Genomic DNA, 70,736 nt, shown 5'->3' with positions numbered 1-70,736 from the left:
TACTATTTCTTATTGTTATTCAATTTTAATAATTTTTCTTTATATTTCTTTTTAGCATTATAGCTTCTTAGACTTATAACAATAATAGCAAAAGTAAAAACAATAATTATATTTTTATTTAATACTTTATTCATAATATATATAAGAAATTTACATGAAATTAAAGTATCAAATGTGTAATCCAAATTTTGTATGAGAAAAAAAAAAATTCAAAGACAAGTTATTTTATTGGGCTCAATTAAATAACCCAGTAATTTTGTGTTAAAAACAAGTCTAATAACTTGTTAGACTCAAAGAAATTAAAGAATAAAATATTAGTAAAAACACTCATTTTAACTCACATATTTATATGGAGTACAATACATATGATTTTATAATTCAAACGATACCCACTAATATATTGTAATACCTTCAATAAATACCCATACAATTTTTTTTTCTTTTCTTTTGTACACAAAAAAATGTACGCCTATATAGTCTTTACAACGCACGTCAACGGGGAAAATGAACACAAGATCATGTCAATTTTCCAATGCACGGGCCATAATTCTTTTTTTTTTTTTTTTTTTGAGAAATAAATACAACATGCTACTTACTCCGTAGCTCGAACCCTTACCTCCCTAGACCCCCAGGCACTTTGCACATGGGAAGGTGCCAATTCAGTTACAAGCCCTTTGGCATGCACGGGCCATAATTCAGTTTCAAATGATTACGGGGGTAGGCACCCCACCTTCTCTAATAAGTCCAACCTCTTTTCACTAGTCTTGCATATCCATTATCCACTCTCCAAATAAGTCCAACCTCTTTTCACAAGTCTTGCATATCCATTATCCACTCTCCATGTCCACTTCTCTATCTCTATCTATATACAATATATTTTGCTAATGTGTGCCTTAAAGGCACAGGATAATTAACCATTTTTGAAAAAAAAAATTCGAAAATTGAAAAAGTATTGACAATTTTTTCAATTTTAGAGAAAATATTTCTAAAAATAGATGACTTAATGTGTGCTCTAAAGACATACATTAACCAGACCCATATATAATTAGTGCGAATGTGCTTATGCACAGTAACTATAGTGCCTTTTGGTTTATTCAATTGACACTGTGGCTATAGTGCCTACATTTTTTTTTTTTTTTTTCAAGTAATCGGTTTGCTTTTTTTTTCTTTTAAATATTTATGTAAGTTGGCATGTATATTATTACACAATAAATTTTACAATAGTTTCACAATTATTGAGGTTGTCTAATAAGTCCAACGTCTTTTCACAAGTCTACAGGCCCTAATTCAGTTTCTAATGATTACGGGGGCACCCCACCTTGTCTAATAAGTCCAACCTCTTTTCACAAGTCTACAGGCCCTAATTCAGTTTCTAATGATTACGGGGGCACCCCACCTTGTCTAATAAGTCCAACCTCTTTCCACAAGTCTTGCATATCCATTATCCACTCTCCATGTCCACTTCTCTATCTCTATCTATATACAATGTATTTTGCTTATGTGTGCCTTAAAGGCACAGAATAATTAACCATTTAAAAAAAAAAATTCAAAAATTGAAAAGGTATTGACAATTTTTTCAATTTTCAAGAAAATATTTTTAAAAATAGATGACTTAATGTATGTCCTAAGTACACATATTAACCGGACTCATATATAATTAGTGCGAATGCGCTTACGCACAGTAGCTATAGTGCCTTTTGGTTTATTCAATTGGCACTATAGCTATAGTGCCTACAGTTTTTTTTTTTTTTTTCAAGTAATCAGTTTGCTTTTTTTTTTTTTCTTTTAAATATTTATGTAAGTTGGCGTGTATATTATTACACAATAAATTTTACAATAGTTTCACAATTATTTTGGTATCAATTTTTTATAGGTCGAAATAAAATAATAAAATATGAGATTGTGACCAACCACAGCTGAAAATAAATATTTTGTGAAAATGTTGTAATACTTGTTGTGTGAATGTGTAAAAACTACAGTACTTTTTTGTTTCTTCAATATGTATTGTTTATCACTTCATTGTTTTTTTTTTTAGTCATATGTTTGTGCTCTTTTTTTATTATTATTATTTATATAAGCCGGCATATATATTGTTATACTGACACAACAAATTTCACAATATTTTCACAATTATTAAGGTGTCAATTTTTTATAATAGAAATAAAATAATAAAATATGAGATTTTGACCAACCACCCCTGAAAATAAATGTTTTGTGAAAATATTGTAATGCTTGTTGTGTGAATGTATAAAAGCTATGGTACTTTTTGGTTTCTTCAATATGTATTGTTCATCACTTCATTGGGTTTTTTTTTTTAGTCATTTTTTTGCACTCTTTTTTTATTATTATTATTTATATGAACTGGCATAGATATTGTTATACTGACACAACAAATTTCACAATATTTTCACAATTATTAAGGTGTTAATTTTTGATAAGTCAAAATAAAATAATAAAATATGAGACTATGACCAACCATAATTGAAAATAAATGTTTTATGAAAATGTTGTAACACTTATTGTTATCACAATTTTTTGACAATTATTGAGATCTCAGTTTCTTATAAATCAAATAAAAAAATGCTAAGTTTACAACATTTTCACACTAATTTCACAACAAATCATAGGTAAGCTACTATTGATGGATAAAAAAGTGATATTAGTCGTGGGTCCATTTTAAAATCAGTAATAACTTGTCATCTAGAATTTGTTACGAAACTATTATAGAGATAGCATTTCTATAAAAATAAATAATAATATATTAGACCAAAACTTATCACGGCTGAAAATAAAGGTATTGTAAAAATATTGTGACATTTTGTTATGTTCCTAGACTTTTTTTTTAGTTTAGTCAAATTTGGTAAGCAAAAATTCACTGTTTTACACACAATTTTCTTATGTTGGTTTTTTGTTTGTTGTTTTTTTTTTTTTTAAATGGATAGTTTAAAGTTGTTGTCCCAATTAAAACCCAATAACAATTTAGCACCAATGATTTGTTGTGAAAATGTTATGGATATAGCATTACTCTAAAATAAAATTATAAAATATCATACCAGGACCCGCCATAGCTAAAAGAAAGGTATTGAGAAAATATTGCGACATTTATTGTGTTCCTAATTATTTTTTTTTAACCGATTTGTTGAGCCAAAATTCATAGTTTTGTGGACTGTTTTCTTGGGTTAATTTTTTTTTAACACACTATTTAAAGTTTAAAAAAAAAACATAAAAACAAAAACACACACACACACACATAGTTTTACCAACAAAAAAGAATTATGGGAAAAAAATATTTTCCCCCTTTATGTTTGGGGTAGTTTCATCCCCCAACTTTAACGTTGAATAATTTCTACCATTATATTTTGTAGACAATTATATAGTCCTTGTTGTTACTCTCTTAGTTAAACCCTAATAAAATCTTATGGTTCCTAGAAAATATCATTGTGCAATATTTAAAATGCCTCACTAAATTTCAATGTCCCAAAACATTTGTTCGTGTATTTTGAGTTTTATGTGTTAGTCATACTTAGAAAGTAAAAACGATGATGTATGGTATTCTATTTGTTACCTAGAAAACACTAATTTATTAGTGGTTTAATTCTTCTAAATTTATGTGAGTTCTAGTTAGCTCAACTGGTAAAGTCTCTGATAATTGTTTAAGAGATCTGGAATTCAATCCCCGCCTACACCAAAAACTTGTTGGTGTCTTGGTCTAATGACAAAAGAGCTATCATCAGGAGCGGACACCATAGGTTGAAACTCTCTAAAAAAATATATATATCTTTTAAATTTATAATTTTATCTAATTGAAATTTCAATGACATATGTCTTTTGTTATTTTGTTCTTTTTTTATTTGTTTTCTTTCTTAAAAATGTGTTCATTAAAAATTAAGTAAGCTAAGCATTGTAATTAGACTCATAAAATAAAATGCTAATGAATGAAGTATGAATAACAAAATATTCATTGCAAATGTTTGTAGGTATTTAATTTGATGAAGAGTTTCAATTGTAGCATATATTATCATTTATTACGAAAATTTAAATATTGTGACAATGTTTTATCAAAATTTAGTTGTTTATAGTTGGAAGATGACGACAATTGTTATCATTCTTAATATAATTTTTTTGTGAGTAGATACTGCCTTTAGTAAATTGGTTCTAAGAAATGAAAAAGTATTTTGTATCAAATGATACCACGTCATCCGTATCAAATGATACCAAAATCCAATAAATGAGAAACATGTGTGCAAAAATAACTTCCCACTAATACATGTCTTTTGATTATTAGTGGGTTAGTTATTTTTTGCTGACATGTCTTACACTTATTGGATTTTGATAATGCTGACATGATATCATTTGATACCAAATAACTTTTCCTAAGAAATTATCATACTAAATAGATAATCATATGTTAAATAACTATTCTAAATTTAAATACATGGTTTAATACTACTTCAAAAAATAATTCTATCTCTAATTTTCTCACTCAAGGGGTAGCACATGCCTTGCACGTGCAACCCTTACTAGTTCTCTAAAAAGAATAAAAGGGTACAAAAGCAGTTTTTATGATAATGTTTTTTTTTTTTTTTTTTTTTGACCACACAAGTAGCTTGATGTTAAGAGTTCTTATCCTATCATTCAAAGAAGAGTGGTTCAAGTGATAGTTCTAATTGTTAGGAACATATGTCAATATAAAATTGGCTAATCATTTGACAAAACACACTTTACTTGTAATTGGGTAGGTCTAAGATGTGTTTAATACTTCAAAGAACAAGGTTTCAAGTTCAAGTGTTAAAGTGATGCAAGTCTATCCAAGAATCAAGTGAGGAAGCACTAGATTTTAAAACATGACAACTAGCTTGACAGATAGCATCTATCGAGATTTAAAAGATAGCTTTTGCCTGATGCTCGACAGCTGCTCGATAGATACCCTATCTATTGAGATTTAAGAAAATCAGTTTTTCAGATCTGATTTCATTCCAATCTGTGAATAATTGTTTGGGCTTTCTTTTTTCATAACCCTAAACATATTTAAGGATTGTTTTAAGGGCCGTTACAGCTGATGCACCTTAATGCAAAAGTTTTTCACAAGCATATTGTGAACCGGAGACATATGCCCTAGTTCATATTTCTCTTCAAGAAGCTATTGTGTTTTTACGTTGTAGGGTTTTGTAACCAAGTACTTCTTGATTTTCATTGTTGATGAAGTGAAGAACTTTGTAGCCAACAATCTTCTTCAAGTTGGTGTGTTAGTCACGTACTGGGAGCTGTGCATCATTGGTTAGTCACGTATTGGAATCCGTGCAAAAAGGTGGCGTTCATGTATTGAAGAGTTCAGAGGTTCTGAAGTAATAGAAGTTTTCTGCTGTAAGTTCATCTATGGGGATTTTAGAGTCTAGAGACACAGGTTTTTTACTAGATCTGAAACTTTTCTTTATTATAGTGAATTGCTTTTCGGGAAGGTTTCCCCCAAGTTTTTATTGTGAAACTAGTTTGTTTCATTGGTTTTCCTGGGTCATCATATCTTGTCCTATTTAATTTTTCGCCATGCATGATATTGACATGATATTGATGTTTATTTGTTTTAACAAGATTTATTCATAATAAATCTAATTAACAACTTGGGTTTAAAACTTGTTAATTCTATCAACCGGGGTCTAAATTTTCCTATCACTAATAAAGCCTGTGTAATATACGTGGTATTACTCATTGTTGTCATGTAGCGTGAGGTCAATGAACCCACACTAAAGACCCTTTTTTTTTACTTAAAAAAAAGATTATGTAATTTTTTTTTTTTTTTGGTAAACTGTTTATGTTTATATAATTTATCCCTTAAATATAATAAATTAATATATGAGCTAAAGAACCTCAAAATTTTAATCTTGTCGGTTAGGTTTTCTTCCAATTCATAATTTTTTGTAGGAACTAGATTAAGCAAGAGCATTGCAATTACAATCCTCAAAATTAAGATATATATATATATATATATATGTTAAAAAAGTCCTCAAAATTAAGATCATAGTAAAGAATTACAAAACATTTGTAGGGGCAAAGGCCCAAGATCATACAATGGGCCTTGGGTCCCGTATGGGAAATTCGACCACGTCCGAGGAGAAGACGTGGGTGCCAAAAGGGCTCCCGGCCCAGTTCTTGTGGGCCTGAAGATGTTTAGAAGGCAGTCCGAGGAGAAATGTCTCCTCGGATGTAACAAATAGGGCTCAAGCATGCACTCCGCCTGTTAGAAGGACCCACTCCAACGAGCATTAGTAACAAGGATGAGTCCCACAAGCCCGTAAGAAGGAAGAAAGCATAGGGTGTCAAGGGAGAGGCTGCAGCTACCACATTAAATGCATGGCAGCTACTTTTCTGGCCGCATTAATGTGGAGAGGACCTGTGAATAGTGTTGCCTTCGCTACCACAACTCACAGAAAGATGGAGGGGGGATGTCCGATGGGATAGGCACTCAAGTGCAAGTCCAGATGGTCGACAAGTGTAAGGCCCTGATAACTTCAAGAAAACTATATAAGAAAGGGGAGTCCCCATGAAGAGGGGGAGGGAGATAAAAGAAAGTTATAACAGAAGAACAGTGCTAGAACCATAGTCTTTGAGCAAGGACCCGTATACATTCACCACGTCTCCTCGAACTGAATATCCAACGGACATGAAGGGGATTTTCTTACTTTCAATTGTTGTATGGCCCAACTTTAGCTAGAATACACTTCGTTAAGGCCTAGTTCTGTAGCTTACTCTCTATAAATTCATTATTTCGGGGCTCCTTGGACCAGAATCCCATACCTGTTGGGCCTGGGCTCTAAATAGAGACCCCACAACATTAATCTTACCAAGTCCAACATAGTTCTATTACGCTATTTTGTTGTGGTGCATAATTTATAGTAAGTTGTTATGCCATCTCATTGTAATTTTTTTTTTTTTTTTTAAGAAGAATCTCATTGTCATTTTAAAAATAGTAAAATAATTCTAATACATACTATCTTACATGATATTATGTTAGTATCTTAATATTCTTTCCTAATTGGTTTTAAACTTCCCTTTTATACTCTTGAAATTTTTCATACTTTCTACGCTTTAAATATGTGTCCATATCGTGAACGTAACAAAATATTTCATTTCTCTATGAGATTTGATATGTAATGGACCTCACCACATACATTAGTACATGTCGTTGTCGAGAATTGGGAGTTCACACACCTTAATTAATTCAAACCTAGATCCTTGTCTACCTCATCACCAGTATCATTCGTACTCAGCTCAACATGTTCCTCAAGTGAGACATTGGAAAATTTTCCCCAGCCTCATTTTCTTCATTAGAAGCAATTTTCTCTGAACTTTTAGATTTATCTTTGTTCATCTGGGCAATTGAGAGGGGGGCGGGGAGAATTAAACAAAAAGAAAACATGTGTGGTACAAAGGCATAAGGGTTAAGGGAACAAGTTCAGAACACTCTTAATGGCATAATTTCTCTTTTTCTTTTTCTTTCCACAAGTCACAAAAGCAGCCAATGCATACCACACGGGGTGTGGCTTAGCTTGATTGTAGGAGTCCTTGTCCCAGCACCTAGAGAGGAATGGTTCGAGCAATAGCCCCAGCAAGTCCCATGTGGTACACATGATGTTACTTATTGCCGTTACATGGTGTGGAGTTGATGAGCCCACACTGGAGACCTATTTTTTTTTTTTTTTTGAAAAAAAAAAAAAAAAAAAAGGGTAGCCAGTACATTACTTTATTATTATTATTATTATTATTATTATTATTATTATTATTATTTATTTATTTTTTATGATTGGTGAGTTTCACAAGCACCTGGTGGGTTTTAAATGCATGACCTTACCCTTCATCCCTTTATTATGGGAAGAGGAAATGTCAATTGAGTTATAGGCTATATAGTTTGTTGGGTTATAAATTCACCCCGGTTAATTAATTTAATTACTCAAGTTGATTAATTAGGTCAAATTAAAAGCAAATCGTGAAGGCACCAACAAATCACCACATAAACTAAGTACGGCGGAAATTAAATTAACACGGTGATTTGTTGATAAATGAGGAGAACCTCTCGCAAGGCAAAAACCCCATTGTCATTTTAAAAATAGTTACCAGTGACTTATGAAGCAGGACTATCCCCTCCTCAAACTATTTGGAAGGAAGACATAAAACTAGACCCCAAGTGCATCTTCCATCGATCAAATGTGCAAAAAATACATGTCCTGCTACATATTACCTTTTTATGTCTTTCAACACTGCTGGGTTCTTTTCCTGCCTTCCTTATATTCTTTTATGGAAACAAAACTTATGTGCAAGTTTTATTGCCAATTGCCCTAATCTCCAGGATGATAGCTTATATAACACTATCAATCACCATGTTGCCAAATGGTCTCTCCTTGTTCATCAAAAAAAAAAAAAAAAAAAAAAAGGTCTCTCCTTGCTTATTGTATACTTGATAACTGTGGGCATTTTCGCTTATTGTGTCTTGGCGATTGAAGTAGTCAAAAAAATTGTTCAAATTCATCTAATTATTCTATGGTAAATACTCTAGGGGATGTCGCTTCATTTATCATTTAGTTTAGTTTTAATTTAAGTTTATGAAATTTCAATAAAATAAGGAGTCTTTATGTCGCGTTACAAAGGGCCTCGTCCTTGGGGTGATCTCGTAGTTCCTACGGGGTGGAGATGATGGGGTCGGCCCATGGATTTTCCTTCCTTTTGCCGCATTTTGCTCACAAAGGGTTGAAGGGAGATAGTGCATCAATCATTCAACCCTCAAAATGATTGTCTCAATGTATCATGCGAATTCCTTGAAATGAAAAAATCAAATAATTCTCTGTGGTGGAACAAAATAAGTATCTATGGTTTTGCAGCAGAAAGAGCTAGTCATATATTGACATGAGCTCGAAGAAAGTGGAGGCCATCTTCTGCAAATGTCTCCAAAGAAGAAGCTTGACCAGCTAGGTCTCATGATCATCTTGTAAATTTTAAGTCTCCTACGGATCCTAATGTACTCCACCTTGTTTTTGTTTTTGGTTAAATATCTGTATACATTTTAGGAAAGCCAATTTTAAAATTTTATTTTATATTTTTAAAAGATCATCTAGTATATTTATTTCTAAACATTTTACAATTTCTGTTGAGACTACCACGCCTAGTAGCATATTCTATTTCAAATTATATTGTTCTCAAGTGCTCTTTAAAGATTTCAAGTGCTCTGAAAATATTTCTAAGTGTTATTGTTTTTCAAAAGTGCTCTATAAATATTTCGAGTGAATTAAACATCACTCGCATGAATGACCAGAAATCATTGTGGAAGTAGGCGTGTTTAAGAAATCAAATGTAGAACACTTTGAATAAATAAATAAGTTTCTTTTTAATAATTCAGTTTTTTCTTTCTTTCTATCCCAAACAATGTATCTTTCTCAAAAGACTAAAAGCAGTAACTAAAAAAAATTAGGTTATCTCTTTTTCCCCTTAAGTTCTCGAAATTATTCGTAATAATTTATTGGCTGCAATTGAAAAGGTCTTATTGATATCCATTTATCTGATATCTAGGCATAAATAACAATCCTTTCTATAATTTCTTTTATTTAATTACCTCTTGTGAGAAAATGATCCCAAAAACAAAGGAATTAATTGTAAAGTATGCAATAAAATAAGTTAGATAACAACGGGGGAAGAGGGATTTGAATAATAGGCGTTTGTTAAAAATATAAAAAAATGTCAATTGAGCTATAAAGCACATCAATTGAGCTATAAAGCACTTGATAATACGAAAATAAGCATTTTAAATTCATAGTTATATTGTCACAAGGAAAGATGAATGCAGCAGCTCCTGAGTTATAATAGAAGGCTGAGAATCCAATTCAGATCAGATTAATTTACTTTTTATTTCAATAAAAACACGCCTTCGATGTTTTAATATACTTCTTATCTTGGAGCATGGCAAGATTCATCCAATCTTCAGTCACCTGAATATACAATATAAGTATAATTAGTGAGATAGATTGAGCAAAAACAGAACCATATACCACTTGATCCGAGATATTAACGTAATAAGTTTGTGCAGAAGTACTGACAGATCAATAAGTGCACCATTGTTGCTATATAGATTAATCTTAAAAGAACTATATCTTAATTTACAAAGCTAAATAAATGTTAAATGACAATAGTTGTGAGGGGTAATAGTTGTGAGGAAAGATTTTAAATGACAATAGTTGTGAGGAATAATATGGGAGGGGGTGCTAACTGCTAACTATGATATTGAAACAATGTGCATCTCTGCACCACACAACACACAATGATACAATCAAAACTGACAAGCGTGTTGCTCACCTTTTTTGGGAGTATGTTTCTTACCTAAGAAAAAAGAAAAAAGCATGCCAATACAGAGCAGTGACACCATTTTACTTGAAACTAAACAAGTAACTAAAGTAAACTCTAATGCCAGTTACCAGCAAAAGCATATTCTAACGCATTTGAAATGGTCAGAGACTCAGAGTAGGACCAATGGGGGCCGCTGTTTAATCCAATTATAAAGTCAATCATGTCCTAAATTTTATCAAAGTACGTAATTCATGTTTTTCAGTAAATACATATATAATATTAATCATCAATTCCAACGCTCCATACAGAGTTTGGGGTTCCACTAAAACACAATAAGAGGGTTGTTAGTATATGGGTTGATAAATGAATGTAATACTTACACAAAAAAAAAAAAAAAAAAAAAAAAAAGAAAGATAAATGAATGTAAGCTTCTATAAGATGCTATGGTCTCAGAGCTCCAAAAATATTTCTAGTGTATAATTTTCTAGAGGGGGCAATATGAAAATGGGTTGTTACTCAAAACATGTAATTCTTATGATTTCAGCTCAGCCAGAAGGAAGGAATGAAAGAAATCTTTGGTGCTATGAATTCTAGTATGGGTGTATTGATATTTTTCATTGTACATCTATACATGCTCTTTGTATTTACCAGTCAATGTGATTTCTGGTCACTTTTCTGTGTTTTCCTTTGACTCGTTCATCAAACTTTTGAAGGATTTAGTTTAAAGTATGTAAGGTTTAATTCATGACTGCTAAACTGTTATTTCACAATGACTCTAAAGATTAAAATTTTGATGGATGAAAGATTGATAGTACAGCTTGTATAGTGGCTAATAATGACTACCAAAAAATCTGACAAAGAATGAGATAATTTGATGTTTTCTTAGTATTTGGGTGCAAAAGCCTTAGTGCAAAGTTATTTCTGTCCACCAAAATCTCCCAAATGGTAACAAGAATGCAAAGACTTTTATGATGAATCCTTAAATATAGCATTTCATGTTCAGAAAAGACTATTGTTCTTTCCGGGGCTAAAATTATTCAGGCTAAATATTTGCAGAGATATGAGGGGTGCCTTTCAGACATTATCAGAAATTGATGAAATTGGTGTTCTTTATCAAAAGTGTCTAATTAACAAAAAGTCTAAAACTATAATTGATGGTGAAATTGGTGTTCTTACTACCAAGGTGGTTGAAAAAAAATAATAATCTCCTAATTCCATAGGTTCATAGTATCGTGTCCTCCCCACACTCCCAACCAAATCTAATATAATCCCAACTTATGGATAAGGATTCCCACGTCTCATTCAAGTTTTAAGTCTGAACATCCCCAAACTCAAAAGTTTAAAGATTTAAATGGTTACATATATAAGAACCGAAACTCAAACAAAACAACAATAGCATAAACCCACAAAGTTTAGAGAAATATTAGCAGCTGATTTGAGGTTGGATTGGAAGAGAAGAAGCTAAAGAGTCTGACTCCACTCACTCATCTACACACACTTTGCACGTGCTAGCTTAATGAATGGTACATACAAGACTAATACTACACGTAGCTTTCGATGTACACACGGCTTGTAGTTTAGACTTCCAGCATATTTTCTTCTTATTCTTCTGATCTGTCATCTTCTTTCTTGCACTTCTTTTCTTCAATGTTACTTTGAACTATTACTTAAGCTGCTGCTCTAATATCCGACACAAATTTCAACAACTTGTAAACAGGTTACTATTTTTTCCGCCAACTTCCTGTCATAAATATGAATTAGTGTGTCTTTGAGTTAGGATTAAAAATTAAAATTATTTCACTATTCAGCTTATTTTTTTTACTATTCATAAGTTTCACTGTACTTTTTTACACTATTCATGGGTCGTACTATTTCAACTAACTTTTACCTTTATCTACAATACTTTTAGCAATAATTTTTCAGTTTCAACAAAATAAGCGATATTCAAACACACCCTTAGGTCTCGTTTGGTACATTTACTCAAACACATGTTTTCAGTTTTTAAACAACATTACACGTATTTACACACACTTTTTTACCCATACGTATTTCCACACATATTTTCAAACACATGTTTTCAGTTTTTACACTATTCATGGGTCGTACTATTTCAACTAACTTTTACCTTTATCTACAATACTTTTAGCAATAATTTTTCAGTTTCAACAAAATAAGCGATATTCAAACACACCCTTAGGTCTCGTTTGGTACATTTACTCAAACACATGTTTTCAGTTTTTAAACAACATTACACGTATTTACACACACTTTTTTACCCATACGTATTTCCACACATATTTTCAAACACATGTTTTCAGTTTTTAAGTGCATGTACCAAACACCCCCTTAGTTTTCCTTAGTAAAATGTTTTCTAGAGAAATAGAAATTGATTTTCTTGTTTGTTGTAATACCGTTTCGTTGATCTTGACTCCGGCGTTGGGTATCCAGGCGAATTTGTTTTGCTGCTTTGGAGGCCCTACCTGCTGCTCAAAATTTTTTTTTTTTTTTAAATCGACTTTTTTCTTGGTAACCAAAGTACCAAACAAGAAAAAGTTATAATTATTTCACATCTTCTTTTGTACCAAATACACATTGTGGAAAACTCAAATATTTTCTATCCTCTCACTTTTAGTTTTATGTATTTTCTCAACAATTTTTACCTTTCACTTTTTTATATTCTCAACTAAATAAATTCTTTTTTTTTAATAATAATAAATCGATAGTTACAATGAGATAAATTTTAAATTCTTACAGGTTAAAAATACTATAAATAAAATACCAATTAATTTATAAGACTATGAGAAATAGTGTAGCAAATTATTGATATGTTGGCAACAACACCACTCCATAACTACAAAACTATTTCTTAGTCAAAACTCAAAAGCCAAAAAAGGGTAACTCCCTACAATTTTAATTTTTTTTATTTTTATTCTCAGTAAAATAAGATTACAAAATGTCATTTGGTGCAATAGTCAATAGCTATGTAATACCACTTTTAAGGGTTAAGATTAAAACTTGAAAGTTCACTTTGAATAAAAAACATTATTAAATTTTGAATTTTTATCTTCCTACTTTTTTTTTATCTTAAATCTTTTACTTTTCACACTAAAATGTTAATTTCAATTATTGCATAATGCTAACTATTGAACCATCTAAATCCCAAAATGCCTAGGGGCCAAACCATTTCTACTTTGATAAAAGACCCATTTAGATATAGCAGAGATGGCACATTATTGATTTTCTCATAGTGGCTCGCTGTTAGTTTGTTTTGCACACATCTCTCCAAACTCAAATTTGCTTTAGATTTTCCCTTCTAGAGTTTGAGCAAGGATGCTAGACATATTAGGGCTCAAGTTTGTTGTAAGCGGAACAAGTAATTTTCCTACTATAGTTAGAATAAGTTTAGCCTAGGGTTACTTTGCCTATAAATATCTTGTGTTAAAGTTTTATGCGTTCTAATAGCAGAATATATAATTATTTTGAGATGTAGTATAATGTATAATTTATTCTCAAATTTTTATTGTAGACAATTTGTTTTTCCTAAAATTTAAACAATTTCTAAAAGTAATTCCTATCTCTCTTTTTTTACAATAATATAATTTTATTATTCTATTATTTTTGATTGATATTATTATTTTTTGAAGTGATCTATATTCTTCTAACTATTGTTATTATACATTATATTTTCCTAATTTCTCTTGGTGCCACTAAAATTTTTAATTTTTAATTTTCTCATTCTCTTAAGGAGATTATCATGATCATCAAACTTATCACATAATTAGAATTGCACTGTGCATCAATGCAAAAACTTTTAGCATTTAGAACATTTGATGTGAGAGGTTTTTTGGTATTTGGTGTGCCATTAATTAGTATTTTATGCCAAATTTATGCTTTATACAATAAGTGTGACATATTAACTTTTAAAACATACCATTTTTAGTTTTTTTTTTTTTTTTTTAAACAAAAAAATGGGGCTTATGTGTGTAATCATCACCCTACGCCCTATGGTATATTGTCACTTGGGCATTTTTGGTAATTCTATAGGTACCACTAGCGCACAACAGAGCTCTACCACTATTCAACTTCATTTTTACTAATTTAATTGATAATATTATTATTTGTTATATTATAATGGAAACAATTACTTCTTATATAACAAATTGTTACTAAAAGAAAAAACTTCTTATATAACAAGTGTATTATAGTAAATTTGACCAACTACTTTTCATCATATTATTTTTTTATTAACCAAACAAATAAAATTTAGGACAAAATTTATGTACAGTACTTTAGATGTTGTTCTTTAAGTTCTCCTCTTAAGATTCTACCATGTAGCTACTTAACTTTAAAAATACACTTTTATCCATGAGAAAAAAGTCACATGGCATGATCTTAAAAGAGGAATCTAAGGAACAACACCTAAGTACTGTACCTAAATCTTGTTCTAATATATATATATATATATATATATATATTCCATCTTATGTACCAAACACCCATGTTGAAAATTTATTATTTTACTTTTATTTTTTCAACATTTTTCGTTCTTAAACTTTTTCATCATCTTAGCCAAATAGACTTTTTTTTTTTAAATTAAAAGAATAATAATTTAATAATTATAACGAGAGAAACCTATCATCTATATTGAAAATCCAAAAATTGTCAATTCGACTGCAAATAATCCCGAATTTGTGTGTAGCACTAGTGTATCGATATGACACCACTTCTGTTTTTTTATTCCACCACTGTTCTCTGCCCTCTGGAGTCAAAAGGCAAAAACACCGCACCGGTCCACACGGTAAAAAGGAGTGGCTCTCCACCTATAAATGATTAAATTCTCCTTTATGGGCCCGGGCATTATTACAGATGAAATTACTGAGTTAGAGGACCGCGGACCTAAAAATATGTGGGTCAACAAACAAGCGAATCTTGGACTAAATGGCAAAAGGTTGATTTAAAAAAGAAAAAAAAAAAGAAAGAGAGGATTTTTTTGTGGATTATTTTTTTAAAAATTTATTTAAAAAACTAACTATTATAATTTTTTATTTATTTATAAAAAATATTATAAAAATTTCTTAAAATAATATATTAACAAAATATCTTGAGCCATCCAACCTTTTGTTCAGAGAAAAAGAAATTACTTTGCCTTTTTAATTGTTAGTCAACACGTTTGGAAAAAAAAAAAAAAATGGGCCTATCTTGATTTATTATATTTTCTATTTTTCTGAGTAAATGAGATTACAAAATGCCTAGTGGCCCAAATTATCTCTACTTTGACAAAAGGCCAATTCAGAGAAAGCAGAGACAGCAGAGATACCAAGTAGCCACGTTATGAGCCAAAAAATTAGGCTCTATTTAGTAACGATGTTTAAACAACAAAAATTGTTGTTTAAACACCACAATACGTATTTTCACACACTTATTTATCTTTGTGTACTTCTAAAAAACTTAAATAACGTTATTAGAAATCTCTTACTAAACAAGCCTTAAGCTTGCCAAGGGACAAAACATGATACCCATACGAAACAGCAAAAATCTAACTTCCTTTACAATTTTCATCCAAGGCATTAATGATACTTTGGGAGTCATAGGTACATACATACCTGAATGCCTCTTTTGCCTGCCAACAAAATAGTTTATGCTTCATCCCAATTTGCCAATCCTCTAACATGAGAGCTAGTCTAAATGTCAATTAAGGCCCTAAGTGAGTCTCTACACACAACAGCTAGGAAAACTACATTGTCGCTTTCTGCAACATTTACATTAATCTTCAACCAAACTTGGGTACGTAGGGGGTTGCCAAGGAACTATAGAGGGATTATGTTTTTTCTCTCATGCTCTAAGTTTGGAGTTGTATACCTTAGTAATAGAATGGAAGTTTTTACAATAGACTTAATCCTAAATCTAATGCTACCGCTTGTAGTACTTATTCATGTGACCATACGCAACTCTGAATCTACGGACTCTTCTATTCTGAATTTGTTGCACACAAACGATCCTGTTTGTGACTTTGAGATCTCCACTCAAAGCTTTAGATCATCAGCAGTAGTTGATCTTGTTGCAGCAACTTAATTCCACCGGTTCATGCAATATTAATCTAATCTCTAGTAAATGCTTGTTGAGTTAGAAGGTTACAGAACCTCACAGATCTTACAAGAGTAACTCATAAGACCTCGAAAATGTGTATTATGGTTTTGTTTTTATACCTAGCAGTGTTGGACTCAAACCCTAAATGTTTCACGGGCTTTTGGACCTTCTTTAAAATTTGTAGAATTTGTGTCTCAATCAATTGAAGGACACACTTGATCAGTCAAGTCTTGCAGTTTTTGAATTCTTCTTTCTACAGCTTGAATGTTCTTAAATCTTAACTAGAATCAACTTGAGTAATGTCTAAACCTATTCTAAAACATAAATATCTTATACTAAACATGTTATTATACTCGGTTTCTCGCCATACATAAAATTAGAACCTAAACATTTAATCCTAAATATTTAGAACCTAATAGATCCACTAATGAATAAGTTGGAGTAGAAAGATAACCAAAGAGACCCCCCAAGCCTAATTTACCAAAATACTTGAGCCCTACAAGCTCCAGCTTCTGATGGACTTCTTGAAGTCTTGTCTTCACTAGCTTCCCAAATCCCGCAATACCACTCGATTGTACCACCAAGCCTTATTGGCTTAATTTGGCAAAGACCCCCCTCAATACTTAGATTGTGTGTGAGTTGTATTTGGGTAAAAATCTCCTCTCAAATTATGAAAATGGAAGAGAGAAGGAGAAGAGTCTACAAGAATTTCTCTCAAAATTTCTTTCTTGAAGATGAGTAGCTCTCTCTAAAAGGTGGGTGTTCTAAAAACCTTAATCTCTCCACTTTTTCTATCCAATAGCCTCTTTACAATTTTATGGGTAATGAGGATATTTATAGTGTGGGTGAAGGATATGAAGAGTCACACAAAAAATCCAACTGTCAAAGTATTTCGTTGGTCACTTCGCAATTTAGCCAAGTTGCGAGTTACTCGCGAAAGCTAGTCGCGAATTCACTATCTTGAATAATATTCACCAACTTAAGACTAAACCCATTATAATTAAATCTCACAAAATACAATGAAATAAATTCATAGAATTACAACAAATTTTGTCATGGAATACTGCCAACAATAATCTTATGAAAAATCATAACTTAACCGTTTTAACTGTTATAGCATTGGTATAAGGTTAACTCTTGGTAGGGACGGAACCAAGATCTTTTTTTTTTGGGGGGGGGGGGGGGGTGCAAAGCCTCAATAAAAAAAATTCTTTAAAATAAAAATTAGCATATATTTAATGTTAAGAAAATATCAACAAAAGAGAAGAAAGAAAATAACCGTTTATTAATACATTTTAACTTAATCATTTACAAATAGAATGCAATATTCTTTTAAATAACAATAATCATCTATAGTTGATTTTGTACTAGACTTTGCAACAATCTCCCTTTCAATCCTAATTTTCTTTTAATTAATGATACATGAATATATAAAATTTATGTAGTAAAATTTGTAATACTAATGGCTATACACTACACATTAGCACCAATTTATTAACACAACTATTCAATTCCATAATACCCACATAAAATTAAACTAATTTACTAATAAACAACCAACAACAACTAGTAAGTGGTAAGTTAAAAAAAAAATATATATATATATATATATATTTTTTTTTTTTAAGTTAAAAATTAATAGCCAAACACACCTACCATTCCACCCCACACACTGACTAATGGCCACCCATGCACCCCACTCTCACTCACTACAAGTACATTAACTTGGTTTGTAATTTGTATTCATCTATCTTTCTTCTATTTTGCTTTGCACTTTTTTTTTCTTTTTAGCGAAAATAGTCATATCTTATTCACAAAAATTCAAATAATCAATCTTAACACTAATAAAAAAAAATAGCTTGGATCTAAAAAGAAAGAGTAAGAAATAGCCAACACAGTTACACAAATATTGTAGTATAGTTGTTTGCTAGTTGGGTTTTATCATTTTCATGGGCCAATTTATAACTTATTGGGAGAAGAGGGACCAAAAATAATTATTTTGGGCTTAATTGTTAAACTATTCATTAAATGTGTATATACTATTACTATTTTTAAAAAAATCTGGTCGACCACCGCGCATCTTTGGTGCGGTGGTCACTCCACAAGTATAAATACTTGTAGGGTGTGAGGAGTAAAGGCCAAGGTTCAAGTTTCTAAAAAAAAACTTCACACATATATACACTTAGATTAGGCTAGAGTAGAAATTTTATCTTGTAAAAAAAAAAAATCTGGTCAGGTGGGAGCCATGGCCCCCTCAGCCCATTACTAGTTCCGTCTGTGTCTCTTGGCGTTAATATGTATGATTATATGCTGGCTGTGTCTATTCCCAAGGAGTGGCAAACTGTCTATAAATATCACACACACGTTAATGCTTATTTTCATTCAACGAATTCAGAAATAGAATTAAGAGTTCTAAAAGTGGAAAGCTGTTTGAAATTGAATTGACCCTAGTATATATAACTTACTGAAGCCAATCAAATAGTTATAGCAAATACCTTTTTAGAGTTGTCGATCAAGATTGGGTTTTCGGAAAGATAGAGGTAGAGCTCTTTGAAGAGTAATTAAACGAATCCGACGATAGAGGTAGAGCTCTTTCCTGTTACTAGTCTTTTACTCATGCTTATCAAGTGATTCTATTTATCATCTATAAGATATGAACGATTTGCCCATCTACAGGAAGTGAAGAATCAGAGCATCTAGAGTACCATCAAATGTAATAACATAATGATTAGGTAACCTCAATATACATAGCACAACAGAATTTATTTTTACATAGCCATCGTTAAATTGTTCCATCTCCCACTACCATACATCATAACTATCTAGGTACTCGGTGTCTTAAAATACAATAACATTTCCATCATGACTCCTGCATAAACTCCTCCACTGCTGAGACTTTGAGCTGCAAAAGGAAAATACCTGCTCACTGAAAATGTTAAGGGTGAGCATACCACTTGCTCAGTAAGGGAGGCGTGACATGAACATAATCTAACCTGCATAATAGAAAAAAGTATTGTTAACATGTGGTTACGACTTCCTTATAAACAGTTTTAAGAGTATGCATAAACACATATAACATTCTCGAAAACATAAAGCATATATCAATCTCATTCTGGAAACATCAACATAGATCACATGTTAGGCATAGTTTTTGTATGTTGTATAATTCTGTATGTTGGTATGCGGTATGGTTGCATTAGTAGTATAAGTGCCTAAGTGCTGTGATAGTGTATTAGTAGTATAAGTGCCTAAGTGCCTGATAGTGTATTAGTAGTAAAAGTGCCTAAGTGCCTATATTAGACTTGTATATCAGAATTGTAGGGTATAGTGTCAACTGAGGCATGGCTATACAGGTTAGTTAGTGACAGTGCAAGACAGTTAGAGTTAGAGAATGGTGGATCATTGACAGCTGTAAGGTGAGGTATAAGGGACCAATCTATTGTAGAGTAATCAATCAAGCAAGCGTATTCTCAATTCAATCTTTTCCTTTTCTCTCTCTCTGTTTTCCTTTCCTCAATTCTTGGAGGCCTAGCTGACCTCGAATCCAGCTATACAACAAAACCATTGAATTCAATCCTAACATCACATGCTTATAACATAAGGTAACATCTTTTGAAAACATTTCCTGTAAAACATGACTTGTGATCATTAGCTTGGAAAGCATCATCAATTCAACATATAACCGGGGTTCCATACACCATTCATGAGAATCATAATTTCCATACTGAAAATGCCTATGCAGATCATAACCGCACATAAATTGTGAAACTCATGAATCTAAAGCTAAAACTATCATAGTGTCAAACATATTAAAGATATACAGGATCGTAATCATTTAAATCATTTTCATAAACTTAACTACCTGGCCATTAAGGCCAGCCATTATCTGGTTATGCGTCCCCCAGGTACAAACATCAGGGTACAGATCATCTGACTATGTCAGGTACTCCTCGGCTTATGCCGAGTACAATGTTACACTGACTTGATCCCCAATAGTATATCATTTCGTTTGAAATTCATTTTCTTTCTAAAAACATTCTTTTCTTAAAACAAATTTGTTTCCATAATAATAGTTTCCTTGATCTTTAGTCTCAAACAGAGGTTATAAACATCTTGCATATCCACATGATTTACTCATTATCTCACTATAAAACATATGTATAGTTTGACAAAAAAACACGCTTAATTTCAATGAAACATAAGCATAATCATGTTTATCAAAAAGCTTTGTTTTAAAACACATGTTTACAAAAATATGGGCTGCAAGACCCTCATATCACAATCCCTTACCTCAACGCAAATGCTTTTGCTTGTAGTGGAGTCCCCTACTGGTCTTGTCCTGCCCCTAAATAAAAAGCAGCCACTTTCATTATTAAGCACACCATTCAACTCATGGAGTGTTCTAATCCATAATTTCGTTACTTACACCCTCCAGTTCCTATACCTATTAATTCTTCACCCTAACTAGGCCCCTGTGAATTCCTACAACCATCCCAAATGCAACCAAACACTCAAACATGCAATTACCAGTTTAAAACATCAAAACACACAAAACTGAGCACTAATCATAAAAAACTATAGTTGCAGGGCTTATAATTTTTCCTTTGTGTACTAAACAGTAGAACTAAGGTACATGAACCTTCATCCATACTCTATACATCCTAAATAGAGCTCCCACAAATTTACAACTCAATCCATTCACCCTAACTTGAGAAATAAATCCCCAAAGTTAGCTGGTACAATTCATTCTTACTGCTTTATCCAACAATGTGCAACTTACTTCCAAACTTCAATTGAGTCACCAAAACACATCAACATGTTATGCCAATTTACAAGGATATTACCCTATATGTCTAACACATGCCATAAAATTCGGAAGGCCAGATTTTAAAGCTACAATTTAATAAAAATCATACAAGCTAGTACACTCAAATTTGCCCCAACAAATTTGAGGTCTAGATAGTAATTCCACTATAAATTTTATACTCATCCGATTGGCTTGGGACCAATATCAAGTTTGATAGAATTGCAATTTAGTGTATCATCAATGTCACTTAGTGCTAATAAAAGCACAAATTTTACTAACCCTTTGTTGGCCTGATCTCGATCCCTTCAACAACGAGGCCTGTCTTCTCGTTAAGAGCTTCTATCTCCCTAAGTTTAATCTGCAGTTCGTCATCTTCTCCTTCCCCATTGAAAAATTGACCCAACTCAATCTCTAACCATCCATCTTCTCTCTGCTTGGGACGTGAAGTGTGCTGCTGCGGCAGCGGTATAATCTGGTCTTGCTGGTTTGGCTCCATGACAAACAGGTCCAATCGAACAGTTTGTTCATAAACTTCACCTCCAACAGTTCCCACTGAAGCCTTGAAAGGAGGGCCATCAAATCCATGGGCTCCGCTCCTCAACTTGTACACAAGGTAAGCGGCATAGCGTGTTTTGGGAGACAGAATGGAAGTACTCATCTTACCGCGGATATCAAACCAATACACACGATTAAGTTCCGCTACCTCTGGGAACCTGTTTGATTTTTACATGTACACAGTTAAGAACTAGATGAAAAAAAAAAAAAAGAAGTCTAAATTTAAAAATAATAAATAAATAAAGGAGTACTAATATATAGTAGGGACAGACCTAGATTCTTCAGGTAGAGAAATCCATCTCCAATACTTAGGAGTGAAACCCCATTCAATGGACAGTTCCCTTGCAGCAAGAAGGTAACATTTCTTACCACTCGATTTGTCCAAGAAAAAGCTCTGCTAGAATTTATGAGTCAATTTGTATCAAGAAACATTTAGTTTGTCAGAAAATGAGGCTCTCATAAACGTTGCTTCTCGTATTCTAGTTTAAATCCAAGTTCAATGCAGAAATTTATTGTTTGTAACAAGGTAAATTTATATATATATATATATATATATATTAATTTTATAATTTAGGACACATCAATTTTTAAGGGTCATTCAGAAATAATTAAACGATAGAAATGTATTAAATTTGTAGAAATTTTTTAAATGTATTAAATTAAAATTAAAGGCCACAATTAATTTAGTAATCAACTAAAATTAAAATAAATGTATTACATATGGAAATATTTAGTAAAAATGACTAAAATATCTTTAAAAAATACAAACAAACTTTCAAATAAATTTTCTTGATAATATATCATTAATAGTTAATAATAAAACATAAATAAGCATAAATTTTTTATAATAATTCTTCATTTAATTTTTTTAAAAATAATTTTATAATAATCCTTCACTTTGATTTAATTTTCTTAAATTCACTTTAAAAATAAATCTTTAATACTTAAATTACAAGTAGATTTTACAAATAAAATAAATTTATTAATATTTAATATATTGAGGGAGAGGTGATATAATAAATCAAAACACTATTAATCTCCATTAAAAAAAAAACTAATAATCATGTAAAATTAAAATAAATATAATAATGCTTTTCTTTTTATTTTATTTTTTTCATTATAAAACCCAACAACTCTAACCGGTCAGTTGGTTACTATACCAAACATGGTTCTTGATTAAGGGGTCTCAGGTTCACAATTAACGACCCCATTTTTCAATTATTACAAAACCCTTGACCCCAAAAAAATTAAAATATTAAAATATTAAAAAAATTTAAAAAAAATAAAAATAAAAAAACCTTGACCCAATTGAACCATAATTATTTTTCAAAAAAGCCTTGACCAAACTGAACCAGCAGACGGTTTTGACAGTTTTTATTCCACCACTGGTTCAGGAGGTTCTTTTTAGATTATTTAAATATCTGGTTCTCTCACATATAAAACTAACTTCATCAATTCTCAGTTAACCCGATCAGACCAACTAGTTTGGTTTGGGTTTGAAAACCATAGTTGTGGGGATCAGTAGCCAATGAGGGGTGGGTCATAGTGGCGCGGAGATATTTGTGGCTTTTTTTTTTTTGGGGGTTTTGAAAGCTAGATTTTCTTATGGGTATAAGACATGACAAAGGATTTTTTTTTTTTTTTTTTTTTTTTTTCCAGAGTTTCGGCTTGACTGGCAGCAATGCTTTTGGTCAAGTGGGTCGAATTTTGCTCTCAGTTTAAGCCAAATTAATTCAACATGAAAAATAAATAACTAGAAAATAAAAAATAGAAAACCTAGAAGTCAACATTTAGAAAATAAAAAATATTAGCTTTCAAATGTTCAACGGGTGAAAGAAAAAAAACACATACAAAAATAGTCAGTTTAAATATAAATTTTTTCATAATTGCTAGCTGGCATAGGCTTACATGTGTGAGTGGAAGTCTCATGCAAAGAAAAATAAGGAAATGCTAAGATTTACTATACCTACACGTGTGAGTGGAAGTCTTGTGCAAAGAAAAATAAGGAAATGCTAAGATTTATTGCATAAAGCTAGCAAATTGATATGGTAATAAATATGATTAGTATGTTTCAATCAATCATAAATAAGTATTTGAATCTATATCTATATATATTATATCTAAAAGTTGAAGGGTAGGGTTTAGTGTTGCTACGCTCCTGTTGAGCCACATCAGCGCCACATTATCAACCTATTTTCAATATTTTCTCTTTCCTTTTTAATTATTTTTTTCCTTATTAATTTCCCACTTTACAATTACACATTCTCCAACATTTATTTACTTTTTCTTCTCAAAAAAAATTTACTTACTTTTACCTTTTTATCTCCTTACTGCTCTATACTTTAAGCTTATAATTTCTCTATCCCTTCATCTTCCTTTTATTTTGACTCTTCTTCTCCCCCATTTTTTTTTTACTATAAAAATTTGTTATTTTCTCTTCCATTCAATCCATAATTTTCTCACACAAAAATGTGAATACTCTCTCTCTATATATATATATTCTTTCTCTTGATGAATTTTTAATTCTTTATTACACCTCTAATTTAGATTAATGAATTTTTATGTTTAATCTACTTTAGGTTGATATGATTTGGTTATATTTTAATTTTTTATCTGTTTTTTTTTTTTTTTTTTTGTTACATGTTATCCTATGAAATTAGAAAATGATTCAATGTTATTCTAATACATAGCATGACTTGGATAATTTAGTATTTACAACTATACATTTTATTTTGAATATTATTATGCTCATCTTCTTTTATATAATTTTGTTATTGGTCTCACATTCTCTTCCAAAATAAAGGTGATTATTCTCTCTCTCTCTCTCTCTCTCTCTCTCTCTCTCTCTCTCTCTCTCTCTCTCTCTCCATATCAAACTATACAAAAGTTTGAATGATATAGATCACTTGAAAAAAGAATAGTATTTCTATCTTTTATATATATATATATATATATATAAAAGAATAATATCAATCAAATTAATGCACCTAAGTTTTCCAAAAAAAACTAAAAATAATAGAATGATATATTTGTAGAGATGGAGAGATGAAAAATAATTTTAGAAATAATATCTCTAGTACGTTTTAAAGAATAAATCATACATTATACCACGTTATAAAATAGTTGTATATACCCACGTATCGCATGGGTCTGTCACTAGTTATTATAATTAGTGACATGTCTATTTGGGGACTCAAAATAGTAAAATTTGTAGTGCCTATAACACTGCTCAAGATAAATAAATTGAGGATTTTTTTTTTATGGAATAAGTTGAGGAATTAATATAACATAATATATTGGACTCAAACTCATAATTTTACACTTTCGATAAAGTGGTATCCTTATATATATTATATTTACTCCTAATTAAAGTCCCTAAAAAAATATAGGAAGAGATATGATAACAATTTTGAATTTAGTGATATAGACTGATAGAGGAACAGACCTGATACAATCTTGAAAGCTGTGAGTGTGACTTGAGCTCTCCACGGAGGTCATTAGGGCTCCCAAAAATTTTTTGGCCTAAGTTTTGTAGAAATTCTCCCATATCTTGCTTGTATAGAATACGTTCACCACACATATTAATCTCAATATCCGGGCTGTTGGTTCCAATGAAAGGGGTAATGCAACTCCGTTCATCTAAATGTTTTCTAAACCTCGCATGCGATATATATAGCCAAACTCCAAATGAACCAACACATGTTTCCTTAGGAACCTTGAAAGCTATAGGATCTCCATTTTTTTCCAAAAGACAATAAAACTCATGAAAGTATTTTGTATCCTCTCCAGGAGAAACGTAGTTCGAATGTGCTGGGACTACAAAAATGACACACAGAGCGATTCCTTTCCAATTTTTATTACTGAACAGATTTGAAGGTAGTGGGATTGGTCGAAATGACCCAAACCTTTGATGCTTGAACCACTCTGGAATTTCAATTTGAGGTAAAACATGGCAAAAGCCTTCCATTTGATGAATTTGATCCTGTAAAATATTAAAAACAACCGTAAAAAGATGCTCATGCGTGTGTGTGACAAGTGAGAGAAAAAGAGATACCTTCACGTATCTTTGCCATAATAGGTGTATGTCTAGCAAAGAAACCTCAGCAATTGTGCCATCTTCATCCTCAGCCAAGCCAAGGCAAGTAATAATAGTGAATCCTGCTACACCCAAAGTCCATACAACAACTTGACTTGAATAATTTTCAAGCGCAGTACATCCTTGTACTGAAACTAACCTTGTACTTAATGGAACATATGGCAATGATTTAAGCTTGCTACAATGATCCAAGAAAAGAATTTTGAGCTTTGAAAGTTGAGAAATGCAATCGGGCAAGCATATAAAATTATTTTTGCTCAAATTCAAATACTCTATTGACGACAAGCAGCTAGGGTCATCAGGGAGTGCCAACAGATTGCAGTCACTTAGACTTAGAGTTACCAAAGTGCTTAATTTTGAGAACGAATTAGACAACAACAGGTTGATGGGCTCTGGTTCAGGATGCCGGGCATTGTGGAAACAATATGTTGACAAAGCAGTTGTAGCAAATATAGGAATTCTGAGATAGGTGTATCGCCATGCTAGGAAAGATTGAAAAAGAAATGAAATTAGTCGCGGAAAAGTGAGGGTGGCACCAATTGAGGATCCAATAGGAGAGAGCCCAAGCAAATGCCCTACTTTTGGTGGTTGACACTTACATCCTGATAGAGTGAGAATTTCAAGAGATGTCAAACTATGAATGTCACTCGGAAAACTCTTTAAGGTTTTTGCAGTCTTGAAGATTCAATAAGGTCAGGCCAGTTAGACGCCTGATTGTTGGTGGTAGTTCTTCAATAGCAGTCCCATCCAAATAAAGCTCCAACAAGCTTCTCATGTTTCTCCCAATACGGGGAAATTTCTTAAATCTTGAACAGCCAGATAGAATTAAAGTTTTAAGAGATTCCAAATTGAGCTCATATGGAAGGTTCTTAAGACATTTACAATCTTTTAGATTTAATAGAATAAGTCTTTTAAGACCTCCAACAGAAGGGTGCAACTCATGCAATCTTGTACAACCTTGGAAATTCAGCCTCTCAATATTTGAGAATCCGGTGAAGTCAGGAGTTCGGGTTAAGTTTTGGGAGTCACTCAAGTCAATGAGCTTTAGCTTTCCCAACTTCTATGATGAAAAAATAAGCAGGGATAAAAAAAAAATTAAGCATTCAAGAACTTAAAGTTTATAAAAATAAAAAATAAAGAAAAGAAAAAACAGCAAAAGTGAAAATCTTACACTAAATTCACTTGGAAGTTGCTGAAGACAACTGCGATGCATAATGAGCTCAACAAGTTCGCCAGGCTGAAAACTATTAGGCAATGATTCCAAAGGATAATCATGCCATTCCAACAAACATAGCTCATTAGAAAGATAACTGAGGCAAGAAAGGCGCACCTTACAAATTTTGAGCAATCTTAGTTTATTCATCTTTGAGAATGATTCAGCATTCAATTCTTCTTCTTCTTCATCTGGAGGCAATCTTAATAGCATGCCTTCTATATGTTTTGTTCCCTGGTAAACAAGAATAGTAAGATTAGTATACCGCTAGATAAAGCAAAAACTTACATGAATACATTGTAGAATTATATACTTCTCTAAATTTATGTCTATGTAATAATCCACTTACAGTATTGTTCTTTAATACATCAAGGACGTCATCACAATGCCACAACCTACTACGTTCTCTAGCTTCTTTTGATTCCTCACTAACAATTTCCCAACCCATTTGTTGTAATAAACTATGCATCCACAATTTTTCCCCCCTTACAAGAGTAATTAGAGATTTGTCAATGAGATTTTTTAGATTAATGTCCAGGAAGTAAACTGATTCTAGTATATCAGCAATGCGATTCTTCTCCTCCCCTTTGAAGAAACATGCAATATCTAAAAATAGTTCTTTCTCCTCTGCCCCCAATCCATCAAAAGCAATTCTAAGTTTCTTAGTAGTTTTTTCATGGGGTAATGCTCTTAGCTGATTCTGAGCACTTTCCCATTCATTTTTTGTTCTAGTACACAAATAGGAACCCAAAACTTTAAGAACCAAAGGAATTTTCTGAGCATACTTGACAAAATTGTTGCAATATTCCAGGAAATCATTCTCACAATGAGGTTTGTGGAAGGCATTCAAACTAAAAAGTTGTAGAGCTTCAACTTCATTTAGTCCTCTAGCCTTATATACAATTTTAATTTCATAACTTGCCAACAAATCTTTGTCTTCGGTAGTTACAATGATTCTACTTCCTTTGCCAAACAAATCACGCTTCCCTACTAATTTTTCTAATTGACTTCTTTCACTCACATCATCAACAACAATAAGAACCTTTTTGTTATGCAGCATATCGCTGATAACTTGCATTCCCTTATGCTCATCCTTTACCCTTAACCCCCCTTTTCCTATATCACAAAGGAGTCGTTCTTGTAAAGTCTTTAAACCATGTGCTTTAGATTCCTCACTAACATTTTCGAGAAAACTGCAAGCTTCAAATTTGTTAACAATCTTATCAAAAACAGCTCGTGCAAGAGTCGTCTTGCCCATACCACTCTTCTCACATATTCCAATAAAGTGAACATCAGTTGATTCCAGATCTAAATATGAAATCATTTCCTCAACACGAGAGCTTATTCCAACAAGATCATCTTCAATATTATTTGAAAGTTTCTCTCTCAATTTCGAATATATCCATTGAACAATGCTTCGGATAAAGTTTGCCTCATGCACCCTATAAAAAAAATATTACAAAAATCTTCGTGTAAAAAAAAAAACTAATTGGAGATGTAGCATGTAGGCGTTGATGTTTTGCTTGTTCATCTCATAAAAGAGAGAGCTCTAAAATTGAACTAAACTACACAGTCAAGCTCAATTTGCTTGTCGAAATCCTAGGCCATGCAAGTAGATTAGTCGTTCTCAGAACAGAAAACATGGTTTTTCATGTAAACTTGAAGCAGCAAGTACTGTACTATTTAACATAGATGTTCTTTTTATTTTTTAAACCAAAAAAAAAAAAAAAAAAAAAAAACTGCAATTTAATTGAAATTCTGATTTGGCTATTTGAAACCTAAATTTCAACAACTAGAAAATCTCAAATGCCATGTCATTTAGTACACAATCTATTGACTATTTCTTTTCAAAACAAAAATAGAATAAAACAAAAAGAAGAAGAATACAATCCATACTATTGAGTATTGACCGAAGCAAAAATCATCTTCATTTCAAGATCATAAGTAGAAGCCCATAAAAATTGTTGAAACCGGGCTTGAATGGCTGCCCAAAGTACACATGAGGTAGCAATTAGCACCACATATTGGGCCACAATTTATTCTTAAGTGAATGAAGGAATTTAACAAGGTTGCATTAGGATACTTGAATTTGAATTTAGATTTGGATTTTAAATCAATGGATTTATAATGTCTTGATTCCATATTTATATTCTATACATAAGCGGATTTTCAATTCTAGATTCTTAAATCTATAGTTTGAATGCTTTAATAACCTATAAATTGGATTTCAAATCCTCTCTTTCAAAATGATCAAATACTTTCATAATCTCCTAAATCTCACCTAAAACCTTAAAATTAGTGAAATACTCTCAAAACCTCGAGAATGACAAAAGTTTCCCAAAAATATCCCAAATCTATAAAAATAACCAAATAACCTTGAAACCCTACAAAATACCTTTGAAAAATTTTGAAATGACAAAAATGCTAGGGGAAAAAAATCTCAAATGACCGAAATACCTCTAAAACTTTCCAAATAACCAAAACACCTATTAACCTATAAAATGACCAAAAATAACATTGAAACCTCCAAAATGATTAAAATGTTCAAAAATAAATAAATCCTTACAAAATCCAAATTTATCAAAAATTGAACCTAAAATGGCCAAATTGACTTTGAAATTAAACCTCTAAAATGATCAAAATATCCAATGTGATTGAAATACAAATAAAACTACCAAGATGATAACACCCCCCCCCCCCAATCCACCCTCAAGAAAAAAACATCAAATGACCAAAATTCTAAATCTTCAAAATGTTGTTTGATGTTTTTTGATGAGTAGTTTTGGTCATTGGACATATACGACAATTACTGATTGCATTACACTATTCATATGGTGTGTGTGTGTTTCTTTGTTCCTACACACACCACATTGTATGTCTTTTTTCTGATCCACTAAAACTACTCTCTCTCTCTCTCTCTCTCTCTCTCTCTCTCTCTCTCTCTATATATATATATATATATTGCTCCCTAGATTAGGGGCTACTTCTGTCTTTTTGTTCCTTTTCTTCCTTTGTTCACTACCGTGAACTCTTTGTGTTTCTCTTGCTTTTCTTTTATTAATAATATTCTCTTCTTACTTATCAAAAAAAAAAGTTTGCCAGCTAAACATATACTTTTTTTTAATATATAATTCAATAGTTTCAATGAATAAGGAGATTCGAACCATGAACATTTTCATTACAAATATTAAGAGGTATTAGTTGAACTATAAGACTCATATCTGCACATATTATATTTTTAGTGACAACTTTAAAATTTTATTTTATTTTTTTTAATAATTCAATAGTTACAACAAAGTTAGTGAGGGAATTTTTAAATGTAGTTCAACGGTTTAGTTACAAGACTTTTAATGACAACCTAAACTAAATCTTGAAACTTAAATTAGTGACAACCTTTTTTCAGGGGCGGCTTGATGCATTTGGGGGGCTAAGGCAAAAATTGATTATCTTGTTTTAGATGCAAAATTACTACTAATTAACATAAAATATGTAGAATTTTTTCCTTTTTTTACAAATTTTATAGATAGAAAAAATTTACAAAATTTTTCATACTTGTTGATTTGGTAGATTGATAGTGGTAAGTAAAAAAATGATGTTAGTGGTAGACTTAGATAAGAACTATTAAAAATTTGCTAACTAAACTCTTATTATTATTCTTTCTTTTTTTATAAGTGCAACGTTTACAATTATTTTTACAACAAATCATAAGTTTTAAGTTACTTTTTATTTTCTATTTGAAAATATCACTATAATTATTTTTTTGCCATTAATAACAAGCTGTAAAGCATTAGTTGTAAAAATGTTGTAAAAAATATTATATATGTTGCATTTTTCTCTATTTTTTTATTTGTTTTTCATCTAGTAAAAAAATATTATTTTATTTATTGATTATAAATTATAAAATTTGGAGGCTTTTTTTTTACCTGAAGCCATAGGCAACTGCATATCTTGCTCAACCATTCAGCCGGCCCTGCCTTTTTCTTAATTTTGCAATAGTATGAATGTAGTGCTGTTTATAAAACTATATATAATTCATGCTTTTGTGGTATTAAAGATATTAAAATTTTAACATCTACATTTTTAAAGTAATTAAGTAATGCAGTCAAAACAAGCCCAAAAAAAAAAAAAAAATCTCATCAGAAGCAAATCAATAAAGCGTTACCCATCCTTTAAACGCTCTCCGGAGAGATTGGCCACATTTGTTAAAGCAGCTCTCCACTTCTGCACCTTTTTTGGGTTCTCCTCGAAACGCTTTTCATGTTTTGCAAAGGCCTCTGCAAAAGTGTTCTTCTGATCTCGCACGTCAGCAGGTTCCACATGGTAGAAAATGGGCAACACTCTCAATATCCCTCTATCCCTGCATTCAAAAATCTTTGCAAGTTCTTCCAAACACCATGTGGAAGATGCATAATTTTCAGAGAAAATGATGATCGCGATCCTCGATTTCTCGATTGCTTCCAAGAGTTCCAGCGAAATGGGCTCTCCCATCTTAAGTTCTTTATCATCCCTGAAAGTGATAATCTCTTTATCAACCAAAGCATGATATAGATGGTCGGTAAACCTAAAACAGGTGTCATCTCCTCTAAAACTGAGGAAAACGTCATATACCGGTTGGGGTTTAGAAAAAGCAGAGGTAAAAGAGGATGGGACAGTTTGAATGCTGGTGGAAGCCATTGGTAAGTACTTACCACATAGCTTGTTTGAGTTTAGATTCTATATATGACAGACAATGTCATGTATTCATAAGGATTTGCAAGTAGCAAGTAAACTACATCTTTTAGAACAAGAAGAGAAATCAAAGAGACAATTGGGCTCTGATCTACTTGTTGTAAGAGAGACCGAGAGTCTGAGAGAGTGAGAGGTGAGATTCTTAACAACAACAAAAAAGAGACAGAGAGGTAAAAGAGTGGGGGAAAGGGGAAAGGGGAAAGGGGAAAGAGACAGAGTGAGAAGAGAGCCAAGCTGTTTGACTTTCTTATCTCTGTGGGGAAGAGATAGTGAGATATTTTATATTTTTTAAACAAAAAATACCCCTTGTTTTCAGATTACTTTGACATTTTTTTTTTATTTTTTTTTGGAGAAACGTGTTTTAGTTGAATACCTGCCACAATTTCAAACTTTAATATATATGGTTTTTATTTTATGAAATAAACTTTTCCTTTTTTTGGCGGAAATAAACTTTTCTTTTTTGAAGGCCTTTGAATGTATATAAATGAAATACGGGTAAGTGTAATTTATTGTTTCAGGGTCCGTTTAGATACAGTTGAAAATTGAAAATTGAAACTGAAAACTGAAAAACACTGTAGCAAAATAATTTTTAAATGTGTGAATAGTATCGTGGGACTCATTTTTAATGAAAAAGTTGTTGAAAAGTGAAATTTGTGGGTCCGTGAACAGTACACGATGTGCTGTGATTGGCTGAAACAAATTGGAAAAGTAAAAATTTGTGGTTACTGTTCATGTACTGTTCAACGAACAGTAACCGCAGCCCTCATAAAGCTAGAAAACGCGTGAAAAAAAAAAAAAAAAAAAAGCAGGAAAACGTAAACACGCTGGTTTTCAGCGCAATCCAAACGCTCTCTCAATGTGTGCAACGGATGAATGGCATAAACTTTAAATAAATTAGTTTTGGCTAATTATTAGTACATTATTACAAATTTAAGAGAATATTTTAGATAATTAGTGGATGTTTATTAATCTTTGTAGGAAATAATGAGAAATATCTTCTAATCTTTAATCAAAATATACTTTTAACATTTTTAAATACTATTTTTGTTAAAAATTATATAATTATTTTATTTAATTTTATATTAATTAATCATAACATTATCACAATCTGACTTCGATTGAACATCAAAAATCTTGAACATCTTCTTTTTACAGTTTATTGAACAGTTTGAGTTTCAAAATCATGTATGCTAATGAAAGTCATTGCACACCTACTTGCTTAAGCTTCTTTGAGTTAAGATTCTAGGACATAAAATATATCGTGCCCCCAGTAATTAGTGGAAAGAAGTAAGGAAAATGTAGCTTAACGCGTCACCGGACTTCACGGCAACTTCCATGATATTTAAAATTTAAATTCGAGAGCAAAAGAAAACCATATACAAATGTGATATTTTCAACTTGTGTTTGTTGTTTTGCACGACGTTTTCCTCAGTTGTTGTAGTAGAGGAAAAGACACCCGTTATAAGTTTACCGACCATCTAGCATACAAACAACAAACACTAGCATACAGAATATATGACGGTTCAAAAGTAATAATAGTAATAATATTATTTTCATTTGAATTCATCTCATTTTTCTAAAAAAAAAACAAAAATTGAATTCATCTCATCAATCATCACTAATTAATATAAATTTTATTATCATGTATTATCACAGAATATTATATCATTCATGTTTGATCTCTTCCATTCAAATCATTCAATGCATGAGAATTAAATTTGTCAGGTCACTTTGGAATTGTGAAATGGGAGTCACGTGTGTAACTGTCACAAAAATAAAATTGGACCAAATGGTCTTTCAACACGTGTAACTTGACGTGTTCAATTTAGCTCACCTTGCTTTTTTTTTGAGAAACAGCTCACCTTGCTTTGTTATTCATCCCAATAAAAAAAGCCTTGGGAGTTGGGAGATGTTAGGCATGAATTAGATTAATCATACATAAAGCCTGGCTTTTCATGCACGTCCTAGAAAATGGACAATATTGTTTGGATTTACATGAGCGCTAAAGATACCCTTATAAATTATGGGTTCAACTCTTTAAAATAAAATAAAATGCTTTGGAAGATGTTACACATAAATTAGATTAATCATCTAAGCCCTGCTTTTGGAGAAGTTACTGTATATGGATTAGTTATTAATTACTTATTTAGCTAAATATCTCAAGATTGTATAGAATTTTTTGCAACTATTTATTATTAGACAAAGTTTAATTACAAAATTGGTTGTAGTTAGCCTAAAGGTACAATCTTACTCAATAAAATAAATATTACTATATATTTTGAAAATATAACTGTTGAATTGCAAGTTTTTTGCACTCTTAATACACATGTCAAATTTTTTGTCAATTGGATATTATTCTCTATATAATCTCTAAGTTTATATTATGTGCATAATTTTAAACTATAAAAACTTACAATTTAAACAATTTATGAATGACATAACTATTGACCTTTAATTTTTTAGAAATTTTGAAAGTATGGAGGATATAAAAAGATGTAATCTAATGGTAAATCTGATACGGGTAATTATTGGGTATTTTTAAAGTATCATAAGTGCGTACTCCCCCCTTTCACGTAACTGTGGGTTCTACTAATTAAATTTATGGTAGGACCCACAATTCAAATAAGAGGAGGGAGCACGCATTTATAGTACTCCAGGAGTATTAAATAATTCTCCCTATGATACAGAGACGTTAATAAATATGGAATTAACTAACTAAGCTTAACCACTAGCGGGTGTGGTACAACTGGTGGGTGACTGCTGAGACTTCACCACATCTCAGGTTCGAGTTCTCACGAGGATTGTAATTGCAATTTCTGAAAGTCCCAGAAACCAATAGAGTCTAGGGTGTGTGTGGGTTCAGAGTTTCCGAGTTCCAGTTTGAGCTAGTGGTACCCATGGGCTTACCAACTGTACCGTGGGGCGTGGGACAATGATGGCCACACCCGAGTCCCCTATTTTTTATTCTTAAAAAAAAAAAAAAATGACTAAGCTTAACAGAAAAACTAACTGAAACTACCGCTAATAAAATACAGTTGTCATCCACACACTCATCTACTCACACACACTTTACACGTGCTAACTTATTGAATGTAAGTACAAGACTAATACTACATTTAGGCTACGTAGCTTTCAATGTACGCACGGCTTGTAGTTTAGACATTAGCATATTTTCTTCTGATATGTCATCTTCTTCTTCTTTTCTTCAATGTTACTTTGAACTATTATGGCCAGTTTGGAAGTTTAAAAAAGAAAGGGGAGTAGAGTAGAGGGAGGGAGAGTAATTCAGTTACCTTATTTGGAAGTTTTTTAAGGAATGAGGGGGAGGAGTTTGGAGGGGCTTGGGGGGCTTTCAACCACCTCTAACTCCTCATTTTTAATTCCCCCAAATTGGAGAGATTTGGAGGGAGAGTAGAGTAGATAAATTATTAATTAGATAAATTTCCCAATTTACCATTTCTAAATTAATAATAGACCAATTTTGCAAATCCATTTTCAAATAGGGGTAAATTTGTCTATTTTAATCATTTTCTCTCATCTCCATCCTAATTTTTAAAACATCCAAACAAGGGGAAAGGCTAATTACTCCGTTCCCCCTTATTAATTTTAAAAACATCCAAATAAGGTGGAAGGGAACCATTCCCCTCTACTCTCTTCCCCATTACTCTTCTCCCTTCTACTCCCCTCTACACTCCTCCCTCTCTAAACTTCTAAACAGGCCATTACTTAAGCTGCTGCTCTAATATTCGACACAAATTTCAACAACTTGTAAACAGGTTACTATCTTTTCAATTTGTAAGAGCATCCACATCAGTTGGTGGATAGTCTTCTTTAATACAAAAACTCCTCCATTTTACACATTTTGGTCAAAAAACCTCCCACATCAGCTCATGTAAATTGTGTAAAGTCTTCTAATAATTTTCATGAGCTACAGTAACCGTGTAAATTTGCATGGTTACTGTAGCTCTTCCATATATTTTTTTATATTTTTTTCTCTCTCCTCTCTCTTGCCTTATCAGACCCTTTCTCACCCACTCATCAATGCCAAGAAGAAGAAGAAGCAGTCGACCATCACAACAACCCAACACCGCTAACCACTAACCACCACCACTGCAACACAGTACCGCCAACCACCACCACTGTAACCCAATACCAGCAACCACCACCACAACAACATGGACACACCATAAAATCATCAAAATCGTTCTAAATCTAGATCCAAATTCATCAAACCCATATACAAATTCATATAAATAATCAAACCGAAATTGAAAAAAGAAGAAGGAGAAGAAGAAGAAAGAAGAAGATGCTGAAGAAGATGCCAAAATCACCATTTTCTCCACCCAAAATTTTTGCTTTCTCCGCCCAAAATCCCTGCCCTTAATCAAACCCAACCCAAAATCATCATCTATAATAAAAGTATAAAACCCAAATTGGAAATGAAGAAGAGGAAAGAAAAAGATTCTCAAAAAAAAAAAAAAAAAAAAAAAAAAAAAAAAAAGAGAAGAAAGAGTGGCGGAGATAAAGATAAGAATAAGAAGAAGAAGAAGGGAAAGGGGGTGTATTCATATAAAAAAGAAGGGCTAGGTGGGGTTAGGTGGGAAATAATAAAAAAAAGTAAGGAAAAATATTATTTTAATAAAAATGTGTGTATAATAGATAAACTGATGTGGGTGTTTTGTAAAAATGATGATGTAATATAGAAAAAGTAAGTATTTTGTGTAAAATAGACGAAATCTTTTAACCACACTGATGTGGTTGCTCTAAGCTTTGATTGTCAAAGAAACACAAACCACGACAGAGATTATGGTAAAGATTGATGAACCATGCGTTTGAAATAACGTTGACTGCCAAAAATATTAATTCGTTATTGAAAACTGAAACCAAACTATTTCCAAAAAAAATTTATATATATATATATATATATATATATATGAAGAAGACAAGAAGAAAAAGAAAAGGAAATGGAAAAGGAAATTCCATTTGGCAGGTTTGGTGAGGGATTTGTACTTTCCATAATGGCGTTTCCAATCGATCTGCTCTTTACAACGTAGGCACACACCCATAATCTCGGAATACGGCCTAAACTTTCCACCAACTTCTTGTCATAAATATGAATTAGTTTTCCTTAGTAAAATGTTTTCTAGAGAAATAGAAATCGATTTTCTTGTTTGTTGTAATACCGTTTAGTTTATCTTGACTCCGGCCACCCCAAATTTCAGTTGCTCTAAAAAAAAAAAAAAAAAAAGAATTGGCTTCCCCAAAAAAATACAAAAATAAATAGCTTAATCTTTCCCAAAAAAAAAAAAAGAAAAGAAAAAAACAACGATACACAAGGATCATCCATTATTATTTTTCCTTTTTTAATTTTTTCATTTATACGTCCAATCAGTTGAGTTACAAGTTTCTTGACTCCATTATATTTAAAAATTTAATTATTTTTCTTTTTAGATTATTTTCCGTACATGTTTGGAGTAAAGTAGACAATTTGCGTATACTCATTAGAGTTTAGAAAGATTATGCTCATTAGAAAAAAAATATTAGGAAGATAACGAGTTCTTGTTAATCTAATTGTGTATGTATATGTTTTGAATTTATCTAGACTGATTTATAAATACCATAGTTTGGCCCCCCAAGCCAAAATTCCTCGCTCTGCCACTAGGTATCTAGGTGAATTTGTTTTGGTGCTTTGGGGGGCCTTGCCTGCTGCTCATTTTTTTTTCTAAACGAGATTCTGTTCTAGACTTCTGGGTTTTAGTTTTAGAGTAACTAAAACAACGTAACTTTAGTTGTTTACTATGGCTGCTAGGGTTTTTTTTTTTTTTTTTTAATCCAACTTTTTTTTTTCTTTTTAACCAAACAAAAAATATTTATAATTATTTTACATCTTATGTACCAAATACTTATCCTGAAAAACATAAATATTTTCTATCCTCACTTTTAGTTTTATGTCTCTTCTCAACATTTTGTATCATTTCACTTTTTTATTTTCTCAACTAATTAAATTCTATTTTTTTTAATGATAATAAATCGATAGTTACAATGAGATAAAATTTGAATTCTAACAAGTTAAAAATTCTATGAAAAAAATAACAATTAAATTATAAAACTATGAGAAATAGTGTAGCAAATTACTGATATGTTGACAACAACACCACTCCATAACTACAAATCTGTTTCTTAGTCAAAACTTAAAAGCCAAAAAAGGATCTCTCCCTACAGTAATTTTTTTTTTTTTTCATTTTTATTCTCACTACAAATGAGATTACAGAATGCCATTCGGTGCCATTGTCAATAGCAATGTAATACCACTTTTAAGGGTTAAGATTAAAACTGGAAAGTTCACTTTGAATAAAAAAACTTTATTAAATTTTTAATTTTTATCTTTCTATTTTTTTTACCTTAAATCTTTTACTTTTCACACTAAAATGGTAATTTTAGTTGCAATTATTGCATAATGCTAATTATTGAACCATCCAAATCCCAAAATGCCTAGGGGCCCAAACCATTTCTAATATGACAAAAGACCCATTTAAATATAGCAGAGATGGGACACAACGCAGCCCAAGAAGTCACATTATGGGTCAAAAAAATTATCTTGCCAAGAGACAAAACAAGAAGAGTCCAGCAAAAATCTAGCTTTTAAAGTAACATGAATGCTTCTTTTGCCACCAACAAAATAGCGTGTGCTTCATCCCTGTTTGCCAATCCTCTAACATGAGAGTTGGTCCAATAATGGCAAATGGGCATTTGAAAATGAGATGCTCTAGGGTCTCTAGCTCTATCTTGTATTGTGGACAAACATCATCGTCTACTTGAATCTTGATAGAAGAAAATGTATCTTATGTATCTGATGCATACAAAATTTTTGCCCTTGTAGAAAGGGTGGCTTTAGACGAGAGAATTGCTAGAAATTGCTTAGTATTATAAGATTAGACTATGACTCCTATTTCTAAATTCAAGTATCCCAATTAATGTTCATTATTGCTTCAAATATTTACGATCAGCAAAAAACAATGTTACCAAAGGAACTATAACAACTTCTCCAATTGCTACATAGTAATGACACGAGATGTGTGCATCAAATATGCCCTTACATAAAGATAATACAAATAGTCTACATGTCTCTCATTTTTAATCTTCTTATTACCACCAAAGCCTTTCTCAAAGCAAGGAAATGTCAAACTTTCCTCACACGGAGAGTAACTCCATGTTCAAGTACAAAACTTCGATAGAATGAGAGATAAAATCATCTTCAGTCCTGTTATGGCAAAGTAGGGACAAAATCAAACTAAATTACATACATCAGACTAAATTTACAACTAATCATACAGACAAAATCCCCTAATCCCCTTAGTGTTTCACAAACAAACCAAAAAAAAAAAAAAAAACACACAAAACAAAATGAACAAAAAAGGTAAAAAAGTTAAACATACAAATAACATGATAATATTTTTTAGAGACATTGGTGATTGTATGATGCTAGCATATTACAAACCAAACAATCATACACTCAAAATTATCAAATACCTGACTAAATTGATGTTCACCAAGTTGCTCCTTGATATGAAGATTTTGTCCAGAGGCAAATACAGTAACAACCACATGCCTGGCGTGAATAGAACCAGCAGCTATGTGCCTCACAAATATTCAGTAATTAGTAGGCTACTATCAACATGCCTTGCCACAATTAGTTTGGTGCAAAACTAGGACAAAACCATATAAATCAAAACTCCAGAGAATGATCCTACCGAAGACCACTAGCCAACTGAATAATCACATCATTATCGAAGCTTTCTTGAAAAGCAAATTACTGGCAGTAGCATGAGAACCAACCGGTTCATGAATAAACTGGTTATGACGTGTTCATGCTGGAGGATGCAGATAAAGCAATTCACAAGAATTCTAATTCCAAAATCAATATTAAAAGGGTTAATCTCAGCCATAATACTCAGCCACATGGCAGCATCAGGTAGCTCCTCCAATCTTTCAGAACACTGCAAATGAGGTGAGTTGGTAAACTACCTTGTTCTATTTGAAAATACGCTTCAGGTCACAATTCACCGCACCTTAAAAACCAATCCCTTTAGTTTGAGTGATTGGTGATATAAGAAGCTAAAGAGTGTAGCACCAAGCCTCAGTGAATATTCTACAAATATCTTCAACAACTTTTTCTGAAATTTCCATAATCACAAAATCCATGTGACATGTATTTCTTTATGTACATAAGAACTGCAGTGAGTGGCGGGATCAGTGGTACTTGCTTACCAAAACATACATACAAACATCAAAGATTGTTCATAAGCTTTTATAACTGTATGCTGTTGTGAGGAGAAGCAGGTCCAAAGGAATTTTGAGGTCTAGTCACAAATGGATGATCCAATAGCTGAGTTGCTGTAGGCCGATCATTTGGGTTAACTTGTAGGCATTTGAGGATGAAATCTCGGGCATCTCTTGACAAGGAATCAGGAACTAGAGGAGGTTCACCCTTGCCAATCATAAACAATGCTTGCATGCCTTCCAAGTGAGAGTATGGATGTTGACGCGTTAACATCTCCAGCACGGTACATCCAAGGCTCCATATATCAGCTGCAAGCCCGTAGAAACGGTTCTTTAAATTAACAACCTCAGGTGCCATCCAGAATGGAGTCCCTTTGCAAGACTTAATATCATTCAATTTGGTTACCTTTGCCAACCCAAAATCTGCAAGTTTTACAGATCCACTTGCATCCACCAATATATTAGAACATTTGATGTCCCTGTGGATCACTTTCTTATCATGAAGATACTTCAATCCATTCAAAATCTGTCTTGTGTAAGCAGAGACTTGAGAATCCCTCAAGCGATACTTTTGATAAAGACTGGCAAGTGACCCTTTTGTTACGAGCTCAAGGAAGATATAAATCCTACTTTCATCCTTTTCCGTGCCAAGATACTGAACTATATTCTCATGTTCAAATTGCTTTAAAAGTGAAATCTCCTGCTCAACGTAGGAAATGTTCTGCTTGCCCTGGCTTCCTTGATCCAGCAACGAAACCTCCTTTACAGCAAAAAAGAAGCCATCCTCAGTGTAGCCCTCATAGACGGTTCCGAAAGAGGCACTTCCAAGAAGCTCACCCTTTTGCCACGAACTAATACTCCGTCTCAATTTCCCTCTCGGCAAAAAACTATACACTGGAATCACATTCGTTGCGCGAACAATCCCGATATCGTTCTCATTCTCATTCTCATTTTCAGTCTCATTCTCATTACGATTCGATGTTGATTCCAAAGGACCTTCATTCTGCTTCTTATCCTCTTTCAATTTCGAATATATCCATTGAACAATGCTTCGGATAAAGTCTGCCTCATGAACCCTATAAAAAAAATATTACAAAAATCCTTCTGTCAAAAAAAACTAATTGGAGATGTAGCATGTGGGCGTTGATGTTTTGCTTGTTCATCTCATAAAAGAGAGAGCTCTAAAATTGAACTAAACTACACAGTCGAGCTCAATTTGCTTGTCGAAATCCTAGGGCATGCAAGTAGATTATTAGTTCTCAGAACAGAAAACATGGCTTTTCAAGTAAACTTGAAGCAGCAAGTACTGTACTATTCAACATAGATGTTCTTTTTATTTTTTAAACCAAAAAAAAAAAAAACTTCAATTTAATTGAAATTCTGATTTGGCTATTTGAAACCTAAATTTTAACAACTAGAAAATCTCAAATGCCATGTCATTTAGTACACAATCTGTTGACTATTTCTGTAGTTGCACGATTTTCCTGGTCTAAATCCTACTGATCAGGCCTTAGCCCAAGGCGCAACACACAATAAATCTTTGTAGAGGATGGGTCAAAGAACTTAGCCTCAGTGAACTTAGTCGGTCTGATGCATGGACAACGTCATTGCAAAAACAAAAACACAAGAATGGATATCTCACAGAAGATTCTATTTTCTGGGTACAGATAATGCATTTTTTCGTCCCCTTCTCTGAGGGACTCCACTACATTATATAGGTCTTTCATTCTTATCTGAACCTTACACTTGTTGATCATTTAAGCCCCCATTTGAGCACCTTTCCTATCAGACACCCTTATTACTACCTTGTGAGTTGCAGTGGCCAAGGTAGCACTGTTCAGGGGTCTTTTCCTCATTAATGCGACCAAGAGAGTGGTTGTGACACATTTAATGTGGTGGTGGCAGCTTTCCACGAGATATTTTGGGTTTTATTCTTTTTTATATGCTTGGAGGATGAACTGCAATGGTTGGGGCGAGCTCTTGATCCGGACTTCGTAATGTCCAAGGGGGAGTTACTCCTCGGACAGGTTTCCTTTACCGCAATTGGGCTTAAATAACGTTTGGGCCATAACTTCTCCTCGGACAGGATTCTTTTCGGACGGGTCCGTAGTTTAATTAGCCCATTATTTTGGGCCGGGCCCCACAATAGCCCCTCAAAACTCCGGTTTTTATCTCCTTCCGAGGAGAAAAGCGGGGTTTTGATGTTAGTGAGAGGGTGGAAGTAAGGAGGGTTTGGCGCGCGCGTGCGGGCAGTTACTTTGGACGCGCTACAATTTACGAGGCGCGGCCATTTACTCCTAGAGGCTTTATGTCCCCTTCATCCAACGGTGAGGCGTGGATCGGACGGTCAGCATTTTTTCTCGAATTTTTAGGCGGGAGCGATCTTTTCTCTCTCCTCCCAGCTATATAAGACGTCAGAGAGGCTCCCTTTTTTTTTTTTTTTTTTTTTTTCCGCACATCAGAATAGAGACCTCCGGAGAACTCCAGCGCCCAGAAATCTTTGAGCACCTCCATCCTTTAAATCTTCATAATCGTTTCTACGAAGCGCCCTCCATAGAAGAGCTTTCCGATCACCTCACCGGTCATTTGAGAAGATATCTGTAAGTTCCATTCGCTTCGTCGCTTCGATTTCCTCCTCGGATTTTGTTTTTCTCCTCGGTCTTTATTTCCATTACTCCAGTTCAGCTTAGATGGGTAGATTCAAAAAACTAGTTGACACTCCGGCGGCCATGGAGGCTTTTAGGGCAAAATACCATATCCCGCCGGGGGTGGTTCTGCGGTACTGTCCCCCAGAAGGAGTACTGTTAGATAGAGGAGTGGGTGAGGTAGTCATTCCCATGATTGCCTTTATTCAAGGGGGAATGACGCTTCCCATGCGTAGGATTACCCGGGACTACTTGTTCCACCATAGGTTGACGCCACACCAGTGCGCTCCAAACATGTTCAGGGTATTAGGATGCGTAGACGTCTTGAACGAGCGAATGGGTCTGGGTCTGACTTGGCATGACGTGGTACGAATGTACGAGTGCCACTACGTCGAGAATGGAGGGTATTACCTTAAATCTCGATCCGAGATGGTTAGGCTAATCTCTTGTCTCCCCATTTCCCATAAGACCATGAAGGATGATTTCCTCATTGCTTCAGGAGAATGGAGTGATGGCCTTCATTGTCCTACTCAGGCAGGAACCCCAGGTGCGGTGCCTTTAGGCCCAATCCTTTAGGGGAGGGGCTTAGCTCCTCGGACTTACTCTCTTTTCCGCTTATCATAAATCTTTTAGTTCACACTTCTAATTTTCTTCTCGGCTGTATTGTAGATAAAGCGTTGGTTGCTCCCAAGCTGAGCCACGTGAACGTTTCGGCCCTAAATTATCTCTTAAGGTCAGAAATTTACGTCCAAGAGGACGGGTAACTGCGTGCGTGTCATTTAGTTTTGGGCTATCAACCATTAACCCGTGCTTTCCAACCCGTTGGCCACGCCATTAGAGCTGGTAGTCCCCGGTTAGCTAGGATCGACGTGTCCAAGCCTGGGTGTTTGGCCTGAGTAGATCTTAAACCAGTCGTGCTACCTGGAGTTCGGGATCCTCCACCGGTCGTGCAACCGCCTCCAGAAGATTTTGAAGTCGCCGTGCTAGCTGAGGAAGAGGCCGAATTGTCTCGTCTTTCCCTTGAGGAGGAAATAGACGAGTTTTATTTTGAGGAGGAGGTTGACAAAGCCCCCGTAGTTGAGCTCTCGGACCCTGAAGGAGAGCAGGACCGCAACTCCGTGGCTGGCGGTCCAATCATTATAACTTGCTCGGACGACTCTTCGGACGGGGAAGTAGGTTATATGGGAAAGTCTTTGCGAGAACTGATGTCCAGCCGAGGAAAGGGTCAGTCCTCAAAGGCGTCTGCCAAGGCACAAACCCAAGACCCTCCTCCAATCGCCCCTCAGGTTCCTTCTGACCCTGGCCTCAAGGTTAACCCTGACCTAAAAAAGAAGAGGCAGGCTGACATTCCTGAGGAGGGTGAAGTGGCCCCCCGCCCGGCCAAGCAGCAAAAGGCTACTCGGGGACAGAAGAGTAAGAGGGCAAACTCCACGGAGAGCCAGGATGAGGAGAACTGGGCTGAGGTGCGCGTTAATCCCCGCGCATGGAGTTCGAAGATGGAGCTAGACGGGGTTGCTATCCCCTATACCGCTTCTGTTCGCGAGTACAACGAGGGCAGAGCAGGCTACATAGCTGAGGCCCTGGAGCAGCCAGTGCTCCTTCCTCGGGATATGGAGGCTTACAGGCGGTTCTCCTAGCCCGAGTTTTTTCTGTCCCTTAAGAGGGACCTTGTGATGGTAAGCCATTCTTGCACCCCTTTAATCAAGCCATCGACATTGTTGCATTCTGTCCTAATTCTGGTTTTATTTTGTTGGCAGATCACCCAGCAGGTGTTTGTGGCGGAGGAGTTTTGCCGTGGCAACCGCAGCTTGGCTGACGCTGAGGCTCAATCTCGGGCTGAGGTGGAGAAGTCCGTGGGGTCCCTCAAGCAAGAAATCTTTGAACTAACAGAGAAGTTCAAAGAATTAGAGAAACAGCGCAAGAGCGCGGAGGCCGGTTTAAAAAGTGCCGAGACCCAGGCGGAGGATCAGCGCAAGGAGCTGTACGCGACCCAGATCAACCTTGCTACCAAGAAGCAGGTGCTGGATCTCAAGACTGCCCTACAGAAAGTCGAGGATGAGCTACGGCGGGTCAAAGAGGAGGCTCAGCTGATCCGAGAGGCCACAGAGACTGAAAAGAATGCTTCTCGCTAGCTCGGGGTCCAAGAGACGGAGGCCAGGTTATCCGAGGAGATCTCTGAGGTGTGTAGGGAATACTACAGTATTTCGTGGGCTCGCGCCCTTGATGCTGCAGGAATTCCTGCGGATTTGGCGCTGAGATTGCCTGAGAACGTTTTTTACCCTCAGGAGATCCGAGAGAATCCTGATGGCGTCCAAGCAGCTTCTGAGCAGGGTTTGGCGGTGCCTGATGCCGTCCCCGTGCCTGACAAAGCGAAAGATCCCGCCGTTGACTCTATCTCCGAGGTTCCTCCTCCTCAGCCAGAGCAGAAGAAGGATCCTCCCGCTAAGGCTTAGCACTTAGGCATTTAGTTTTTGTACTTCCCCCTTTTTTTTTTTTTTTTTGAATGAGAGTTGTCCTGTTTTTGGTGTTCTTTTGTAAAGGCCTCTCTTTGTATTGATCTCGGAATATTAATATAGAATGTTTCCTTCGTTTTTTATGGATTTATGCTGGTATCATCCCTTTATTTAACGCTTGCAATGATATAAACGGTCAAGGTAAAGAGGATGTCATGTAGCGAATTTGAATGAGGGTTGCAATGGTGCTAGACTGCGAGCACGCCTTAGGTAATAATTTTCCAAACTGTCATAAGTAATAATTTCCCCTAAATCTGTGGTCCGAGGAGCCATGCAGGACTTAGGTTCTGTTTAAAATTTGTGTAAATTGTCATAAGTAATAATTTCCCCTAAGTCTGTGGTCCGAAGAGCCATGCAGGACTTAGGTTCTGTTTAAAACTATGAATAGTTGCCATAAGTAATAATTTCCCCTAAGTCTGTGGTCCAAGGAGCCATGCAGGACTTAGGTTCTATTTAAAACTTGTATAAATTGTCATAAGTAATAATTTCCGCTAAGTCTGTGGTCCGAGGAGTCATGCAGGACTTAGGTTCTGTTTAAAACTATGAATAGTTGCCATAAGTAATAATTTTCGCTAAATCTGTGGTCCGAGGAGCCATGCAGGACTTAGGTTCTGTTTAAAACTATGAATAGTTGCCATAAGTAATAATTTCCCCTAAGTCTGTGGTCCGAGGAGCCATGCAGGACTTAGGTTCTGTTTAAAACTTGTATAAATTGTCATAAGTAATAATTTCCCCTAAGTCTGTGGTCCGAGGAGTCATGCAGGATTTAGGTTCTGTTTAAAACTATGAATAGTTGTCATAAGTAATAATTTCCCCTAAGTCTGTGGTCCGAGGAGCCATGCAGGACTTAGGTTCTGTTTAAAACTTGTATAAATTGTCATAAGTAATAATTTCCCCTAAGTCTGTGGTCCGAGGAGCCATGCAGGACTTAGGTTCTGTTTAAAACTATGAATAGTTGCCATAAGTAATAATTTCCCCTAAGTCTGTGGTCCGAGGAGCCATGCAGGACTTAGGTTCTGTTTAAAACTTGTATAAATTGTCATAAGTAATAATTTCCGCTAAGTCTGTGGTCCGAGGAGCCATGCAGGACTTAGGTTCTGTTTAAAACTATGAATAGTTGCTATAAGTAATAATTTCCCCTAAGTTTGTGGTCCGAGGAGCCATGCAGGACTTAGGTTCTGTTTAAAACTTGTATAAATTGTCATAAGTAATAATTTCCGCTAAGTCTGTGGTCCGAGGAGCCATACAGGACTTAGGTTCTGTTTAAAACTATGAATAGTTGCCATAAGTAATAATTTTCCCTAAGTCTGTGGTCCGAGGAGTCATGCAGGACTTAGGTTCTGTTTAAAACTTGTATAAATTGTCATAAGTAATAATTTCCGCTAAGTCTGTGGTCCGAGGAGCCATGCAGGACTTAGGTTCTGTTTAAAACTATGAATAGTTGTAAATAGACCAGTAGGCAGAGGATAATCACGAAACAAAACATGGGCTAAGCCATTTTCATTAATAATAATATCTTCTGAGGTTATTTATATTCCATGGTCGAGGTACAGTTTTTTCATCCAAATCTTCTAGATAGTAGGCGCCTATCCCGGCCACGGATGTGACACGGTATGGTCCTTCCCAACTGGGCCCTAGCTTGCCCCAAGAGGGGTTTTTTGCGCTGCCGAGAATCTTCCTCATCACGAGATCACCCTGACCTAGAAGTCGCAGTTTAACATTGGCATCATACCCTTGTCTCAGCTTCTGGTGATAATAGGCCATATGGATCGTTGCTTTTTCCCTTTTTTCCTCGGCTAGGTCTAGACTTCTTCCCAATAACTCATCGTTACCGTTTGAGGTAAACGAGTTAGACCTCAGTGTGGGAAAGTTGTTCTCGATTGGGAGCACGGCCTCAGCCCCATAAGTCATCGACAAGGGGGTCTCACCGGTTGACCGTTGCGGCGTTGTCCGATAGGTCCATAAGACGTGCGGGAGCTCTTCTACCCATCTCCCCTTTGCCTCATCCAATCTTTTCTTCAGTCCGTTCACTATGACCTTGTTCACGGCCTCGACTTGCCCATTTCCTTGGGGGTAGGCGGGGGTGGAATATTGGTTAATGATCCCAAACTCGTGGTAATACTCCCTAAAACTCTTACTGTCGAATTGAAGACCATTATCGGAAATGAGTGTACGTGGAGTTCCGAAGCGGGTGATAATGTTCTTCCAGATGAATTTCTGGGCATCCACGTCCCTAATGTTGGCCAAAGGTTCAGCCTCCACCCATTTAGTGAAGTAATCGGTTCCGACTATTATGTATCGCTTGTTCCCCGCAGCTCTGGGGAAAGGTCCGACAATATCAAGACCCCATTGTGTGAACGGCCATGGGCTAGAGAGGGGGTTGAGAACCCCTCCGGGTTGGTGGATATTTGGGGCAAATCTTTGGCACTGATCACACTTCTTAGCGTATTCTTGGGTCTCTCTTTGCATGTCCGGCCACCAGTATCCTTGGGTGAGTGCCCTGTGCGCCAGCGACCTTCCTCCAATGTGACTTCCACAAATTCCCTCGTGTAACTCTTCAAGTAGAGACTCGGATTCTTCTGGATGTACGCAGAGTAGGTACGGTCCAAAGTAGGAGCGCAGATATAGTTTGTGGTCCTCTGATAGCCAGAACCGAGGAGCATTCCTACGTATCTTCTCGGCCTCTAATTTTTCCTCCGGTAAGATGTCGTTTTGGAGGAAGTTCTTTATGGGGTCCATCCAGTTGGGACTCTTTCTGATCTGATGGACTTGGGCCGGGTTTCTTCTGATGGGATTTGCCTGGACTAGATCTTCAACAAGGATCATTCGCGGCAGATTATGCGCCGAGGACGTGGCGAGAGTGGCCAGCGAGTCTGCATGGGTGTTTACACTCCTGGAAATGTGCGTCAGATTGAAGGACTCAAAACTCGTCTGTAGGCGTTTGACTTGTCCTAGATACTCTTGCATCCTAGCATCTCTGGCTTCCAGCTCGCCCATCACTTGTTCGACGACCAACCTGGAGTCCGAGAATGCTTCTATTACTCTTCCGCCCAATCTTTGAACCATCGTCATCCCTTGAAGTAAGGCTTCGTATTCGGCTTCATTGTTCGTAGCCGAGAACCCGAGCCTCAGTGATTTTTCAATGGCAGCACCGTCCGGTGATATTAAAACTATCCCAACTCCAGATCCTCTCTGGTTGACCGCGCCATCCACGTAGACCTTCCAATGCAAGGTTCCCCCTGCTGAAATTGCACCAACCGATTTTCCATCCATGTCTTTCTTCTCGGTTATTGTTTCTATAGAGGGTTCATCAAACTCCGCTACCAAGTCTGCGAGGACCTGACCTTTGATGGAGGATCTGGGCATATATTTAATATCAAAGGCCCCCAAGAGCGCACTCCACATGGCGATCCTTCCTGTGTAGTCAGCGCTTCGAAGTACTGCTTGAAGGGGAAGCTGAGTTAGAACGATGACCGTATGCGCTTGAAAGTAATGAGGGAGCTTCCGGGTGGCATGTACTATCGCCAGAATTGCCTTTTCTAAAGGTAGGTATCGCACCTCGGCCTCATGTAATGATTTGCTCACATAGTAAACCGGTCGCTGCACCCCATTATCATCCCGTATCAGTACTAGGCTTACAGCATGGGGAGCTACAGCGACGTACGCAAACAGCACCTCGTTTGCCTCAGGGTTGGACATGATGGGTGGTCGTGACAGGTATTCCTTAAGTTGCTGGAAAGCCTGAACGCAATCCTCCGACCATTCAAACCCTTTCCACTTGTTTATCAGGAGATAAAAAGGTCGACATCGATCTGCTGATCGCGATATGAACCGGTTTAATGCCGCAATCATGCCAGTGAGCTTCTGCACTTCCTTCGGATTCCGAGGAGCCTGTAGGCTGTTAATTGCTTTGATTTGATCGGGACTTACTTCTATTCCCCTGTGGGTTACCATTTACCCTAAGAATTTTCCAGACCCGACCCCAAATGAACATTTGGAAGCATTCAGCCGCAACCGGTGCTCCCTTAAGATAGCGAAGATTATTTCAAGGTCTTTCACGTGCTCGGACACCCTTTTACTCTTCACAACCATATCGTCTATGTAAACCTCAATGATCTTGCCCAGCTGTGGCTCGAACATCCGGGTCATCATCCTTTGGTAGGTTGAGCCTGCGTTCTTCAGCCCAAACGGCATCACCTTATAGTGATAATTTCCGATGGGCGTCATGAAAGCCGTCTTCTCTTGGTCTTTTAGCGTAAGGGGTATCGATGATAGCCCTGGAAGGCGTCTAGGAAGCTCATTCGAGGGTGTCCCACGGTTGCATCTACCAATTGGTCGATTCAGGGTAGGGGGAATGGGTCATTTGGGCATGCCTTGTTCAAGTCCGTGAAGTCCACGCAGACCCTCCACTTCCCTGTCTTCTTCCTTACCACCACCGTGTTTGCCAACCATTCGGGGTAAAAGACCTCTTTAATAGCCCCTGCTTTTTTTAGTTTTGCCACTTCGTCTCTTACAGCACTAGCATGTTCCTTTGAAGGGCGTCGGGGTGGCTGCTTCTTCGGAGTGGAAGAGGGGTTGACGTTCAGGTGGTGACAAATAAGGCTAGGATCAACTCCCGGGGCGTCATAGGCGTCCCATGCAAACACATCGACATTTCCTCTGAGAAATCTGACCAGTTCCTCTTTTTCTTGAGAAGGCAACTCAGAGCCAACCTGAAAAAACTTCTCCGGGTCGTTGTTGACAGCGATCTTATCTAAACTTTCACACCTTATCTCCTCGGCTAGCCCATTGCCTTACCTTGCAGAGGTGGCTGGTTGCTATAAGCTCTCTGGGGCCGAGGACTCGGCACGGGGCCGATGTAAGATGGCGGTCACCATACACTTCCTGGCCACGGCCTGATCTCCTCGGATCTCTTTTACTTGTCCTCTAGATGGGTATTTTACTTTTTGGTGAAGTGTGGAGGATACGGCTTCTAGGGCATGGATCCATGGCCTGGCGACTATTGCGGTGTAGGGTGAGTAAGCATCGACCACGATAAAATTTACCTCCACCACCTCCGACCCAGTCTGTATGGGTAGTCGGATCTGCCCCTTTGGCGTAACAATCCTCCCTTCGAAGCTGAGAAGGGGGGAATCATAAGCTGCCAAATCTTCCGGCTTCAGGTTCAGCCCCTTGTATAGATCAGGGTACATTATCTCTACCGCACTTCCCGAGTCTACTAACACCCTTTTTACATCGAAGTCTCCAATTCTTAACGTAACCACCAAGGCATCGTTGTGAAGTTGAATAGTTCCTCTCTTATCCTCGTCCGAGAATCCCAGTATCAAAGAGCTTCCCTTTTTTGACCTTTTGGGTTCCCTTTGCCTGTCCTCGGAGGGGAGCCGATCAACAGCCAGTACCCTGGGGAGGGGTGGCCCAGTTCTTCCTGGTGCGGCGAGGATGACATGTATCGTTCCGGTGGGGGGTCTTAAGGACACATCCTTTCGAGACTCTTTTATTGCTTGACCGGGATGACCGCTCGAGGGGTGCAGAAGGTGACGTAACTTCCCTTCTCGGACCAACTGATCTAGGTGATTCCATAGATTCCTGCAATCCTCAGTGGTATGCCCATGGTCCTGATGATAGTGGCAGTACAGGTTCTGGTTACGTTTGGAAGGGTCTCCAGCCATCTTTCCCGGCCATCTGAAATAGGGCTCGTTCCTTACTTTCTCCAGCACCTGTTGTACTGGCTCCCTGAATACGGCATTCACTGTCTGCGGGTTGCTCTGTCCAGCCTGTCGCGAAAAATCTCTCCTCGGCTGGCTAGGGTTATATCGTTCCGACCTAAAATCATTTACTTTGGGGGGGATGACCTTCTCCTTTCCCCTTCCTTGCAGCTGATCTTCCTCCACCCTTTTGTACTTGTCGATCCTATCCATCAACTGATGAACGTCGGCAACTGGTTTACCAGTGAGGGATTTCCTTAAGCCATGCTCGGTGGGGAGACCGCTTTTGAACGTGCTGATCGCAACATCATCATGGTTGTCATCTAAGTCGTTATACACCTCCCAATATCTATCCGAGTATGCTTTCAGGGTTTCTCCTTCGTGCATGGATAAGGACAATAGCGAACTGAGGGGTCGAGGGACTCTGGTGTTTGTGATAAAGCAAAAGCAGAAAGCCTGAGTGAGCTGCTTGTAGGAGCCTATGGAATTTGTCTTCAGGCTGTTGAACCACCTCATTGCCATTGATCCCAAGCTGGATGGGAAGATTTTGCACATTAGGGCTTCATTTTGCGAGTAGATTGCCATTTTTTGGTTAAACTGACTCACATGCTCTACCGGGTCTACTCGGCCGTTATAGATGGCGAACGCTGGTTGGTTGAAGCGTCTAGGTAGCTTAGCCCCTTCGATTCTATACGTGAAGGGTGACCTTGAAACCTGGTCCAGCGCCTTCTTCATAGCATCGTTTCCCGAGCCCTTGCTGGATGGGCTCTCATACCCGTACAGGGCGTGGTTCCCTTTCGTAGGAAAAGGTTTCACTTGGGGGGGTCCTTGACCTCCGTCGGTAACTCGCATCCTCCGCATTAGAGGACTCGTCTGAGTCAGTGGGAGATCGTTTTCGCTGCACACGTCGTAACTTCCTTTTCAGGTCATCTATCTCTCGCTGCATGGCCTGATGACTATTTCGCCTTTGGGACTCGTGACTACCTATCTGAGTGTGACTCTGGCTCGTCCGGATAGTATGCACACTTCCCTCACGATTCCCTCTGCCGCCTGGGTTGGCAGGGTTATTTTGCCTCTGGGACTTAGCGGGTTGTGTCTGTTGGGAGTTAGCCTGGTGAGGATTCTCCTGGTGTGGACCTAGTTCTGCCATGCTCGACCGTTGCGCTAGCTGATACCCTAGTTCTTCCCACAGACAGCGCCAATTGTAGTTGCACGATTTTCTTGGTCCAAATCCTACTAATCAGGCCTTGGCCCAAAGCGCAACACACAATAAATCTTTGTAGAGGATGGGTCAAAGAACTTAGCCTCAGTGAACTTAGTCGGTCTGATGCATGGACAACGTCATTACAGAAACAAAAACACAAGAATAGATATCTCACAGAAGATTCTATTTTCTGGGTACAGATAATGCATTTTTTTGTCCCCTTCTCTGAGGGACTCCACTACATTATATAGGTCTTTCATTTTTATCTGAACCTTACACTTGTTGATCATCTAAGCCTCCACTTGAGCACCTGTCCTATCAGACACCCTTATCACTACCTTGTGAGTTGCAGTGGCCAAGGTAGCACTGTTCAGGGGTCTTTTCCTCATTAATGCGGCCAAGAGAGTGGTTGTGACACATTTAATGTGGTGGTGGCAGCTTTCCACGAGATATTTTGGGTTTTATTCTTTTTTATATGCTTGGAGGATGAACTGCAATGGTTGGGGCGAGCTCTTGATCCGGACTTCGTAATGTCCGAGGAGGAGTTACTCCTCGAACAGGTTTCCTTTACCGCAATTGGGCTTAAATAACGTTTGGGCCATGACTTCTCCTCGGACAGGATTCTTTTCGGACAGGCCCGTAGTTTAATTAGCCCATTATTTTGGGCCGGGCCCCACAATTTCTTTTCAAAAAAAAAAAAACAGAATAAAACAAAAAGAAGAAGAATACAATCCATACTATTGAGTATTAACCGAAGCAAAAATCATCTTCATTTCAAGATCCTAAGTAGAAGCCCATAAAAATTGTTGAACCGGGCTTGAATGGCTGCCCAAAGTACACATGAGGTAGCAATTAGCACCACATATTGGGCCACAATTTATTCTTAAGTGAATTAAGGAATTTAACAAGGTTGCATTAGGATATTTGAATTTGAATTTAGATTTGGATTTTAAATCAATGGATTTAGAATGTCTTGATTCCATATTTATATTCTATACATAAGAGGATTTTAAATTCTAGATTCTTAAATCTATTGTTTGGATGCTTTAATAACCTATAAATTGGATTTGAAATCCTCTCTTTCAAAATGACCAAATACTTTCATAATCTCCTAAATCTCACCTAAAACCTTAAAATTAGTGAAATACTCTCAAAACCTCGAGAATGACGAAAGTTTCCCAAAAATATCCCAAATCTATAAAAATAACCAAATAACCTAGAAACCCTAAAAAATACCTTTGAAAATTTTTGAAATGACAAAAATGCTAGGGAAAAAATCTCAAATGACCAAAATACCTCTAAAACTTTCAAAATAACCAAAACACCTGTTAACCTATAAAATGAATAAAAATAACATTGGAACCTCCAAAATGATTAAAATGTCCAAAAATAAATAAATCCTTGCAAAATCCAAATTTATCTAAAATTGAACCTAAAATAGCCAAATTGACCTTGAAATTAAACCTCCAAAATGATCAAAATATCCAATGTGATTGAAATTCAAATAAAACTACCAAGATGATAACCCCCCCCCCCCCAACAACCCACACGCCCTCAAGAAAAAAACATCAAATGACCAAAGTTCTAAATCTTCAAAATGTTGTTTGATGTTTTTTGATTAGTAGTTTTGGTCATTGGACATATACGACAATTATTGGTTTACATTACACTATTCATATAGTGTTTGTGTTTCTTTGTTCCTACACACACCACATTGTATGTCTTTTTTCTGATCCACTAAAACTACCCTCTCTCTCTCTCTCTCTCTCTCTCTCTCTCTCTCTCTCTCTCTATATATATATATATATATATATAAATATTTCTCCCTAGTTTGCCAGCTAAACATATACATTTTTTTAAAATATATAATTCAATAGATTCAATGAATAAGGAAATTTGAATCATGGACATTTTCATTACAAATATTAAGAGGTATTAGTTGAACTATAAGACTTGTAATTACACGTATATTTTTAGTGACAACTTTAAAATTTTATTTTATTTTTTTCAATAAATCAATAGTTACAAAAAAGTTAATGGGGAAATTTTTAAACGTAGTTCTACTGTTTAGTTACAAGACTTTTGATGACAACCTAAACTAAATCTTGAAACTAAAATTAGTGACAACCTTTTTCTTAATTTTGCAATAGTATGTATGTAGTGCTGTTTATAAAACTACATATAATTCATGCTTTTGTGGTATTAAAGATATTAGCCTTTTAACATCTACATTTAAAGTAATTAAGTAATGCAGTCAAAACAAGCAGTAAAAAAAAAAAAAAATTCTCATCAGAAGCAAATCAATAAAGCGTTACCCATCCTTTAAAAGCTTTCCAGTGAGATTGGCCACGCTTCTTAAAGCATCTCTCCAGTTCTGCACCTTCTCTGGGTTCTCCTTGAAACACTTTTCATGTTCAGTAAAGGCCCCTTTAAAAGTGTTCGTCTGATGTCTCACATCAGTAGGTTCCACATGGTAGAAAATAGGCAACACTCTCAATATCCCTCTTTCTCTGCATACAACAATCTTTGCAAGTTCTTCTAAGCACCATGTGGAAGAAGCATAATTTTCAGAGAAAATGATGACCGCAATCCTTGATTTCTCGATTGCTTCCAAGAGTTCCAGCGAAATGGGCTCTCCCATCTTAAGTTCTTTATCATCCCTGAAAGTGGTAATCTCTTTATCAACCAAAGCATGATATAGATGGTCGGTAAACTTACAACGGGTGTCTTCTCCTCTAAAACTGAGGAAAACGTCATATTCTGGTTGGGGTTTAGAAAAAGCGGAGGTAAAAGAGGATGGAACAGTTTGAAGGCTGGTGGATGCCATTGGTAAGTACTTACTACATAGCTTGTTTGAGTTTAGATTCTATATATGACAGACAATGTCATGGCTTCAAACGGATTTGCAAGAAGCAAGCAAACTACATCTTTTAGAACAAGAAGAGAAATCAAAGAGACGATTGAGTAGCTTGTATGCTAGTGGAAGCCATTGCACACCTACTAGCTAAGCTTCTTTGAGTTTAGATTCTAAGACATAAAATATACCAGGCGGCAAATTAGAGTTGAGATTCTAAGACAGAATGTCATGTATTCAAAAGGAGTTGGCAAGAAGCAAGTAAACTATACAAACAAAAGAAATTAAAGAGACGACGGGATGCCAGTAGAAGCCACTGCACACCCACTATCATTCCCTTCGTAATTAGTGGAAAGATGCAGGAAAATGTTTACTAAAAAATTAAAAAATAAATAAAAGCAAGGAAACCAACCTTCTCGGAAACTTCCGTGGCTTTGAAAAATCGAGAACAAAACAAAACCGAATGCGCGTGTTGAAAGTGGTAGACCTTGGGCGTAACTCTCGGAAAACGAATAGGCGTAACCGTCGGAAGACGACTATAGGTCTTTTTTTTCTTGTCGTGCTGTTCACGAAGAGAATACCATGGGTCGTTTGGTAATAATTTGTATTTTTTGAAAATATATGTGTAAATAAAAAGTATGTAAAAATATATGTAATATTGTTTAAAGGTACTGTTAACGGGTGCTATATAGCACCCATTAATGTAATAAAATTTAAAATAAATTATTCACATTTTTTTAGGAATATGAAAAAAACTGAATATGTATTAAATGTGTGTCATTTTAGATGGAGAAAGTCAAATTATTTTGCAAAATTATAGTTGAAAAGTAAAAATTTTGCCAATTTTCAATGCAGGTAGGATTTGTGATAGATTATAAATGAACTACAGTTGGTTTATTAGCAGGTGCTGACCGGTACCTAGTAGTCCAACGTCCCTTTAATCCTGTTAGTTCTGACTTCTTAGAGCGTTTTCAAATTTTCTTGGCGTAAATGCATTTTGATTTCTATATTTTGACATTATTTTCATTTTGGCCCTCACTTTTATTTTACTTTACTACTTTTAGTTCTCAAAATAAAAATGCATTTTATTTTAGTATTTACCGTCATCTCATTGATAGAAAATAGTCTATGTGGTAAATGAAGTGTACATATGGCACACAGAACGCCTAGGTGGCCATTAAAATAATAATACAAACTTTTATTTAGCATTTAAATAATGTCACGTCAACATTTTAAATATTAAAAAAAGGCATGTTAGAAAAAAAAAATTTTAAATATAATTTTATGATTTTATTAAAATAAAATAAAATAATTAAAATAAATTTGTTTTCTTTTCATTATTTTTTTTGGAAGAACATGCACCAAAACATGACTATTCATGTTCTTCATGATCTTCCCCTAAATATCCTATTTGGTTACCCAAAAAATTTACTTTTCCAATTTTAGAGATTGAGAAAAAAACTTGTAGTAAATTTCACAACTCTTAAACATTTTTGGCAACCAATTACAACATTAGTGGAAAATCCATCGTCATTATTATTTTCCTCTCTCTCTCTCTCTCTCTCTCTCTCTCTCTCTCTCTCTCTCTCTCTCTCTCTCTCTCTCTCTCTCTCTCTCTCTCTCTCTCTCTCTCTCTCTCTCTCTCTCTCTCTGTGAAAACCCGAAATCCTCTCTCTCTTAGATTGGTGGGTGGGTCTCTCTTTCATCTCTTTATCTCTTAACTCAGTGGTAGAGATTGTGGTGGAGATAGGTGGTAGAACCGATAGGCACCCATTTTCATATAGACCCAAATCAAGATTCTCAGGTCCTTGGATTTCAAGAAGTTAGATTTCCTCCAATGGATTTTTTTTTTTTTTTGAATTTATATAGGTTTGGAATTTATGAGTTTGCTTTTTCAGTTTGATATTTGTGGAGGGTTTGATTTTTTTGGGTTCACGTGATGTTCTGGGTTTGCTAGAGATCGATTATTGGGTTTGTGTTTGTGTTCTTTGGGTTTTGAATCTTCGAGGGTCTTTGTATTTTATAGATCCGTGGGCTTTGATTTTACGTGTTCCCTGTTGAGTTTTTCTTGATTTTTTAACTTTCTAGGCAACCAAACATATTATTTGAGGGAGAACATGAAGAACATGTTCTTCATGATGATTAGGAAGAACATAATGTAAATTAAAAAAAATATTATTATTATTTTAAAAAAAAAATCAGAAGTTTAGAATTTTTTTTTTTATTATTTTATCTGATGTGGACTTTTTTTTAATGAAAATGTTAACATGGAATTTTTTAAATATTATTATAAAGGCCACATCAGCTTTTAGTGTGCCAATAGTACAGTCCATCTGCCACATGCAATTCCAATTAATGAGATGATAGTAGGGACCAAAACAGGACGAAAATGAAAATAAGATCAAAATGTAAAGACCAAAAGTGCTGCTTTTTTTAGATCAAATTTAAATTTGAGATGTAAATGGGCAGGTCTTGAAATTTTGGCATCTGAAAACTTTTCTTTAATATTTGTTTTATGGAATATTACAAATTCACAATACATCATTCACGGGAGGATGAGTCATTTTTTCCCAAAACCAAACAAAATGTATTTCTGCCAAAATCATCTCCAATATTGGTTTCACAAGGCAAAGTGGATGTCTAACACCTTCTCATCTTATAACCTCACCTCCAAACTTAGATCAAGGGTTAGTGGATTAATGTTTATCTTAGAACTTTCCAATCTCTAGATTTTAATTAGGAATCAAAGCCACGTACTTTACTTGGATTGTATCAATGACCAAAGTCATATAATTTTTTGGTTATTTATCAAAGAGATGTACAATTTCAATTCATCAATATGTATGTATTTTTTTGATTTGGTTTTTTATTTTCCAAATAAAATAAGTAACAAATCCCATTGTAAAACCCTTAATTCAGGAGGGAAAATAAAATTAGTAGAACCTCCACTCTTAAGAGAGACCAACACAACTCCAACCATTCACTTGGGTTTGGCTTGACTAAAAAGGAAATGAGTCAAGTCAGGCGAGCAGTTGCTCACATTGTGCTTGATTTTGAACGTGTTGAGATTTTCATCTGTTATAATTCCTTTGGAAGGATGATGATAGTGATTAACGAATCTCAACTCACCAGCGATGATGCTTGATACAAAGGATGATGCTATAAACTTGAGTGGTAAATATGTGCATGCTCATGTAGACACCCTTTTAATCTCACCTGCATCCCATTACGTATAATCATCACATCACATCACATCACATTTGACCGTTTGATTTTTAATTACATTGCATGATATAAATCTTGAAGTCATAAAGATCAAAATGATTGTCAAAAGCTCTAATCGGACCATTGGAATGAAAGGTATCATGAAAACAATTTTAATGATTAACATGCGCTTGCATGAATTAACTCTCTCAACCATATGTGATTATGAACTTTTAATATTAATTGGTCTATTTTTAGTCCAAATTAAGTTTAACGATGTTTCATAACTCTATTGGTTGTGGATTTAATTTATTGTGGAATGACATGCACCTAATTTGATTTGGGAGACAAAGCATTAATGGGTTCTTAACAAAATTGGCAAAATTAATTAATTAAAGAATTAGTTAATTCAATTAAATAAAAATAGAATTAATTTGCTGAACTTGAGGTCCAAGAAAGTTTGAAAAATCGGTGAAAATTTGGAGAAAATCATATCATTAAAATGAATCAGAGAGAATCAAATCGAAAAGGAAAGAATAAGTGAAGTTTTGGACTATTGCCAATCAACACTTAGACCAAAATCACCCAAATCTCTTCCTTTTTTTGCTTGTCTTGCTCCCGACTCAAGTCGACTTTTGCCCCTTACATTGCCTAAAGACTCATCACAAAGCCCCAACATCCTATATAAATACTCCTTTCCTATACCAATTCAAAGCACAATTGGTTTTCACCAAAATCTCTTTTTTGAGTTTTTCTGTCCTAACTCTTTAGAGTCAGTAATAAGTAAGGTTCCTTTAGTGTTTTGGTCCTCCTGGTCTCAGTTCACCAAAAGGGATAGTACAATCCTCTTGGTCTCAAGTAAGTTTCCTTTAGTGTTTTGAAATTGCATTTTTGTATGTAGGATGACGGCATGGACCAAAATGATAGCAAGTTTAAAAATATAAGGACCGAATGAAGTTATAAAAACTTGAGAATCAAATTGAAAATATGAGCAAAATATAGGAACTAAAATTGTATTTTTGCCATAAGTGTTTGAATTACTTTCATGTGATTAGGTGAAATGTTAGTTTGTAAACCTTATGCAGCAACTTCAATATTGCTTCCAAGTGCAAGATTGTCTCAAAGTAATAACTCAGTGATTCCAAGGTTGAATTCACAGGGGAAGAGAGTTGATTAGCAAACCATGAGATAAAAATAAATAAATAAACAAAATGAATAAATTTTAATTAAAGTGAAATTATGATGAGTTGATAAGGAAAAATTAAACTTAGAAATAAAAATTTCTTAAAACACTAAGATTTAGGGATCCACACAACACATCTATTAGTTCTATGAATTTAATTGATTTTAGGTAAGACAAAACTAGTGTTTTAATTCATGGGAAATCAGAAGTGTTTAACATGTCCAGAGTCTACTTTATATCAAAGAATTATACTGGGGAAAAATACACTTTTCTAGATAGGTAAATCAATCATAAACACAAAAACTGAATCAGTAAAATAATCAAAGTATTGTTAAGAACATACTAATGGAAGGTTGTATTTCACCCTTTACCCTAACAAGGCTTCTAGAAAGCCAACACACACAGACACAAAACCTTCTTAAAATTGAAAAAAATAATAATAATAATTTTTGCTATAAGGCTGCCATCCTTTGAATATGACCTAAATAGGCTAAGAAATCCTACTATAAGTAGAATTCATGTTTGGAAAAAATACATGATTTTTAGGCTTTGCTTAACCAAATTTTTGTCTCATTAAATTGAAGAATTTAGATTTTTCATAAACTACAAAGTTGTCTAATTTTGAGTTTTCTTTCTAACTCAACTTGAATCATCTCAATTCAATATCCAAGTTGAAAATTATGCCTAAAATAGTAACGCTTGTGCATGCTAAAATCTTGATCCAAATCGAACTTGGATTTAGTGTGATTCCTTACTCATTGGACACAAATTTAATTGGTTTGAATTTATTTAAATTTATTATGGCCCTTGCAAAAATTTAGTTCATAGCCTTCTTTACACAAATCCACTGTCTTTCTTGCTAGATCTTGATAGAAATAATTCTTTTCTTTTACAAAAGATATATTTGTGCATGAAAATTTATTTTAAGCAAAATATTAATTATTCAACACTATTCCAAAATTAATATAAAATGCATGAATTAACACAAATATAAGTATATTTTCTAATAATGATATCAATATGTAAAATTAAGTTGTTATTACCTTATGTAATAAAATTGAAAATTTGCTAAAGCCAAAAACTATTTTATAATTTTTTTTTTTTACAAATTGTTGATGTGGTAAATAACTACTGGTAAGTAAAAACAATCATATTAGTGGAGGATTCAAATGAGAACTAGTAAAAAATTGTCATATAAATAGTTTATAAAAATGTTATAAAATTGTTTGTGGTTGTAGCATTACTCAATAAAATTGGTAGTATCCCTAATATTACTCATAAAATAATAATTTGGGAAAATTGCATTTTACACCCTAAACTATACCTCAATTTACACTTACCACCCTAAACTATGGGAATGCACACTTACCCTCCTAAACTATTACTTACATAACACTTTGCACCCACCGTATATTTAGTTGTTAAGTTGAAATTACTGTCATGCACAAGTCATGTGACTAGAGCTTACACAGAACCCCTAAAATGACCTAAATGTCTCTTAGCAAAAACTTAATTTTGTCCCTCTCAAATTACTTTCAAATTCAATCTCTCTTGCTCTTTTAATCTATCTCTCCTCCCAATGGTGCTGCCTTGTCCTAGCTGACGGCAACCGATCACACTGCAAGTCGTGAAATGGATGAGCCCAAATTGAGGTTGTTGAAATTAGGCTTGTTGGCCTTGTAAGTCGCGACTAAGTGTGTCACGAAACCTATCGTTGTTGGCCTTGCAATTCAATGACTCAATGGTTAGAAAGAGTATTAATGCTAATGGAGGATTCTAAAAAGAATGGGTGAGATTGAACTAGGTGTGATGTTTTAAATTTGGCCACCGGCAAAGTGGATTATCAAAATAGAGATTGCAGGCTCTGGGATTATGGTTTATGGGTTTGCTGATGATCGAAACTAGGAGCTGGTTATGGGTTCCAAGTTGTTCATCTCAATGGGTTTGGTTTTTTATCTCTCTATGTCGTTTATTTCTGGGTTGTAAATTTGTGGGTTTGATGTTATTTTTCTGGATTTCATGTTCATCTTAGTGGGTTTATTGTTTGATCTTTGGGTTTGGTTTTAATTTTTGGGTTTGATGTTCATCTTATTTTATGAATTCCATGTTAATTTGTGGGATTGATGTAAGTTTATGGGGTTGATGTTCATCTCATTTTCTGGGTTTAAGTATCCTTTCTTATGTCTTTCGGTAGGGCTCAATACCATAGGACTTTAAGGAAATAGTGATGAGCTCTAATTATTAGATTCTTTACATCTCATAAAGCAGTTTTGAATTGTTTCTGGGTTTTGATTGTTTCAACATTTTGTTGGTATATTCTTATCTTCTTTAGATGTCTTTTTTTCTTGGGAAACAAACAGCGTGTAGCTTCATGTTTGACCGAGAATGATAGCGGGGTATTTTGGTCTTTCAACTCAATAGGTGTCACATGAGATGTGTGTGACTTGGTTTTTTATCAAATTTAACTGACAAATAAACAGTGGGGTGCAAAAGTGTTACATGGAAAATATATTAAGGTGGTAAATGTGCATTCCCATAAAGTATGGTGATAAAAACAACTTTTTGTTGCTTTTTGGGACCACGATTTAACTTTGCCTGAGGTGAAAAATGAGACTACATCATACAATATACAATCACTTTGCATAATGCACAACAATACAAAGATACAACTGTATATTGAAATGAAAAATTCCACCCATGATAAGTGGAAGCATACAAGCATAAACAAATTATTTTTGTATTTATTTGTATGTGAGTTTCTATTGTTATATTATTGCAATTTTAACGTTGAATTTGTTATATGAACCTATGATTTAACCTCAGGTTACTATTAATATTTATTTATCTGTTCATATATCCTCTAGAGATAACATATATAATATTATATCAAGATTAATATGAAATTAATTCACATTTTATTTATTAGTACTTAATAAAGAAAACAAATATGTATAATATATTAAAATGATATTTCTGAACTTTCCCATGCATAGCATGGATTTGCGACTAGTTATCATAAAAATGAACCCAAAAATTGCTTGACACAATAGTGCACATCAACTCTCTGTCTCTATAAATACAAGTACAGTGCAATGGAAAAAAAAAAAAAAAAAGAGAGATTGAAACAGAGCAATATCAACTAGTACCTAGGCCGTGATGTCCTTATGCCATGCTAGAAATTAATTTCTATCTTTATAAAAGGCCTTCCACGGTTCCACCAAAATACAGAGCTAGCCATATGCGTCCTAAGCACAACAAGAAATGTTTATAAAGTCAGCTTATCGATTGTTGAGCCAACTACAACATCTACCTGGGGCTGAGGCCACTTGTTATGTTGGGTGCAGGCACCTCATATCATTATAACCGTTGTCCATGTCAAATCCTAACTAATCAAATCCAAATAAAAATAAGAAAATAAAAAATAAAATAAAAAAAGAAGAAGAAGAAGAAAAGAAAATCAGATTTCAGCACCACACTAACAAAAACCCAAAGCCCCTAATAATTAGAACACAAGGCCACAACAATAAGTTTGGAAAAATAAATCGCTATGAAGCATTTCAGCAAGCACTTTCCATGCCACTAAAAGGGGAACAAAATTGGTACCATGCAAGTGCAGAAAATGTTGAGATAGAATGATCTGGCAGCCAAATGGTAGAGAGAGAGAGAGCGAGAAAGGAGAGCAATAACAGAGAGTTCCAAATATACCATCCAACACTATTGAACAAAAATGACCACCATACAATCAGTTCCACATGCCTTTCCGTCAGCTAGCAATGTGACAGATTCTCCTTTCCAACAAAGTCCAAATACTTCTTCGTATCTAGCAAAAATGAGAAAACAATTTACCAAACTAAAAGAATTGGCAATGAATTTTCAAAAAGAAAAAAGAAATACAAACAATCTCACGTAAGGCGGAGAAAAGATGGTGACTCACAAAAAATCAGAGAGAAAAAAAGTAGATCGGCAATGCAGATTCCATAAAAGCTATAACATTCATTGAGATTCCTCTTCCTCACAATCAGAATTCCCAAACCAATTTTCAATTAGATTTAGTTGTGGTGGTTCGTCATTAGAGGTAGCTTCTCCACTAGGTCCAGCCCCTTCCCCATCAAAGTCATCACGGCTTCGCTTAATTTTGGTATCTTTTTTCTGAATCCTCAAAACCATCCTCATTGTAAGGAGTGATGAAGCAGCTGCTAGGCCCACACTTAGCTTGTTCAATTAGGTCTTCAATGTCTTGCTCGAATACCAGATGGACCCCGCATTTTGTAACCTCCAATCCTGGACCTTCGGGTTCAAATTTAACTTCCATCTGGCTGAATTCGTTAGCGTCAACTTCATTCAGTATTTCTTTCATGTTCGTTCCAAAGTATGTAGAGGAAAAATATTGCAGCCAAAGCTGATACGATTCAATCTTACCAAATTCCTCGGAAAAAATAAGGCCCTCTCTTCTAGATCCACCAATGGAACACCAAAGCATATGCGTACCTATCATATATCCATGATCTTCAATATGAAGTTGGTGAAGTGGATGATGCTGGTGGAATACGAAAACAGCGCACACAGCTATTCCCATCAATTTGTTACCTTATAAATATGAAGGCACTTCCAGTCTCACTAAATCCCCTATGCTTTGGTATCTAAACCAATTCGGAATTTCACTCCCAAGAATATTGACAGAGTAATCAGTACCATCTTGTTGACCCTGAAACATACAATTCATGATGCTTAGAACTTCACATGAGAGAGAGAGAGAGAGAGAGACCTGGGTATTAATGATATGTCTTAGCATTGTTGAAAGTAGGTCATCGTAGCCTTGATTCTTGATCAATTTGTCGCAATTGATAAGACGAAATGTCGGCCGATAAATCTTTTTCGAGTCTTAACGATAATGTTTCCAGTGAGGTACACTTTATTCCATCAATATACTCAATATTTAATGGAAGCTTAGGAAACATTCAAAGATGACTGCAACCACCCATATAAAGAGATCTCAGATTAGATAGTTGAATAATACTTTTAGGAAGGTAAACAAAATTATTTCCCCTTAGATTTAAATGTTCTAAAGATGACAAGCACCGAAGAGCATTAGGAATTGTTTGAACATTTTAATAACTTAGATCAAGTTTGGTCAAAGAGCATAAGCCTATTAAAGAACGCTTTAGCACGGTTTAGGTTTAACGGTTTAATTTTTTAAGTGAATTTAACGGCTTATGTTACTACACTATAAAGTTTTTAATGTTCTTCACACGGTAATCTTTATTTTATTTTTCACTTCTCCTTACAACCTCTTTGTTTTCCAATCAACGATTACTAATTGACGTTTGGTTTTTTTTTTTTTTTTTCTTTATCTACTCTTTATTACTTTGTATTGGTTTTTTTCTATACCATCTCTCTCTCTCTCTCTCCATTGGCAACCTATCATTTTCCAAAATTTGATGATGATTCTATGGCATTAAATATGCATTATTAGGATTTTTTTTTTTTTTTTAATTTAGTGTTTCTAACTTGATTTGTTTTGTATTTCATTCTTCCTTTGATGCATTGGGTGTAAGAATGAGTGTTACCCTTGCATTACTCCACTTAATGTGGACAATTTTATTTATTTAATTTAGGCAAAATATTATATTTTGAATTTTTAAAAATAAAAAAGGAGTGGAAATATAAATAATTTAATGATATATATATATATTGGGGATGTGGTTGAATTTAAATGTTAAATAAATTGACATGAGAAAAAAAATAAAAATAAAATACATAACAATAAATACTAACTTATCCAAATAATTCTATGTAATATAATAATAGTACATTCTTATATACTATTTTTAATTATTTATAATGCAATATGATAATATTTAACAATCAAAGTTATAAAAAAATAAATTTAAAAAAAAAAGCCTTAAAACACAAAACTAAATCCCATCAACCAAAATAGAGTTCTAAAGAATACAAAACTTTATCAAGCTAAAATAGAGATGCAAGAAAAATAAAAATAAAAATCCACCAAAAAATTGAGAGAGAGAGAGAGTGGGAAATAACCACTTTTTTGTGAGAGAATTATATAAAGAAGGAAAGAGTGAATGACAAATTTATACTAAGAAGATGATAATAAAAAGAAACAAAATAAAGGAAGATAAAAGGAAAGAGGAAGAGTGATATCAAGGTAGAATGTTTGGGGAGATGAATAGGTAAAGAGAATGAAAAAGGTTGGAGAAAGTGTAAATGTTAAAAATAAATAAATACAATTTGACGAGCACAATTTTCTTTTATTTGAATTTAAGTAAAATATTACATTTTTTTTATTTTTTTTTTTAAAAAGAGAGAGAATATAAATAATTTAATGATAAGGAGGATGTGGTTGAATTTCAATATTGAGTAAAATAGAAGAGAAGAAAAAAATAAGAAAAATTAAAAGATATAACAATAAATACTAAATTATCCAAATTATGCTATGTAACGGAAGACTATTTTATTTTTATCTACTATCTTTAATTTTTTTATAATGTAATCGGATAAAATTTAACAATTAAAAGAGCAAAATAATAATTGTGGGGTCAGAGAATTTATGACCCCGGCCCATTTCATGTTAAGGCCCAAGGCCTATGCCGAGGAGAAATAATGCCGAGAACGCACCATGGAAGTCCAGGACGGCCTAAGGAAATGGCCAAGGACGAACTTGTGCTCGGCATCCCATAATGCCCCTAAAAGGAAGAGTGAGTACAGTGCAAAAACAGCCCAAGTAAAAGGCTGCCAGTACAGTAGTAAAGCATTCTGCACCTGATAGGACCATACTCTTCAGCTTTTGCAACCACCCCCCAATCACTCTAGGTATGGGTTGATAGGACAAGTCTTAAACTCTAGAAAATTAAGCTTACACGTGGACGCAGGCGAGAGGGTAAATGCCCATATAAAAGGTTAAGAGAGACAGTATAAGGGGGGGGGGGGACAACCAGTCTCCCTCACCATGGAGTCCTAGAAAAAAGGAGGATAACACAAGCACGAAGCTCCACAGACTCCTTGGACGAGATTCACTGACCGGAATTACCCAAACCACCGTTCAGTGACCAAAACCTAGCCTTTCAAACCCATGCTCTACAAATTATATTGTTTGGACCCCTTACGTATGAGCCCAATATAAACTTGGGGTCGTTACGAATTTGAGTCCCTACAACAATAATAATAATAACTTAAAACACAAAACTAAATCGTATCAACCTAAATTAGAGTTCTTAAAAACACAAAATTTTATCAGCCTAAAGCGAAGATGCAATAAAAAAATAAAAATCCACCAAAACATTGAGAGAGAGAGAAAGCCTTTTTATGAAAGAAAACTATGCAACGAATGGAAAAGAGTGACAAATTTATAGTAAGAGGGAATGGATAAGAAGAAACAAATAAATGAAGATGAAGGGAAAGATGAATAACAATATTAAAGTAAAGGGTAGTGGGGAGATGAAAAGGTAAGAGAAGAAAAAGGTTGAAGAAAGTGTATATATTTAAAAAATATGTGAATGTAAAAAAAATTATAGGAAAATTGGAAATAAAAAATAAATATATATAGATGTTAAAACTGACAAAGATGAATATATAAAGTCAATAATCTATTTATATATAATTTTTTTTAAAAAAAATAAAGGAATAAATAATAAATAATAATTATGTGGCAAATGATGTGGCGATAAAGTTGCGCAACAGGAGCTCAGCAGTAATAAATGTCACCCTTCAGCTTTTAGTTATATATAGATATAGATTATGGGAAAATAATGTCACATGGCATAGAATTATTAGTACATGTCAATATTTTTGCCATGTGTCAACAATAAGTAATTTTTTTCAAGTTTTAAATGCGCACTATAAATTTCATAATTATAATATGAGAAATGTTCTAATACAAAAACACATCAGAACTCCACTCAAAAGTCATGATAACTTTTAAGGAAGGGTGGACCAAGTTATACTACACACAACATACTCTTAAGCAATGTGGAACAATTACCCATTCTTTTTTTTTGAGAAACAAACACAGACACACACACACAAGAGAGAGGGAAGGGGTTTTAACACAAACACGCACCACAACTCCATTCAAAAGTCATGGTAACCTTTAAGGGAAAGTTGGGCAAGTTATACTGCACACAACACTCTTTTAAGCAATTTATACTACTCATTTCCCTCTCCCATGTGTGTGTGTTTGTTTCTCAATAAAAAATAATAATAATAATAAAATGAGAAATGTTAAGTGTTAACAGATGCCTTAAGCGTATTTGTTAATTAATCGTTTTTAGAAACTTTTTCTAAGAAAAGAAAAAATTAATTGACTTGTTTGACAGCTTTTTATATTTTACATTAAAGTGGTGGTATCAAAACTTTCCGAAAATAGTTCATTAACATTAACAAGACTTATAATATAAACACTATAAGCTCCTTTAAATACTCCAATTTTTTTCTTTTTCTTTTTTTCACAGGTATTTTTTTTAAGTAAACTAAAATGCATGTTCTTTTTTTTTGACACGTGGCAAAGTCTCATTTTATGTTTTCCATTATTGAATACCTTAATTACTGTTTCTTTTTCCGATTTGCTTCTTCAAATGATTAATAGCTGTCACCCGTTAATTACAAGCAACCTGCTAAAAGACTGATTAGCTTTTTAGGCTAAAGGACGCTTTCCTTTATTTGAGGCCTTAAACCACATAATTTGTCTAACGCCCTCTGCAAGATATGCAATGAAGAGTCTAAATGTGTTACTCGTGCACTATGTTACTACCACAACGGGACGGAGATGTCCAAACTCAAAAGCAAGCGGATTGGACATAAGAGCACTAAAGGAGTTTCGCATGAAGTTCACTGATGTGGTGGAATGGTTTGAAAGAAGTAATTAGGATTGGACATAAGAGTAGATGTGGCAATAAGGTAGATTTATTAATTTTAAACAAAAGAAGTTTGATGGAAGAAATTTTTGTTTAGTACGTACAATATGATTGTTGATTATTTTATCTGTTTAATTTTCAATTGTTAATACATATATATATATATATATATATAATGGTATTCTTATATTGATGAAGTGTGTGATACATAGAAAAATCATGAAAGATGTGAACATAAAAGTGATGACCAATTTCTGGTGCTGAAAGGAAGCGTACTTAGTGATGTATTATTGGCATAAGACATCGCGACCATAGTGATGGGTTAATGGGGTGGGAACGGTAAATGCAATTGCCAAAGTTCGGTAAGAAAGGAAGGTGCATGTGATAATAATTATACTTTCTCAAAAACCAATAAAATATGATAGAAACAATACTTTCATAATTTATTGCAGTAAAAAAAAAACCATTAAAAGCGTATAACCAATACATATAACAACACAGAGTTGTCATAATTGATAACATTATCTAAGTTAAAATTATTCTAATTCTACTATTGACTTTTATAGCTTAACTACCTTAGTATAGTTCAATCCTCTCGGAAGACCTCATCAAAAATACCTATTGGTCTTCCCATCTAACAGTATTATGCCATATGATAGTTTATTGACTAAGATCATTGCCATCAACCCAGTTTTAAAATTAAAAAAAAATAAAAAATAAAAAAAAAACCTTCCCCTTCACCTTCATCATCCCTACCCTCTCACTCCACTACCACCACCACCATCCTCATCTTCAATGTCAGCAACGATAACATAATTTATGTTAAAAATTAAATTTTAGCATTTTGAATTTTAATTAGATATCATTTTTTTTCCAGAAAAAAAGAAATTGTATAAAGCTCAATAGAAAATTGTCATACAAAACTAAGATTTTTTAAAAATCTTTAACTTTTTTACTTTAAAAAATGAAAGAAAATTATACATCTATATTGTATATATGATATACTTATATTCTTATTCTTATTTATGATATCACATTTGCATTCTTAAAGTATGGAACCTCTAGAATTTAAAAAAAAAAATTAAAAAGTTCAACAAATTTCTTCTTTTGAAAGAAGCTCATAAAACTTTAAAGAGACCTAAGGTTCGATCTCCACCTACACCAAAAAACTTATTGATATCTTAGTCTGATGATAAAGAATGCTCATTAGAAGCAAACACCATAAGTTGAAACTATGTATAAATAAATAAATAAAAAGACAATAATATAATAGTTTTAATAATTTTCTTAAGAAAAATAATTTGGGTGGGGTGAACCCCATTGATGACTCTAGGACTGAGATCGGGTTAGGTCGGGTTAGTTTCACTGCCACCTGAAACCTGACCCAATAGTAATCAGGTTTATCAGGGAGAAACCCAACCCAACTTGAAAATTACAGGTTTATGGTCGGGTCAGGTGATCAGGTATTGGGTCAGGTCTTTTTTTTTAATTTTTTAATTTTTTTTTTCCAATTGTGTGAAGGTGAATCCGTGAAAGGCCTAAAGAAACATTGAAATAGTCACTACTTAGATGAGCTATTAATGGGGAAAAAATTACTTACTCTATTACTCAGACTTGTCATTTAAAATTTGTTATGGTTTTATTATTATTTGCAAACTTCGATATTGGAAGGATCTCAACTTTTTATGATAATAAATATTAATTTCTTTTTCTTTATCAAGTTAATGCATGTCTGCGTTTAGGCAATTTTTTTTGAAATTATTTTACTAATTTAGTGATTGACATTAATGTGAAAAATTAAATTCAATAATTTATTTATTGTCATATAGGCTTAATGGTTGTGATTTCTTGATTAGGCAACAAACTTTTACAATTTGTTTTCCTTGTGTACATCTTGACCCAATTCTCATTGAATGAGAAAATATATTTTACCATTTTTGTTTACATCAGCACTATATCTTATTTTGGAGATATACTTTCCAATAATAAATAAGATCCTTAATATAATTAGGACCGAAATAAAAACTTTTTTAATCAACAATTTGACTTTCACTATGGAAAATATTATTGCTAGAGTTATTCATTTTTTGTAAAGTACAATTATTTTATCATCATTCTAACCTTCATTTGGATGGAAAATATTTTCACTATTAGTATCATTTAGGAAATTATGCTACAATAAACCAAATTATGCTAAAATTATATTTGGAAATATTGTAAGAAAAGACCATTACTATTTTTTTATTTTAAAAAGCAATATATAAAAAAACAACATTTTGGCATTGAAAGTTACAGAAGAGATTTTTTTTTTTCTTTTTTTTTAAAAAAATTTAAGATCAGTCAGGTTGGGTTGGACCCAAGACCGACACGAACCTGAGGCAGACTTGAATATCATATCCGAACCCAACCCAAGCATTCATCCAACCTGCCCAAGACCCTTTGGGTCAGGTTGGGTTGGCAAGGTCT

General features: G+C 34.4%; 2 protein-coding genes across 7 annotated transcripts; both read right to left on the bottom strand.

Moving 5' to 3' along the window:
* Positions 1 to 19,127: 19,127 nt before the first annotated feature.
* LOC115986686 (TMV resistance protein N-like) lies at positions 19,128 to 32,002 on the bottom strand. Of its 6 annotated transcripts, none has more exons than XM_031109927.1 (7): positions 31,247 to 31,989; positions 28,427 to 28,526; positions 25,221 to 25,280; positions 22,048 to 22,172; positions 21,500 to 21,933; positions 20,703 to 20,758; positions 19,128 to 19,399 (listed from the first exon to the last, which is right to left on the bottom strand). In XM_031109927.1, exons 1-6 carry the CDS (start codon positions 31,756 to 31,758, stop codon positions 20,739 to 20,741), a joined length of 1,251 nt encoding a protein of 416 aa, XP_030965787.1. In that variant the 5' UTR covers positions 31,759 to 31,989; the 3' UTR covers positions 19,128 to 19,399; positions 20,703 to 20,738. The 6 variants fall into 6 exon arrangements, with proteins under 6 accessions (XP_030965787.1, XP_030965786.1, XP_030965788.1 ...); XM_031109926.1 differs by having other exon boundaries at positions 19,128 to 19,406; positions 20,704 to 20,758; positions 31,247 to 31,988; XM_031109928.1 differs by having other exon boundaries at positions 19,128 to 19,406; positions 20,704 to 20,758; positions 22,048 to 22,169; positions 31,247 to 31,988.
* Positions 32,003 to 40,120: 8,118 nt separating this feature from the next.
* On the bottom strand, positions 40,121 to 55,352 carry LOC115984937 (mitogen-activated protein kinase kinase kinase 1-like). The gene is made up of 2 exons (XM_031107919.1): positions 54,475 to 55,352; positions 40,121 to 41,168 (listed from the first exon to the last, which is right to left on the bottom strand). The coding sequence occupies exons 1-2, from the start codon at positions 54,984 to 54,986 to the stop codon at positions 40,121 to 40,123; spliced, it is 1,560 nt and encodes a 519-aa protein (XP_030963779.1). The 5' UTR covers positions 54,987 to 55,352.
* Positions 55,353 to 70,736: the final 15,384 nt, after the last annotated feature.

Source organism: Quercus lobata, chromosome 4 (genome assembly GCF_001633185.2).
Source record: "Quercus lobata isolate SW786 chromosome 4, ValleyOak3.0 Primary Assembly, whole genome shotgun sequence".
Classification (NCBI taxonomy): Eukaryota; Viridiplantae; Streptophyta; class Magnoliopsida; order Fagales; family Fagaceae; genus Quercus; species Quercus lobata.
The sequence above is the reverse complement of the archived record's forward strand: the minus strand, read 5'-3'. Positions and strand labels throughout refer to the sequence as shown.

What these genes read in the sequence shown, in the direction of transcription:
- LOC115986686 (XM_031109924.1), bottom strand. Translation starts at nt 31,758, where the DNA reads ATGGCTTCCACCAGCATTCAAACTGTCCCATCCTCTTTTACCTCTGCT. An exon ending in GGAGAGCGTTTAAAGGATGG is followed by an intron (nt 28,527 to 31,246) that starts GTAACGCTTTAT and finishes TTTTTTTTATAG; the next exon opens with GGTGCATGAGGCAAACTTTA. An exon ending in GATTGCTCAAAATTTGTAAG is followed by an intron (nt 27,116 to 27,201) that starts GTGCGCCTTTCT and finishes ATTGCCTAATAG; the next exon opens with TTTTCAGCCTGGCGAACTTG.
- LOC115984937 (XM_031107919.1), bottom strand. Translation starts at nt 54,986, where the DNA reads ATGGCATCCACCAGCCTTCAAACTGTTCCATCCTCTTTTACCTCCGCT. An exon ending in GGAAAGCTTTTAAAGGATGG is followed by an intron (nt 41,169 to 54,474) that starts GTAACGCTTTAT and finishes TTTTTTTTATAG; the next exon opens with GGTTCATGAGGCAGACTTTA.